A 53,212-nucleotide genomic window follows, 5' to 3' on the forward strand; every position below is an offset into this window, starting at 1 on the left:
TATTTCATAAACATATGCAAAAATATTCAATAACATCAAGAAGTCACAATTCATTTTAAATTTTAAATTAAAAAGAATTATGAAAATAATTTAAATATATATGTATGTATGTATGTATGTATGTATGTATGTATGTATGGTCATATGTATGTAAGTATGTATGTATGGTCATATGTATGTATGTATGGTCATATGTATGTATGCATGGTCATATGTATGTATGTATGCTCATATGTATGTATGCATGGTCATATGTATGTATGTATTCTCATATGTATGTATGTATGTATGTATGTATGCTCATATGTATGTATGTATGTATGTATGGTCACATGTATGTATGTATGCATGGTCATATGTATGTATGTATGTATGCATGTATGCTCATATGTATGTATGTATGTATGCATGGTCATATGTATGACCATATGTATATATGTATGTGTGTATGTATGTATGGTTATATGAATGTATGCATGGTCATATGTATGTATGGTCATATGTATGTATGTATGTATGTATGTATGGTCATAAGTATGTATATATGTATGTATGTATGTATGTATGTATGTATATATGTATGGTCATATGTATGTATGTCTGTATGCATGGTCATATGTATGTATGGTCATATGTATGTATGTATGTATGTATGGTCATATGTATGTATGTTTGTATGCATGGTCATATGTTTGGCCATATGTATGAATGTATGCTCATATGTATGTATGCTCATATGTATGTATGCTCATATGTATGTATGTATGTATGTATGTATGTATGTATGCTCATATGTATGTATGTATGTATGTATATATGTATGCTCATATGTATGTATGTATGTATGCTCATATGTATGTATGTATGTATGTATGTATGTATGTATGTATGTCTGTATGCATGCATGTATGGTCATATGTATGTATGTATGTATGCTCATATGTATGTATGTATGTATGTGTATGTGTATGTATGTATGTATGTATGTATGTATGTATGTATGGTCATATCCCTCTATGGTACACATTATGATGCCAGTGAGGGAAATGTGTTTTTATGTCTCAAAATAGACTAAATAAACATAATCTGAAGAATTTTTATTTTTATTTTTATTTTTGGAAGTTTTTGGGGTTCGTTGCCTGTAGGCAACATTGTACCATAATGGTGCATAAGTGAATAAGAACGTTCCTTTTCCAATTTGAACATTGTTTATTTCATAAACATATGCAAAAATATTCAATAACATCAAGAAGTCACAATTCATTTTAAATTTTAAATTAAAAAGAATTATGAAAAGAATTTATATATATATGTATGTATGTATGTATGTATGTATGTATGTATGTATGTATGGTCATATTTATGTATGTATGGTCATATGTATGTATGTATGCTCATATGTATGTTCGCATGGTCATATGTATGTATGTATTCTAATATGTATGTATGTATGTATGTATGTATGTATGGTCATATGTATATATGTATATATGCTCATATGTATGTAGAAATTTTATTTTTATTTTTATTTTTGGAAGTTTTTGGGGTTTGTTGCCTGTAGGCAACATTGTACCATAATGGTGCATCAGTGAAAAAGAACCTTCCTTTTCCAATTTGAACATTGTTTATTTCATAAACATATGCAAAAATATTCAATAACATCAAGAAGTCACAATTCATTTTAAATTTTAAATTAAAAAGATATATAAAAAGAATTTATATATATATGTATGTATGTATGGTCATATATATGTATGTATGTATGTATGTATGGATGTATGTATGTATGTATGGTCATATGTATGTATGTATGTATGTATGTATGGTCATATGTATGTATGTATGTATGTATGGTCATATGTATGTATGTATGGTCATATGTATGTAGGCATGGTCATATGTATGTATGTATGCTCATATGTATGTATGCATGGTCATATGTATGTATGTATTCTCATATGTATGTATGTATGTATGTATGTATGTATGTATGTATGTATGGTCATATGTATGTATGTATATATGCTCATATGTATGTATGCTCATATGTATGTATGTATGTATGTATGGTCACATGTATGTATGTATGTATGGTCATATGTATGTATGTATGTATGTATGTATGTATGCATGTATGCTTATATGTATGTATGCTTATATGTATGTATGTATGTATGTATGTATGCATGGTCATATGTATGACCATATGTATGTATGTATGTGTATATGTATGTATGGTCATATGAATGTATGCATGGTCATATGTATATATGGTCATATGTATGCATGTATGGTCATAAGTATGTATGTATGTATGTATGTATGTATGGTCATGTGTGTGTATGTATGCATGGTCATATGTATGTTTGCTCATATGTATGTATGTATGTATGTATGTATGTATGCTCATATGTATGTATGTATGTATGTATGCTCATATGTATGTATGCATGGTCACATGTATGTATGTATGTATGCATGTATGGTCATGTTTATATATGTATGTATGTATGGTCATATGTATGTATGTATGTATGTATGTATGTATGTATGTATGTATGGTCATATGTATGTATGCATGGTCATATGTATGTATGTATGTATGCTCATATGTATGTATGCATGGTCATATGTATGTATGTATTCTCATATGTATGTATGTATGTATGTATGTATGTATGCATGCTCATATGTGTGTATGTATTTATGCTCATATGTATGTATGCTCATATGTATGTATGCATGGTCATATGTATGTATGTATTCTCATATGTATGTATGTATGTATGTTTGTATGTATGTATGTATGTATGTATGGTCATATGTGTGTATGTATTCATGCTCATATGTATGTATGCTCATATGTATGTATGTATGTATGTATGGTCACATGTATGTATGTATGCATGGACATATGTATGTATGTATGTATGTATGCATGTATGTTTGCTCATATGTATGTATGTATGTATGCATGGTCATATGTATTACCATATGTATGTATGTATGTGTATATGTATGTATGGTCATATGAATGTATGCATGGTCATATGTATGTATGGTCATATGTATGCATGTATGATCATAAGTATGTATGTATGTATGTATGTATGTATGTATGTATGTATGTATGTATGTATGTATGGTCATATGTATGTATGTATGTATGCATGGTCATATGTATATATGGTCATATGTATGTATGTATGTATGAATGGTCATATGTATGTATGTTTGTATACATGGTCATATGTATGTATGTATGCTCATATGTATGTATGCATGGTCATATGTATGTATGTATTCTCATATGTATGTATGTATGTATGTATGTATGTATGTATGGTCATATGTATGTATGTATGTATGGTCATATGTATGTATGCATGGTCATATGTATGTATGTATGCTCATATGCATGTATGCATGGTCATATGTATGTATGTATTCTCATATGTATGTATGTATGTATATATGCTCATATGTATGTATGCTCATATGTATGTATGCTCATATGTATGTATGTATGGTCACATGTATGTATGTATGCATGGTCATATGTATGTATGTATGTATGCATGTATGCTCATATGTATGTATGTATGTATGTATGTATGTATGTATGTATGCATGGTCATATGTATGACCATATGTATGTATGTATGTGTATATGTATGTATGGTCATATGAATGTATGCATGGTCATATGTATATATGGTCATATGTATGCATGTATGGTCATAAGTATGTATGTATGTATGTATGTATGTATGTATGTATGTATGTATGTATGGTGATATGTGTGTATGTATGCATGGTCATATGTATGTATGCTCATATGTATGTATGTATGTATGTATGTATGTATGTATGTATGCTCATATGTATGTATGTATGTATGTATGCTCATATGTATGTATGCATGGTCACATGTATGTATGTATGTATGCATGTTTGGTCATGTTTATATATGTATGCATGTATGTATGCTCATATGTATGTATGTATATGTATGTATGTATGTATGTATGGTCATATGTATGTATGTATGGTCATATGTATGTATGCATGGTCATATGTATGTATGTATGTATGTATGCTCATATGTATGTATGCATGGTCATATGTATGTATGTATTCTCATATGTATGTATGTATGTATGTATGTATGTATGTATGTATGTATGTATGCTCATATGTGTGTATGTATTTATGCTCATATGTATGTATGCATGGTCATATGTATGTATGTATTCTCATATGTATGTATGTATGTATGTATGTATGCTCATATGTATGTATGTATGTATGTATGGTCACATGTATGTATGTATGCATGGTCATATGTATGTATGTATGTATGTATGCATGTATGCTCATATGTATGTATGTATGTATGCATGGTCATATGTATGACCATATGTATGTATGTATGTGTATATGTATGTATGGCCATATGTATGCATGTATGATCATAAGTATGTATGTATGTATGTATGTATGTATGTATGTATGTATGTATGGTCATATGTATGTATGTATGCATGGTCATATGTATATATGGTCATATGTATGTATGTATGTATGTATGTATGGTCATATGTATGTATGTTTGTATGCATGGTCATATGTTTGGCCATATGTATGAATGTATGCTCATATGTATGTATGCTCATTTCAATCAGGAGAGACTAAAAGAGAAATGGTTTATTGGCATATGCATGATATATGAAACATGAACAGTCTTTGGCGGTTAGACCCCAGTGAGGTGAAACAATATGTATATATAAATGGGGGTGATGAAGCTGTAGTGAAGAGAACCCCCCCGGGGTCTAGACACTGGTGGTGGTGGTGATGATGAGGTGCAAAGCAGAGACTGGTGAGGTGAAGTGGCTCTGGACTCCTGCTGCCTGGACCTGAAGGCTGGAGGAGAGGGCGTCAGGGAGGATCGAGGTGAACATCTTCTGCTACCTGGGTCCAGTGACTGGAGGAGAGAGGGGTGGAGGAGGGTCGCACGATTGACTGAATGACAACTGATGGAGCAAAGACAGAGGCGATTTAAAGATTTGGCAGCAGCAAATTGACTGGCTATCGCGACTGTGGCAAAATCTAAATGGATGGTAAAGACGAAGGTGAACGCCCACAAACAGCTGATTAGAGGGAATAGGAGGAGAGAGGCGGAGTAAATGAAAGTTGTGAATGAAGGCAGCGTAATAGAAGGTCTTCCTGATTGAACTTACGCTGAGCTACATATGTATGTACGTATGTATGTATGTATGCTCATATGTATGTATGCTCATATGTATGTATGTATGTATTTATGCTCATATGTATGTATGTATGTATGTATGCTCATATGTATGTATGTATGTATGTATGTATGCATGTATGGTCATATGTATGTATGTATGTATGTATGTATGTGTATGTATGTACGGTCATATGTAAGTATGTATGTATATATGTATGTATGTATGTATGGCCATATCCCTCTATGGTACACATTATGATGCCAGTGAGGGAAATGTGTTTTTATGTCTCAAAATAGACTAAATAAACATAATCTGAAGAATTTTTATTTTTATTTTTATTTTTGGAAGTTTTTGGGGTTCGTTGCCTGTAGGCAACATTGTACCATAATGGTGCATAAGTGAAAAAGAACGTTCCTTTTCCAATTTGAACATTGTTTATTTCATAAACATATGCAAAAATATTCAATAACATCAAGAAGTCACAATCCATTTTAAATTTTAAATTAAAAAGAATTATAAAAAGAATTTATATATATATGTATGTATGTATGTATGTATGTATGTATGGTCATATGTATGTATGTATGGTCATATGTATGTATGCATGGTCATATGTATGTATGTATGCTCATATGTATGTATGTATGTATGTATGTGTATGTTTGTATGTACGGTCATATGTATGTATGTATGTATGTATGTATGTATGTATGGTCATATCCCTCTATGGTACACATTATGATGCCAGTGAGGGAAATGTGTTTTTATGTCTCAAAATAGACTAAATAAACATAATCTGAAGAAATTTTATTTTTATTTTTATTTTTGGAAGTTTTTGGGGTTCGTTGCCTGTAGGCAACATTGTACCATAATGGTGCATCAGTGAAAAAGAACCTTCCTTTTCCAATTTGAACATTGTTTATTTCATAAACATATGCAAAAATATTCAATAACATCAAGAAGTCACAATTCATTTTAAATTTTAAATTAAAAAGAATTCTAAAAAGAATTTATATATATATGTATGTATGTATGTATGTATGGTCATATGTATGTATGTATGTATGTATGTATGTATGTATGGTGATATGTATGTATGTATGTATGTATGCTCATATGTATGTATGTATGCTCATATGTATGTATGCATGGTCATATGTATGTATGTATGCTCATATGTATGTATGCATGGTCATATGTATGTATGTATGTATTCTCATATGTATGTATGTATGTATGTATGTATGTATGTATGGTCATATGTATGTATGTATGTATGCTCATATGTATGTATGTATGTATGTATGTATGTATGTATGGTCACATGTATGTATGTATGCATGGTCATATGTATGTATGTATGTATGTATGTATGTATGCATGTATGCTCATATGTATGTATGTATGTATGCATGTATGTATGCATGGTCATATGTATGACCTTATGTATGTATGTATGTATGTGTGTATGTATGTATGGTCATTTGAATGTATGCATGTATGTATGTATGTATGGTCATATGTATGTATGTATGTATGCATGGTCATATGTATGCATGTATGGTCATAAGTATGTATGTATGTATGGTCATATGTATGTATGTATGCATGTATGGTCATATCCCTCTATGGTACACATTATGCCAGTGAGGGAAATGTGTTTTTATGTCTCAAAATTGACTAAATAAACATAATCTGAAGAAATTTTATTTTTATTTTTGGAAGTTTTTGGGGTTCGTTGACTGTAGGCAACATTGTACCATAATGGTGCATAAGTGAAAAAGAACCTTCCTTTTCCAATTTGAACATTGTTTATTTCATAAACATATGCAAAAATATTCAATAACATGAAGAAGTCACAATTCATTTTAAATTTTAAATTAAAAAGAATTCTAAAAAGAATTTATATATATATGTATGTATGTATGTATGTATGTATGTATGGTCATATGTATGTATGTATGTATGTATGTATGTATGGTGATATGTATGTATGTATGTATCTATGCTCATATGTATGTATGTATGCTCATATGTATGTATGCATGGTCATATGTATGTATGTATGTATTCTCATATGTATGTATGTATGTATGTATGTATGGTCATATGTATGTATGTATATATGCTCATATGTATGTATGCATGTATGTATGGTCACATGTATGTATGTATGCATGGTCATATGTATGTATGTATGTATGTATGTATGCATGTATGCTCATATGTATGTATGTATGTATGCATGTATGTATGCATGGTCATATGTATGACCTTATGTATGTATGTATGTATGGTCATATATATGTATGTATGTATGGTCATATGTATGTATGTATGTATGTATGGTCATATGTATGTATGCATGGTCATATGTATGTATGTATGCTCATATGTATGTATGCATGGTCATATGTATGTATGTATTCTCATATGTATGTATGTGTGTATGTATGTATGTATGTATGTATGGTCATATGTATGTATGTATATATGCTCATATGTATGTATGCTCATATGTATGTATGTATGTATGCTCATATGTATGTATGTATGTATGTATGGTCACATGTATGTATGTATGCATGGTCATATGTATGTATGTATGTATGCATGTATGGTCATATGTATGTACGTATGTATGTATGCATGGTCATATGTATGACCATATGTATGTATGTATGTGTGTATGTATGTATAGTCATATGAATGTATGCATGGTAATATGTATGTATGGTCATATGTATGTATGTATGTATGTATGTATGTATGTATGTATGTATGTATGTATGGTCATATGTATGCATGTATGGTCATAAGTATGTATGTATGTATGTCTGTATGTATGTATGGTCATATGTATATATGTATGTATGTTCATATGTATGTATGTATGTATGGTCATATGTATGTATGTTTGTATGCATGGTCATATGTTTGGCCATATGTATGAATGTATGCTCATATGTATGTATGCTCATATGTATGTACGTATGTATGTATGTATGTATGTATGCTCATATGTATGTATGCTCATATGTATGTATGTATGTATGTATGTATGTATGCTCATATGTATGTATGTATGTATTTATGCTCATATGCATGTATGTATGTATGCTCATATGTATGTATGTATGTATGCTCATATGTATGTATGTATGTATGTATGTGTGTATGTATGTATGTATGTATGCATGTATGGTCATATGTATATATGTATGTATGTATGTATGTATGGTCATATCCCTCTATGGTACACATTATGATGCCAGTGGGGGAAATGTGTTTTTATGTCTCAAAATAGACTAAATAAACATAATCTGAAGAAATTTTATTTTTATTTTTATTTTTGGAAGTTTTTGGGGTTCGTTGCCTGTAGGCAACATTGTACCATAATGGTGCATAAGTGAAAAAGAACCTTCCTTTTCCAATTTGAACATTGTTTATTTCATAAACATATGCAAAAATATTCAATAACATCAAGAAGTCACAATCCATTTTAAATTTTAAATTAAAAAGAATTATGAAAAGAATTTATATATATGTATGTATGTATGTATGTATGTATGTATGTATGGTCATATGTATGTATGTATGCTCATATGTATGTATGCATGGTCATATGTATGTATGTATGCTCATATGTATGTATGTATGCATGGTCATATGTATGTATGTATTCTCATATGTATGTATGTATGTATGTATGTATGTATGTATGGTCATATGTATGTATGTATATATGCTCATATGTATGTAGAAATGGGAGAGGTCATGTGACAACTTAAAGCATTGTTAATGGTTCCCTATGGTTTTACCTCTTTTTTAAAGTATCGCATCATGGAAATGTGACAGGGCAAAAATGGGTTTGTTGTCTGAGGGCAACATGGTACCATAGAGGGTTAAGACTTTTTAATGAAGTAAATGATGCTCTGCCTTCCTGGAATTTCTGAGATATTTTTTCATTAAAATTTTTTTCCTTTTTTCTTAATTTATGAGACATTTTTCATGTAAAAAATCAACAGTTATTTCTGAGATTTTTTTTCATGTTTTAAAAAAGACTTTATTTTTTCTGAAATTATGAAATGAGACTTTTCTTACTTTCTGAAAATAGTTTTTCATGTGTGAAACTGATCTCATGACTTCAGAAGAAAATATTTTCTGTTCTCAAGTGAATGCAAGAAGTTTCATAACACTTCAGCTCTTTAAGGCTTTTATTTTGTAGCTTGTTTACATGAAGTGCGAGGTGGAGCCGGACGTGACGTCAGCTCCACTGTGTCCACCAGCTGATCGGAGCACAAACAGATCGGTGGGGTCATTATTATTCCAGTGGTCCTGTGATGTAGAGAACATCTGGAGCCACAGCTGCAGTCCGCCTCACGCGCCGCTCACATACAGCGGGAATCTTGCGGCAGCGCGTGCAGCGGGGGGCTCGAGCTCTGCGCGGCCTGTTTGTTGTGGTTCGTCCATCACGACAGGCCGAGCTGTGATGCTAAGCTAATCGGCTAGCAGGATCCTGACTGTAGAGCGGTGGTCGGTGGTGGTGGTGGTTGGAGGAGGTGGAGGGCCGGGGAATGTTCCCAGCCTCACTCCGTCAGAAGATGGAGGAGTGACGGCGGACACAGAGTTCATAATCAGCTCATAGCGGCTGTGACGGGAGCTTATGTAGCCTGTGCAGTAGTGTCAGACAGACAGACGGACAGACAGGTAGCCCCTGACAGACAGATACACAGACAGACAGACAGACAGTGTGCTCTCTCCCTCTCAGCAGCGCTCCGTCGGGCTGGAAAGATGTGGCTGAAGCTCTTCTTCCTCCTCCTCTACTTCACCGTGCTCTTCATGCTGGCCCGGATCTTCGAGGCGGTGGTCTGGTACGAGACCGGCATGTTCGCCACCCAGCTGGTGGATCCGGTCACCCTCAGCTACAAGAAGCTCAAGACCATCCTGGAGTGTCGGGGGCTGGGCTACTCCGGACTGGCTGAGAAGAAGGATGTCAGCGAGCTGGTGGAGAAATCAGGTAACGCTCAGGGGCCCCTGAGACCCCTGAGGCCCTCTGGGAAATGATATTTGTATTTAGATGAAGTTCAGATTTACATAAGTTTGCACATCAGCACACAGTGATGAGTCATGGTTTAGTCTCTGAACCAGGATGTTCAATTCTACAACAATAATAATCTTATACAATACAGCAAAAATATTATTTGTCACATAAAAGAATAAACATTTAAAGACACACAACTCATCTTTCTTAGAAATTATTTATTTTCAAATTAACTGGCTTATTAATTAAATGAACAGAATCAACAGATACATCGCATGTTTTATTGCATTTAATAAGTGCCCTACAAAGGAAACCTCCCAGAGTGCAGAACTGAGAGAAATTACTTAAAAGTTTTCTTGTTGTCGAGCCAAAATAGTTGCAGGCAGATAATTGGATATGTGGCAGTTTTATTCCTTTATATCAGATTATTCTTTCTGCATATTAATCTTGACCTCTGATCTGACCTTTGACACTTAGTTGGAAGTTCCTGTATTCTGCCTTTGCAGTGTTTACCAATAATATTGGGTCATACCAAAGCAAATGACGGTAACTTCCATTTCATCTGAACACTTCCTCCTATGTTGATCCACATAAAAGACTAAATCCACAGCACCATTCTGAAAAGTTCTAACAGTTTTCTTAAACACAAGAACGGCAGTACAGAAAAAATATCAGAAGTGTCCAAAATAGATGCAGAATAACTTGAAAACACCAAACTGTTATATTCTCCCATCCATTACAAATATCACATAAAATACATGTCTGTCCATTTTAAGTGATCCAACTGTATTTTAAATGATTAACTTAAAGTAATACATTACAAATGAACTGAAAATGCCTGTATGTATGCCTTCTAATTCACTCTAAATCAGTTTACTTATATTACTGTTATTTTTTAAACTATTTTTGAATTAACTTAAATTATTTACTTAATTATTTTCTTAACTTTTTAACCAAAAATAAATGAATTGCATTTAGGCTCCTACGGTGACTCAAGAAAATTCCTAATAACATATTTTCCAGCTGCCAGCAGTCACATTCATTAAGAACAAATGTGCAAAGCCCCCACTGGGCTTGTCACAAAGATTTAGGTCTTTAATTACACTTTTCCATTTTTTTTCACCAAGCCAAATGTCCAAATGTTCTGATTCAGACGCATCGGTTGTGGACTCGGTGCAAGTTATTGCATCTCATTTCATTTGAGAGCTCGCTGAAGTTTGTCTTGTGAGATGTCACGGCAGAACGAGTGCGCTGGTTGAGACGCCGCACTGTGAGTTTATTAAGTTCATGTCTTTAGATTTATCATTGAAAAGCCTGACTCACATGTGAGGGCTGATCTGTCAAAATGTCCACAGCAGGTCTTATACAGCCCAGATACTGATGGACAGTGTGTGAGCAAAGCAACATAATCTCTCATCCTTGAATTTTATTTTTATTGCAAATTAGAAAATTGTTCTATAAAACGTAACATTGAGGGGACATAATATTTAAGATATCGTCACAAAACACAACATCTGTGTTCAACAAAATAAGCATAAAGGGAAAAGTTTTCATTTGCATGACTGGCATCCACACCATCGCTGTTTGTTTCAGCTGTGAGTCATGGAACTGATGTTGTTGTGCGATAATATGGGCGCGTCATCAGGATCAGGATACTTATCAGCAGTATACGTACCAGCATCAGTCCACTCAGTGTCTCTGAGCTGTTTCTCAACTGAACGTCCTGAACATTTTGTATATTTGATATTTCAATAGCATTGTCACAATAACTACCTTTGTTTGACAATATATTGTCACAGAAATAACTGCATAAACAATATTATGCCAGTGATATAATGATGATATAAAAGCAAAATAATAAAAGTACACTGTTTCAACAAACCTTTAATTCTTAAGAATATTCAGACATTGTAATTGAAATGTTAAGAAATATAACAATATTCTAAATAATTTAAAACATAAATAATGGCCACCACAGTCAATCACACAGGTTTTGATAGAATATCTTTTGTTTTCCAAATAAATCTGATCAATTTATTGATACATTTGCAAACAGAGGTGTGTGCTCTCAGTTTTGAACCTTTAGACCTTTCTGTGTTTTAATCAAGAAACTCAAGAAAAATAACTTCAGGAGGCTGCAGCTGTTATTTCAGTGTGTCTGATACATATTTAATCAGTATGTAGGTGAATATAAGTATGGGATCAGACTCGGATTGGGATCAAGGCAGAAAAAACTTGAAAATAAACATTCATCCAAGTGAAGTAACAAGAAGAAAAACAAATTTTTCCGCCAGAGTTTTAACTGATTCAATAAAGTCGGTTAAAACTACATTCATTCATTTTATTCTACTTAAAAACCAACCCGAGTCCTTTGTTAGCTCAGTGTTTCTGCAGCGTTACAGCCAGAGCCAGTGACAGTATGAGGAGAGAGAGAGACAGAACACACGCTGGTGAGTGAGAGACAGCTGGACAGAAGGAGAGACGTGTGAATACGAAACCCAAGTTAATCAGATACCACATAAAATTCAAGGCACCACTATCTGTCTGTCATAGCGTGACTGATGCCAGCGTCAGATGGACGGAGCACTTCATGGACGTATGTGGTTGGAGCAGCAGTGAGGACAGACAGAGGGTGGATGTCTTTGATGCGGGAGGACATACATGCATATACGTGCACTGTCATCCTTATTCACCTGTCCTTCACTGCTCACACTGGCAGCAGGTGGGGGCAGGGGGTGGATGAATGATCGGTTCTTTACAGATTTTGCATGGTGTTTAAAGGAAGAAATTTATGTGTTACATTAGTTTGGTAGGAAATGTAATATATTTCTTTAAGGGGTTGGGACTGGGGCCGGGTAGATAAGTCATAAACCCTTTTCATATGACGACACTTTTATTCCCCCACAGGAGAGCTGACCCAGGGGGAGCTGTACTCAGCCATCAAGAAAGAGAAGGAGCAGACGGAGGCTGGAGATGCCAGCACCACCACACACTTCAGTGGAGAGATGCACTTCTATGAACTGGTGGAGGACACCAAAGATGGGATCTGGCTGGTTCAGGTAAAAGCACTTAATAACAACATATTAATGTTGTCAATACTGGTGTAAATGCACGTGTAAAGACCCGTGATCAGATGTAATTATACAGATACTCTTGATATTTGCTAGAACTGTGACAGAACTGTGACACAGACAGGCAGAATTCTGTGGCAAATTAAGGATCCATACAAGAGCCAGACTCTCCATTGAACGTGCACATGAGACGTCTGTGCCTGCAGTCTGTCCCGAGGGTCACACAGGCACATAAGTGCAGGGGGTTGAGGGATCGTTTAACTGTTTGTTGCCAACACAAACTAACCAGCTGACAGACACATCCAGCAAACACAACAGCATGACGCTCTTGTTTTTTTAACCCAGATTTATCCCTCGGGCTTTTTTCAATCTTTACCTTCCCTAAGCCGACACTTTTTCAGTTTATTTAACCTCATCTGTTATTCAGTGAGCGTCAGTATGAACTGTCTTTGTTTGGGTTTTGTCGGTCTGATCAATAATCAGTAATGTTCTGATTGGTGGCTGAAAATAACTGCTTATTAAAGTGAATCATTTCAGCAGCTATGAAAGGGAAGCTGACATGATCAGATGGATCAGATTTGTTTTGTTTTTTTAAACTTTCTGTCATTTAATGACTCTCAGCACCTGACGATTAGTTTTGATCCGATTTTAGAGGTGCACAATGCAATTATAAAGTGATTATTGATTCATCAAGTTTTTGATTTCTATACATGATTTATTTTTCTCATTGTGTGACTACTTGCTACTTTTAACACAACACATTTTTAATGATCCATAATCGATTTATTAGACACAGCTTGCATACAGTGTGGCTCTTGTCCAGGTCCCTTTTCCCTTCAACTTCACAGAATCCCAAATTTTACTATACACCAACTTTGAGGACAGAAGTGCTGATTATATCCACCTACAGCTGTTTGCACTTAACCATCCTCACCAAAACTCACCCAAACATAAATATGATGTACACGTTTTCATCCGTTATGTTTCACCATCCAATTGGTTCAGCTGTAAGGTTGTCATAGTGTTGACAGTTGGGATTTAAATTTGTGCTTCTTGACTTTTCTTCATCAATTCATATTCTTTTTTTCTTTCAACAGAGAATCTTAACGTGTAAGAATATTTTTTTCCCCCACTTGTATTAAATGAGGCACATATAAAGTAGTAGGAAGAAGAGACGTCAGAAGGGGTTTCATGTCTCTGGACAGATCTGTCCTGTATTAACCTGTCTGACCCCGTCATGTCCCTGTGTGTCCCTGCAGGTCATTGCCCAGGACAGGGAAGCTCTGCTCAGTCAGGCCAACTGGGGGAAGATGGTGCAGAAAGTGTCCCAGTTTGGGATCAGAACTGGAACCTTCAATTGCTCCAATGACTACAGGTAGGAACCCGGACCAGCCTGAAACGACCTGGGACTTTCTATTAATACCATTTTATATCAGATGAGTGCATCAGGTCCATGTTTAGAACATCACTGATGTGCAGCATTTTATTTAGAAAGAGCACTGATACCAGAAATCTACCAGGGACAGAATATCATAAATGCTTTTCAGTATAATGACGTCCATAATAACCAGGGCTCAACAAGAAGGAATGTGTGCTTGCAAGTAAAATGCCATGTCAGGTTAGTAAATCTACCAACTCACTTGGTAAAAAAAAAAGAATTAAACTATTTTGACAGTTGATTGACGGTTTAAATAATTTTTCATGCAAAACTGGCAGCCAATGGTATTTTCACCCTCTTAAATGTGGAAATATCCTGTTTTTCTCAATTTATATTAATTAATTTATATTAGGCTGAATGTCTTTGAGTTTTTGACTGACAGTACAGGACATTTAAAGACATTTTTCACTATTTTCTGACATTTTATAGACATTGCAGCACTAGATTAAACATGACAATTAACTTTGGTCTTTGTTCATTTGATAACAGCTAATAAATGAAAGTTTGCACAGAGGCAAGTAAAAATGTACTGAGGGTAAGTAGACTTCTGAACCCTGATAACACCCCCAAAAACAACTACAGAGTTGAATCAACAGTTTTGTTGACAATCACAAATGGCTGTTATATTGGCTTTTACTACAATCTGACACTGTCACTCTGTATATAATCAAGTTTCATCTTAAAATGAACTTTATTTACTCTCAGGGTGGAAAAGTCCTTTGTTTTTTTTGCTACTTCCATTTGGTTTTCTTGGCTGTTTGAAAATGAAGAAACATTTGATGTGAATATATACCTGTAGAATTTAGTTTTACCTAGAAAACTCTACTTATAAAGTGTATTTATTATATTTATTAAAATGGTGTAGGTGCCACATATGAGTGTCTTGTAAACTCTGTAATACCAACATGGCGGTTGTCTGTTCTGTCCTCCAGGTCATGTATCAAACGCGGCTGGCAGCGCTCCACTCTCATCATGTCTGTTCCTCAGACTTCAGCATCAAAGGGCAAAGTCATGCTGAAGGAATACGACGGCCGTCGCATCGAAACTGAGCACATCTTCCGCTGGATGACCTCACACGTAGCTCATCGAATCAAAACCCTGCGTCGCTCTGAGCAGCTGCTGGAGGAGTGGCGCGCTGACCCGGCCCACCCGGTCAAGATGTTTCTGTTCGCCCGTCTGTCCCAGCCGCCCGCCTTCTTCTCCTCGCTGTCCATCAAGTTCACCGGCAGGATCGAGTTCATCTACGTGGACGTACGTCACTGGGACAACCACAGCAGCCTATCAGAGATCGGCGTGACACAGAGCCCCGCCTACATCCTCAAGATGCCTGAGGGAATTTATCGCTATGGCAACAGGTGATGCTTGAACACAGAAATTATAATGATACACAAATGCAATTCTTTTTTTTTAAATGTTTAATTGTTGTAATCCTGTTTATTCTTTCCTCATTTCCTCTCCCTTACTCCTACCTCCTCTCCTCTCCTCTCCTCCACTCCTGCTCGTTTCCTTCCCTCCTCTCCTCCTCCTCTCCTCTCTGCAGTACGGGGGAGTTCCTGTCCCTGGCAGCTATGGACACTTTCCTGCGTTCAGTCCAGCCGGAGGTCAATGATCTGTTTGTCCTCAGTCTGGTCCTGATCAACCTGCTGGCCTGGATGGATCTCTTCATTACACAGGTCACTGTCTGTTATTCCAGTAGACACAGTGGTGCAGTTACTCCTGTACTCAAATACAGATTTGAGATACTTTTACTTTACTTGTGTATTTTAATAATGTAAAGAATAACAGTAAAAGGTGCAATTTAATTTCACAAAATCATCAGATTAAATAGAAGTTACTGCCTTTTACTTTTGTATGACCAAATATTTCTTGGTGAGCTCTGCAAAGGCAGAATACAGGAACTTCCAAATAAGGTCAAAAGTCAAACCAGAGGTAGAAAAAATAACCTGATATGAATCTATAAAACTGCCACATATCCAATTATTAATTTACTGCCCTTTTGCTTTGCTGGACAGAGTAATGAACCCTCAAAAGAGCCATTTTGCACAATGACTGCTTTTACTTTTGATACTTCTAGTACATTTTGGTGATAATATTTTTATGGTTACTACTGGAAGTCAAATGTTGAATGAAGTACAGTTTTTTCTACACTGTGATTTTGCTATTTTTATTTCAGGAGAAGATCTGAGTCGTTCTTTCACCATTGATTAGACCCTCACAGACAGTGCTGGAGAGGGAAAATAGAGAGATACAGTGAGTTTTGTATTTATTGTTCAGTTTATTTTTAACTTGTATTCATTTTTCTGGACAGGGTGCAACAGTGAAACGATTCGTAGTTCTGATCCGAACACTTGGAACCTACAACTCCATACTGCTGGTGTCCTGGCTGCCTGTTCTGGTAGGAAATCATCTCACACTGCGCTCACTGCACTTCACCAACAGTCTCCTCAATTCTGCCTCCTGGTGGCAAATATTGGCTTTAAAAAGAGCACAGTTTAGATCTGCTCTATTTGAAAAGGCGCTATACAAATAAAGTCGAACTGAATTATATTGAAAATCAACAAACACTTTATGTATTCAACAGAGTTATTTTCCACCACTGCCTTTCTCTGTGCCGTTGTCACAGCATGGGTAAAATTATTAGTCTTTACTGAAGACTCATTCATACACAAACATTCATATTTAAAACAGTTTTCATATTAAAAATACATGCTTAGATGTGATCTTTTATGTTATTAAAGCAGTGGTTTTGCATATTGAAGCCCATTAACAACCACTGACTTACACCCTCTGTTAGAGCATCGTTTCCTAAAGAAAGTGGGTATATTTCACTTTTATAATATTTTGCTGAACTTAAAAGTTTTCAAAATAAAATATTCAGGTGGTTCACACACCTTAAAATTCAGTCCTTCACCCACATAGCTACATATCCACATTTTGATGTTATTAAATGTTTATTCAAACGTACATATATTACATTTTTGACCCGCTCTCAGAGTGTCTGTATCTGCACAGACCCTGCACCTCCTCTGCCAGACTCTTTGCTTCTTTTCACATCATTTTGTTGTTGTTCAAGATGTTTCTGCATCTCAGCCTGCTTGCAGTAGAGTGTAGTTCCTAGCCAATGGAAAGCATGCATGTTTTGTGTTTGGGACTCTATAAGAAATGTAATGAACAGCGATTATGTTGCATTCTCAGTCTCTCTCCTCTGCTCTGAGTGTGAGAGCTGCTGAAAGAGTTTTATACACCCACACACACACACAGAGCAGACTGAGGACTTTAAGCTGTGTTCACACAAAATTTAGCCTTGTACAGAGGTGTGGCCATGTTTGCCTTGTGCTTTAGCCCTCCCTCTCTTAATTCATACTCTAAGTCTCTCACCCTCTTGTTCAACGAGCCGGGGCCAACTCTGAATGTTGCGTTAACAAAAAATATGATATGATTTAGAAGTCCAGCAGCTCCAAGTAGATAGCAACGTCAGTCAATATCACTATTTTTAACTAAAACTTTTAAAGCTTTTAAAGTTTTTTGCCTTGGGACAGGCTTGTCCCAAGACACATTATGTCCTCAGATGGTGACCCATGTTGTGTTTCACTTCAGGACTCGTCACCAAGAATGCAGGTTTTTCTGAGGGAAGAGTGGATAGTGTAAGAAGGGTGTACTTAATAAAGTGGCTAATGAATATATGCAGCTATAGATTAACCGTACTGTTGTTATGTGAACTGAGGGCAGGGTTGAATTGATCTGTGATCACTAATCAGTGATTGATCCCCCCCAGGCTCTCCTGCAGCTGCCCTATCTGGACTCTCTGTACGGCTACAGTCTGAAGCTGCTGCGTTACGCTGACACCACCACGCTGGCCAGCCTGGTCCGAGCTGACTGGACCTTCTACTCCTCCCACCCTGCTCTCTTCCTGTCCACTTACCTGGCCCACGGCCTGCTGGTCGACTACTTTGAGAAGAAGCGCCGCTGTGGCGTCAGGAGCCAGGAGGACAGCACCACCAACCTGGAGTGGCTGGCCAGTCTGTGGGACTGGTACACCTCCTATCTGCTCCACCCAATCACATCGCTGCAGCAGGTCCCATCTGACCACTCAGACTGGGAGGATGATCCCAACTTCTTGTTTGAGCGTTTGGCGTTCCCTGATCTCTGGCTCCGCCCGCTAGTCAACATGGACTACATGAAAGCCCTGCCCACCTGGAGGTTCAGAGCCGTGGGTCAGCACAGGAGGGACGGCTCTGACGAAGAGACGGACAGTTCACAGTCGGACACAGAGACAGACACAGAGAGTAAGGAGCAGACGGACACCAGGCCCAAGAGATCAGCGTGCGCCCAGGACAGCAGAACACAGGACCATGCTGCTGCCGCATCGTCATTATCCTGCTGTCGCCATGGGAACGGAAGCTCACCACCAGCTGACAGGGCAGCGGAGGACGGCGGCCTCTCTAACCATCAGCACTGTGATTGGTCGGTGTGGCCGTGTGGCGTGCTGCATTGCTCAGAGTGTGTGGTGTGCTTGGAGAACTTCGTGAACGAGGAGCTGCTGATGGCTCTGCCCTGTGGCCACGCCTTCCACCAGCAGTGCATCGTGGTGTGGCTGGCAGCGGGCAGACACTGCTGCCCCGTGTGCCGCTGGCCCAGCTACAAGAAGAAACAGCAGAGAGCCGCTCAGACCAGCTCCACCGAACACACGCTGCAGGACTGATGAGCCCCTCTCACCTTCATGTCTCCTCTCACTGTTCACTCAGACCGTCTGTGATGATCACCGCAGACCGCTCGGCTGGAGTCGGCTCTGTGGAGGGATGAAGTAGAAAACACTGTCAGTCGGTTTGATCGGGACTGATGTTCATTCCTGTTGAAGGCAACGTGCAGCCATCATGGCTGACAGATAAAGCGCAGTCACCGTGGTGTCTGTACGGAGAGGACAGTGATTCACACAGTAACCACACAGTAGCTGTAGTCACAGTAACCTCCATAGTGCAATAAAAACATCTTTCTAGTTTTGCTTTTTTCCACGACTGTCAGTTCAGCCCTTGAATCTTTAGAGTAACACTTCTGTCACAGGCTGTGTGACAACAAGCTACTTACGACTACATCAAAATCAGTTCTTCGATGCATCGCATTTGTCTCTTGAAAGATTGCACAAAAGTCAGTAATCAGACATTTAAAACCTAAATTCCAACAGACCACTTGAAACATTTTTTTTAGAACGAGGCTGTAGGCCTTTTACAGCAGAACCAATTGGACGGTGCAACCTAACAGCGGGAAACCTGTCTGTTCTAAAGTTGGCTACTTCTTGAGTTTTGGTGAGGATGACTTAGCATTAGAAGCCAAAAGGGACCTTTGTATGTAAGCTGTGTCTAACTCAACTAATTAGATTAGATTATCATTACAAATATGCTGTTAAAAGTAGCAAGTAGTCATACAAAGAGAAAAATAAATCCTGTTTATCAAAAAGTTTGATGCATCGATAATCGTTTTATAATCATATCAAAAACGCCTGAATCAGAATCAAATTGAATCGTGAGGTGCCAAGAGATTCCCAACACGTTCTCTCTCTCCTCCATCCTGTATCATGAGTGCAAAAAGTGCAAAAAGCTCCATGTTTGTGTTGTAATTCAAATGTTTTCAGAGAGCTGGAGAGTCTATTGTATCTTCTGGTCAGTACAGGAAAGATGTACGATACTATTCAAATGAAATACTGAGCATTTCTGGTTCTGAAGGTATTGACGTGACCCCAGCGACTCCCGAGAATGTTCATTTTCACGCAACTTAACTATTTATTTTAATCATCCAGAGTTGTAAACCTCGTCTTTATGAGGATACAGCTTGGAAGGGATGCATCATAATGCCCACCTTTTTGTTGTTGCTGTTCGTTTTTTGTTGTTATTTATTCCGCCTTTTGTGCAAGGGAAACAAAGAAATCTTCATTATAACTTTACTGTTATAAAGTCATTCATCACACTATCTTTGAATGAACACGTCATACCAGAGTCGTGTCCTGCCTGTGGCCTCCTCTCTGAATCAGCAGCTACTGTCGAGTCCAACCTAAATAACCAACACTACATTAAATGAGGGCAACACAACAAATGAACATCAGTGGATGTCATCTCATAAGTAACTAATCACTGAGCTGTATTAGATCTCCAGCCATGTGTCTTCTGTCACTGTAGCTCCCTGTTTCAAACCAACTAGTCTGATGTTCAGTAAACCGCAGAGGATGACGGGCTTTAATCAGAAGATCTGCGCTGATGTGATTAAGATGTGCAAACAATATCTGTCACATTACAGACTGCTCTCACACTCACACACACACAGATCTGCTGCTGCTGGCGTTTTATTCATCAAAACCAACTCTGAGCTGAAGCAGAGGAGCGAGTCTAACCAGTTCAAACTGCTCACTGGCATCATTTGCCTTCATCACATTAGTTCAGTGGTTCTCAAACTGTGTGGGGTGTAGAGCAACTGCAGATGGAGCGTAAACGACCAGGAAACAAATTAATTTAAATGTATTAATTATTAGTTTTTTTATTAGTTGCTTCTCTGATCATTGTTAAATCATTGATTAAAGATGGGGTCTGAACTTTCTGCAGCTTCTGAAGTTGAGACATGCCAGAAAAAAGTTTGAGAACCACTGCATCAGTCTGTGAGCTCTAAGTTTCAGAGAGACATAGTATAATATACATGAAAGAGTCCTTAAAGGGATAGTTCACCCAAAAAGGTTGTTTTTTTCATTAAAAAAAAAAAAAAAAACACTGCTGGAGTTTCACAGGAAAACAGTGTTGCAGAATCTCCCAAACAAGAAAAGTGAAAGGTGACCAGTTTTCAAACATAAAAAACAAGAATGCATGCACATTTGCTTTGCACGTACATTTCCTCCTAATCTGGTCACATTTCACTTAAATTATTTGGGAGATTTTTCATTCACGTTTGGGTGAAATGTCCCTTTAAGACTGTGTTTGAGCCAACACAAGATAAACAACAGCTCATTCACCAGAATGCTGAACTACTTCAGCAGCTCTCAGCACACAAATGTTGTGACATGTTTTTGACACAAGTCGTGCATTTTTAAAGTTAGACTATAAAAACACGCCAAACAGATTCATGAGCTCCACCAGCAGCCTGAGGCCACACCCACAACAGTCAGTGTCACAGGGTGTATCCAGTGTCCGAAAAAAAAAAAAAACAGGTCAAGCTGCACTAAGTAATGCTCTATCTCAGGGGTCTGCAACCTGTACAATCAAAGGAGCCATTTTGGGTCAAAAAAGAGAAAAAAAAATCTGTCTGGAGCCGCAATTATTAAATTCACCGTTTTCCTTTAAGACTTTTTTTTTTATTTGGCATCCATATATTCATATGGAGACTCAAGAAGACAAAACACTGTCAAATTTAGAGGAAAAGGCACCAAGCCATAGACCCAGGCTGATTTTAGTTATTGAAATATTAAAAAAAAAAAAAAAATCTTTTTTTTTTTGATAAACTTGAATCTTTGAGTTTTAGAAACTCAAAAAAAAATCTCTTTATTTTGGTGCCCGAAAATTAAATGTTTTTAATTGAAAATATTACAGTTTTAACCACCATTCATTTTCACTTGAATGAATTTACTCTATAATTTCTACATGCAATTTTTTGGGGGTTTCTAAAAGTCAAAGATTTAAGTTTATCTAAAGAAGTAAATAAGAAGGAGATAAGAAGTAAATCATCTCATCAAAAGATTAGTAGTTGGCAAAACTTTTTCAAGACTTACGAGTTTGGGTTGGGCTCAGAACTCAATCTGTTGCAGTCTCAACTTTTTCACAGACCTACAGCAATGATAAATGAAAATTAAAATGTAAAAAAATAAAAAATAACTGTGAGCCACTGAAGAGCCAGATGTGGCTCCTGAGCTGCAGGTTGCAGACCCTCACTCTGTCTGAACAGCTGGTCAGACAGAGTGATGTCAAAGGTGACAAATCCACTGAGAATCATTATACATTATTATTATTATAACTCTGCAGTTGCTCTCAGCTCTTCTAGTTTTTCTTTTTAATGTAAACTCTGCTCTCATTGACTTCACCTCCAGCAGCTCAGTGAAACAGCTGATAAACCTGTGGACCACCTGTCCACCAGCAGACAGAACACACACTCAGAAATTTCCTCCACAATGAAAACAGAGCGACACTGAATATTGGACTTGGGGATATTTTAACATCTGGAATTTGAGGTTTTGTAGTCCATTCAAACACGCTGTTAGCCCTTCAGCAGCTGTACAGTTAGAATCTGACTGGCCGGTCCTGCTGCTGCCGCCGACGTCCTCTGGCAAAAGCTACAGAAGCATCTCCTCTGTATTATACTGCCTGAGGTTTAGGTTACAGGTGACACTCACACATGCCTTGCTAATAATCTCATTGTGTCTAAACTTCTCCCTGTGGAGCTGCCGGCAGACCGTTTCTTTACCCTGCATTGTTTTAAAAGAAAATCCAGATTTAAAATGTCCAAAACAAACTGTAACTTCTCAACTTTTACAGGTGCTTAACTGTAATCACTCAGCTCCTCCCTGTCCTCTTTCTGTGTGTGAAGGGCAAGAAGAGAAACATTCTATGTAGATCAGTAACACTTATCAAAAATAAAACAAGTGTTTCAGAGCTTTGTGTCATTTCTTTTGTCATCATTCGGGGTGATAAGAGTCTGAGAAGGTGGTCCAGACCTTTGGTGGATTTTAGAGGCAGGAAGTTCAAAAGTTTCTTCCAAAAAAAAGTAAGACATGGGAGAGATTTCGTAAGTTGATTCCAGCATTTTAAAGGTCCGCTGTGTAAGATTTAGGGCAGGGGGCTGCAACCTTTTTGGTCAGAAGAGCCATTTTTGGCCAGAAGAGAAAAAAAATCTGACTGGAGCCACAATTATTAAATTTTCTGTTTTCTGAGCCATGGACACAAGCAATGATTCATACTTTAGTTATTCAAATATTGAAAAAATAATAATTTGGTTTATAGGCTCCATATTTTTACACTGTTAAAAACAGAGACGACTCAAACTCCAAGGCAACATACTGCAGTAGATTTTTGAGTTTTGAGCCCAACTCAAACTGGAAATAAACTCAAAAAAGTTTTGCCAACCTATAATCTTTAGTTGAGATTATTTACTTTTCATTTTTTGGATAACCTTGAATTTTAAAAATTTGGTCACAGTGAGCTGTGAACCTGAGTTGTCATTATTTTGGTGCCTGAAAATGAAATGATTTTAATTGAAAATATTACAATTTTAACCGTCATTCACTTTTATTTGAATTTACTTTATAATACCTAAATGCATTTTATAGAGTTTCTTGAACTCAAAGATTTTAGTAAATCTAAAGAAGTAAATAAGAAGAAGATAAGAAGTAAATTATGTCAAAAGATTTGTAGTCAGCAAAACTTTTCAAGACTTATGAGCCTGAATCAGGCTCAAAACTCAACTTAGTGTAAAATCACCTGAATATAAGGATTGTTGTGTTTTCGTTACCTTAGAATGGGAGAGGCTCCTCCTCCATTGAGACCGCCATGTTGCACCGCCATGTTTCTACAGCAGCCCAGAGTGGACAAACCAAACTCTGGCTTTAGATACGGCCTTACGCGTTTCTCCTCCGTAGGTTCTCCTACACACTGGGAGGGAGAAGGTGAGGTGAAGGTAGATGCCAGTAAATCAAACACACTGGTCCTTAACATATGAATATTAGGCTAACAGAAATAAATAAATCAGTAGAGGCTACATCTTTAAAGCATCTCTGTGTCAAAATATAGTCTGTAACTGAGCTGACACTTTTGTTTTATTACCAAATTAGTTCATGTTTTATTATTATTATGTGTTCTATTATTGAACTAAGAAAATGCCTTGTTAAGAATTTAAATCTCTCACCTTGGCTGAGATAAGAGCAGCAGCACATGGAGGTATTTCAAACCAGACACCTCACAGAGGACAGACCAACGTCAGCCTGCAGCAGGACGCCCACTCAGACATCAAGAGTCTGACATGGACAGGTGGTAAAGGTTCACTTCTGGAACCTCGGACCCTAAAACTGAACGAGATTTTAGATTAGTGGGACAAAGGAAAATTGATTACTGAAGCACAGCAACACTGCTGAAACATGAAATAAACATTTTTGTACTGACATATCACAAGTTGACTCTTAGAAAAGTAAAGTTGAGAGATTCACTTACCATCGAGTTCTATCAAAGCCTGCTCAGAAAAAAAGAGCAGGAAACAACAGAAGGACAAATTACAGTAAAACTAAGACGCATGCAAAAGACACTAGAACATAGTACAAATAAGATAAAACAGTAAAGAGATAAGAACAGGAAAACAAAAAAGGACAAAAAGAATAAATGAGTATAGAGATAGAAGAATGCAAACATTACATGGTGTTGTCTAGTCAATACAAATAAATAAATAAATAAATAAATAAGTAAGAGGAATGAATGATTACATACAAATAAGAGAATAAGATTGAAATATATTAAAAAGAGATGATATCAGGATGTACTGTAGTACACTATAGTGGTGTGTACTAACACTAGTGTATGACGTCATCTAGTTGAGTACTGAACACAATTTGAATTAATATCCAAACCTTTCATCAGGAGCCAATCATTTGATCTGATCACAAATGGGCCAATGAAAACATTGAAACAAAACATATGGACGGAAAATAAAACAAAATGCTGCTGCAGCACACATTTGGAGTAAGGAGGTCAATGACATTAATCGATTAATTTCTGTTAAGAATTTAACCAATTAAAAATGTATTCATGGATATTTAATCAATGGCAGTAATGAACATGGCAGTAACTGCACCTGTTCGGTCTGGCAGAGCTATTTGATGAATAAGGAAAATTTAACTTAGATTAAAATGAGAAAAAAAGACAAAAAACATGGTTTGTATTTTAGAGATTGTTGATTATGGAAAATGCACAACATCTGCCACCCTAGTTTGGAGAGCTGACTGTGACGGACAAAAGTAACTAATACTCTGAGTAGTTTTTGTGATGAATACGTTGTACTTTTACTTAAGTATATTTCTAACAGCAGTACTTTAACTTTTTTCTAACTGAGTAGCTGTATTGATTGCTTGCAAATGACAGGTGTGTTATATTGATAACTGACTGCAAATAAATAATGACCACAAATATAAACGGAAACTGATCGAAGCAGCTGATTCACCCTGATAAAAACAATCCAACAGTAAAAACCCACCTGGAGTTATTTCTCGTTTTCTAATAATAATAATAATAATAATATATTGAGATTTAAGTTTGTCTTTCTCCTGCCGTCGCCATTAGCGCGTTTTGTTTGAATACTGCGCGTGTTACAGAGCGCACCTGGATGACGTATTTCCGCTTTTCCGCATCCGTCCCAGTTGAGAGCGGGTACTGTGATTGGTTTCCTTCAGTGAGGAACACACCATTACAGAAAAGAAAAAACAGCAACAGCTGACTTCACAGCTATGCTTCACCTAAAAGTAACGAGTAAGTGAGTAAGTGGAGTGAAAGTCAAAGTTTCCATAAAAATAAATACTCAAGTAAAGTACAGATACTCAAAAAAAATGTACTCAAGTAAATGTACTTCGTTACTGTCCACCACTGACACTGATTAGTTGTAAAAGTATGAAGTATGAGCGCCTCTATAATTGTATTATTAGATTATCTTAAAATGATAACAATCATTCAGACTTTGAATATTTAGATTTTTCTTTGTCCCTTTTCAAATAACATAATATTTAATTGTGCTGATTCTGATGTAAATCTGTTAATATTGGGGTTTTTTTCTGCTGGGGGGGATTTTTATGTTCTCCCTGTTTCTGCTCAGACTGAATAAATTAAATGCATTTCCGGTGTCAGCCAGTAGGTGGTGCACTTTGATGAGCTACATGATCTCATTTAAAGAGATTTTACAGATCCACTCAGGAGGATCCATAATGTTCTGTTTAGTTTTTGATCATTATTTTAAAATTCAATACATTATTCTGACAAAATTTGTCATTATAATTATTTATAGGATCTTTTTTCCCATCATACTGGCTGAAATGTGTTTCCATAGATACCAGTGTTTGGAGATTAGTGAATAACGTGGATTTATCTGTGTGTTTCTCAGTGTTAACAGACTCCAGCCTGCAGTGGAGTTCATACACTTCACTGATAAACCACAGAGTTATAGAGCAACGTGAGGCTTCGTTATCAAATACTTTTTATATCACGTCGACACGTCAGCACATATTCACACATACACACACACTCGCTCTCTGCTCTGATTACACTTTATTTTAATCAGCTGATGATGTGAATGCCGTTATCTCTCTCAGGAGTGAACATCACACACGTCACCAAAAATATGAGCATGTTCAATGAATGCTGCTCTTTTAGCATGTTGTTTATTTTAATCTAATTTAATCTTATTTTAATCTTTATTTTGACAGTTTGTTTCTTGGTCTCTTATACATATTTTAATTTATTTTATTTATTTATTTATTTTTTCAAATATTAAACAGAACTGCACATCTTCATTCAACAGAAGTTTTAGTTTTGGTGCTTTAGTGATGGTTATTCTAGTTTTCAGGATGTGATTCAGAGTAGGTATTTTGCAGCAGCTATAGTGTGCTTGATATAATTTTAGATGAACTGAAAAAAATCTGGAAATCCAATTAAAAATCTCTTTCTGGAAAAAATGTGAACGTCTGCCTTTGATGAACTCACTGTATTAAAACTTGAGAAATTAAGGTTCAACAAATATTTTATCCAAGCCCTTAGCATGGAGGCAACTTGCAGGTTCAAATTACCAAATGATGTTTGTCATAACTCTTATAGATATTAATTTTGGTCAGAAATTTGTTTTTCCTCTCCTCAAATCTGATGTCGACATGTAAGAAATCTGTACAGTTTATTTGTATGAATATGATCCATAGTGTTTGAAACATATTGAGTACATGGATGAGTAACAGCAAATGGATTTTGTTTTAGTAAGAAAAGAAGTTGCTTTCACTTGAACAGGTTTGTGCATTTTCATTGTAAATAGCAGAGGAAGATGAGGACATGATGAAACCAAACATCTTGACACAGAATCAGGAAATGCATGTGATATTTGTAAATGTACGATCTGATGTCTGCTCAGAAGATGATGATGAAGATTAAGAGGCTACTCTGTGTCATTACTCACTCTGTGGATATGGAGGATGAAACAGCATAAGAAAACCAAACCTGCACGCTGCAGATAAGTTCTGTAATAACATGAATACTGAAGAGTTCATATTGGTTACTATTGTTAAGAAATGTTTTCCAAAAGCACTTCTACACTATAATCCATCTCATGACCCGTGTGAAGGTCGAAGTCATGTATGTGTGAAACTTCTTTTCACCAGGGGGGGCTGTCTGCACGTGTGTTACAGTTCACTTTCATATTGCACATGAACAACTGATGGCAGTGACACACCTTCTACAGTTAAAAATTAAATACGCGTGGAAATAATACGACAGCAGGATAGGATCCATCTGATAGAGGATGTTTAAACTTAATGCTGCTGACTCATCAAAACTGTCAAAGTGAAAAGAAAAAAAAATCTGACAATCATGGCCAATCACATCACTGCTTTCAGAGCCGTCCCCTTCATCCCACACTGACAGATTGGGAGTTTTCCTGCAGCTCAATTATACCATGTTCTCTGCAATCATTAGTCGTCACAGTAATCATCACAAAATGAAATTATTTCTTAAGTTTAATTCAGTTAGATTTAACTTGATTGGATTAGATTGTACTTTCAGAAAAAGTCGCTCAAACTCTGAGAATGACACAAAATTGGCTCTTTAATCTGATAATCATCCACAAATAAAGTGTAATTTTAAAAATAACATTTAAAATTACTGGGAAACACTGCTGTAAATTGTAACCCAAACAGTCTCAATCACATCTCAGCCACATACCCACCTGTATTATAGTCCAGACCAGACACTACTACACAAAAACACTATGAGGCGTGCGGACGTTCCTCCAGTTACCTTTCTAACAAGTGATTAAACACTGTGAAGTAGTCACTGTTTGGTTAGCTCACATGACGCACCTAAGTAAGTAACATGAAAAAAGTCATGTGAAGCACATAACGTTCCGTGCCTTACGATGCTTAATAATGTTCTGGTTTCACATGGAACTCAAATCCCAGTCTCCTGAGTGAAAGTCCTTTGTTTGAGCCCTCCATCCAACCCACCTCCTACACGTGTGGACGTTATCCTTTATGGTACCCTTTCAGCTGCAAAAGGGTACTGTCTGTGTCTGTATGAGTCGCCGAGGGGCACTGAGGGGCAACGGTCTGGTGTTGGTTCTGGGGGTCTGGGGTGGTGGTTGATATCTTCTTTAGATTTAAAGATACTGACCCAGCACTACATTCGTATCAGTAACAAGCAGTTGCTAAAAAAGTGTGATGCAAACTTGCAACTAAGTGTAGGAACCAGACAGAGGGAGCGTGTGGACAGAGGTGTCGACGTGCTGTAAAAACCTTTTCAAAAACTGGCTCAATAAAAAAATATAAAGAAGAAAATTGGCCGAGCCATAGAATAGTGTCTGAGTCTGTATGAGTCGCTGACAGGTGGTGACAAATCTTTGGTAGAATATTGAATCAAACAATAAAAAGTTTGATGTGAACACAAGCACAAGGGTTTCTGTGGTTATTCTGGGGTCTGGTGTTGGTTTGGGGCACTTTTGGGGGTCTGGGGGTGCGAAGGGGAGGGGCTTGTTGATATCTTATTTAAAGCACCTCCACTACATACATGGGAAGTATCAGTGACAATCAGTTGCTCAACAAGTGTGATTCAAACTTGCAGCAGAGAAAAAGAGCTGAAGTGGAGGAACCAGACAGAGAGAGCGTGTGAATATGGACAGAAGAATTGACGTGATATAAAAACTTTTTTTGATAATGAAGCTATGCATACATTCATATAAATATATACAGTATGTGTGTGTGTATATATATATAAGACTATTTAAAATGGTCCCAATAAAAACATGAAAAGAAGGAATCTGAGAACTTTTCACTGACTCTCTGGCAGAGTGTCAAGGTATGAAACTGTTTTTTTAAACCAAAAACGAACATCAATAAAACTTTCCTGAGTAACCAGAAGGAAAGGTTCCCTTCATGCAACGTTTGCTCTCTCTCTCTCTCTCTCTCTCTCTCTCTCTCTCTCTCTCTCTCTGTCTCTCTCTCTGTGTATGTGTGTGTGTGTGTGTGTGTGTGTGTGTGTGAGGCTCCAGCCAGACAGACGCCAGCAGAGTCAGAGGAGCGCGAGCCCATTCAGCTCTCTGTGCTGAAAGCTGCACGCGCTGCTGGGTTACAGACAGACAGAGACGCAGAGGAGAGGAGGACAGGACATGATCCACCAGTGGACAAAATGACTGTTATTAATGTGTGGACAACAGTGAGTGGGTGAGTGAGTGAGGAGACAGCTGGACGTGTTGATACCGGAGCTTCTTCATGACCGGAGCTGAGCTTCACTGAGGATGAGTCGGTACCGGGACAGCATGTAGGGACATGATCGAGTTGGACCAGGTCTACTTTTATTTGTTAAAAACTGTCTGTCTGCTGCCGGGACACTTTTTTTTTTCACTTGAACTCTGTGGGGACATGAAGTTTGTCAGGAATGTGTTGACACTCAGGACTGTCCCCCGTGTCCAGACATTTTCTGTTTCATCCTGTGAATAATCCAGTCAGACTCTGTCCCCTCTGGTTGTCTCGTACGTGTTGTGCAGGACATGTCGGTGTGAGTGCATTTGGCTCCTGAAGAGTTGCCATCCTGTTCATGTGCTGTTCCCTTTATTCTGTCCAGCAGCTGCAGCCACAGCCTGTGCAGCAGCCTGTGTGTGCTCAGTGTGTGTATCAGTGTGGGTTATTCTCAGTGCTGCTATGCAGACTGAGTGGAGCCACGCTCAGACAGCTCCACTGTAACCCTGACTCTGAGGCTCAAGGCCTGGACCGCTCACACAGAGAGAAACCTTCAGAGCTGAGGCGAAGCTCTGCGAGGCTCCATCCAGAGGGACGAGCCCTGCTCAACAGCAGATGTTACACAGCTTTGTGTTCTAATGTGGATTATTCAGGATGCTGCTATGCAGACAGAGTGGAGCCACAGAAAACCTGCTGCTGAACTTAAAGTAACACACACACTCACACACACACACAGAGGAGTGTGCAGCTTCTGTCAGTGCGGCTGAACAGCTTGTGTTACACACTGTTGGCAGCTGAAGGTTTGTCAGGAAGGCAGGCTTTTCTGAAGGCTTTAGATTCTGTATTATTGAAGAAAACTTTATAAAGTTTCACACAGACTGGGACCAAAAGTTGTGTCAAAGTCCTTGTGACCGTTTCACAGTCATGAAGCAGATGCTTCCAGCAGGTGAACGTTTGGAAAGATGACAGTAACAAACTTTGTGGAACTTTTCATTGCACAGTTTTGAAGGCTCTGCAGTCGATTCACTTTTGCGTTGTCGAACTTAGATTTGTCGTTCAAATTTATTTCACTTGTTAGTTACACTAATTGTTGGGAAATGAAGAACCCTCATCCACTGAGTAACACCTGGAGTAGATCCATGAACAAAGAGCCGGTGCTGATCTCTGTGCCAGGCTCTAATAAGAAGTTCAAGAGGAAGTCCCGGGAGCCTAAAAGGCTTTTCAGCGACCCTGAGCCTGACAGGATGAAAAGCTACACAGCGGACATGTCTGATGTGGAGTCGGTGGATGACAGCAGGTTGGCTCCACTGCAGAGACAGCTGATGATGTCACAGGACGCGATGGCCAGCACTACAGGGATTCTGTCAGGACTACCCGAAGGCAACGTGGCTCCAGCTCAGAGTGGAGCCATAGACATGAGAATTGGCATCAACGTGCCCGCCATCACGTCCAAACTGTCCCAGTTACCTGCCTCTCCGTTCTCCAGCCCGGAGATCTCCCACTGGTCACCGGCCATCTCCCAGCCTCTGTCCAACAGGCTCAAACTGGGCCTGTGCTCCACCTTCCCTCTGTCAACATCCAGCAGCGGCAGCCACAGCCGCTCCCCCGGCCAGCAGGCCTTCACCCTGGAGCCCCCTCTGTCAGGACAGACTGCAGCTCTGCCGGGCCCCAGAGCATCCCATTCCTCCCAGTGCCACGAACACGCTGAGCCCCAGGTCCAGTCGCCCAAGGTGAATGTAACCTGAAGCTGAAGTTGCTGAAGTTGATCAGTTAGTCAGCTGACACAAAAACAATCAGCAATTTCAATAATCCACAATTTTAAATTTAATTTATTAAATCCCAAATATTAACTTGTTCCAGTGAGGATTTGATGCTTTATTTAGTTGTAAATGGAAAATCTTAGTTCACCCAAAAATAAAAAATCAGTCATTATCTATGCACGCTCATGCTGATTAAAGGTCGGGTTTAGATTTTTTAGTCCACAAAACACTGCTGGACTTTCACAGGAAAACAGGGTTGCAGAATCTCTCAAACAATGGAAGTGAATGGTGACCAGTTTTCAAATGTGAAAAAACAACAGAGTAAAAGCATGAAATGCCTCCGTACTGCTCAGCTGGTGAAAGATTTCATTTACACCATGTTTTTAGTCTGAATCTTCACTGTAGATCCTTAGCTTGGATCCATGTTTACATGCGCATGAACACAATCTGAACTGGGTTTGTGTGGTGTGACTGTGTGCATGCACAAGTGAACAGCATGTTGGAACTTTAGGAAACTTGAATTACACCAGATGAGCAATATGGTGACATTTTATGTTGTTTTGTTTTGTTTGGTTTTTCTGTTTGAAAACTGGTCACCATTCACTTAACCTGACCTTCAATCAGCGTTGGGTTGAGTAGATAAGGACTGAATTTGTATTTTTGGGTGAAGTATCCCTTTAAGGCTGGACCTGTGCATGTACATGAACACAAAGTAGTTCCAAAAAAATCTGAGTTTCAGAGACTGTTTCAAGCATTCTAGTGACTTTTAAAGACTGGAAATAGTAAAATAATAAGTACACTGGCATGGCATTTTTATGTTGAATATTTTTAATTTTACTTTTAGTTCTCAGGAAAGGACATGCGCCGCCTCTGATGGTGACATTTACATCACGCAGATGCAAACAGACCATAGCGCTTGCAGACGTGGATCATATCGGCTTTAAACTGCACATGAGAACGCTGGAGATCAGTACAGGCTCCGGCATAAATGGGCTTTCACATGCCGATTGTCTCATTCTGGTGATTTAATATTTAAAATACATTTATTAATTAAACATCTAGCAGCCAATCTGATTGAAAAGCAGTAGACGTGTGCAGCCGTATTGACTGGAGCATCTGTATTCATGTCTAGAATCCTGCCTCCTTGTTTCCTGGTTTCCATTATGAACGGCCCACAAAAAAAAAAAAAAAAAAAAATCTGGCTTAACCAGTTATTTCCTCTTCTACTGAGTCCAAAAATCTAAACGTAGAAAAATATGCTAACCCAGTGAAGGAGCATGTTTTTAACAAAATGACAAAACCAAACAAAAGGAAGAGCAGTAGGAGAAGTGTGCAGTTTCAAGACAAAAGGTCTTAATAGGTGTAAAAAAACATCTGCATAGAACTTCTGTGAGACTTAAAGGGATAGTTCACCAACATTTACCTAAACATATGCTATTTATCCATCTTGATGCTCAAAAAAACATTTGGAAAAGTCAACAACAATGTATCTTTTCAGAAATCATGACCTGGTTACTCAAGATAGTCCACACACCTTGTTGTGAGCAGTTTCATGAAGGGACTATATCTCACTGAACCACTCTGGCTATATAGGGCTGTGTATTAGCAAAAATCTGACAACACAATGCGTAATGATACAGGGGTTATGATTCAATATATTGCAATACTGTGAGCAAAGTGATATTTTGCTATATTGCTATTTTTTAATCTAACTTTAAGAAAACTGTGCTGTCTTATGCTGTCAGACCAGTGACGATAGGTAACAGTGTGGCTGTGGGGTTTAACCACAACACAAAATGACCCACTGCCGCAAATCTTTGAATGTATATACAGTGGTTCTGAGAATTTACACAGTTAAGGTTAAGTGATGTCTAACAAATTAGCATATGACAATGTCCACAGTGAAACATCGCAATGGATGATGTTCTAAAAGGATCTTTGTCTTGGCACCACATGTCCATAACTTAGTTTTGTTTAAAAAATGAATAAATACACACAACATGGAGACATGCAGTGATCAGCAGCAGTAGCTTATTTTTTTTTATCTTTTTGCCAGCATGTTGAGTTTTTCAGATGTATTTTTTGGTGCTTTGAGTGCCATTTATTTCCATTATATAGGAGAGAAGGCAGACATCTCTATGTCCAATATCGCCAAAACTCTGCAACTCCAAACACCAAAACTATCAAGATGTATAAATAGCACTACAGGTAGGAGGAAAACTGTTGTTTTTGTGGTGAACTGTCCCTTTAGTTACTATTTTAGGCGTGCTTGCATTCCCTTGAATATATTTATATATTTATATATTTAATATAAAGTAAACAGTAGTTGGGTAGGTAGTTTTGCAGTGGAAGAATCCAGTTTTTCATGGCATGACTTGGCTCAACCCCCAACAATGAAAAGACCTTTGTCCATCTGGAGGACAAAGTTGATGATAGTGTGCTTTTGTTTAGTTAAACAGAAAAACAACTTACTTTTGATTAGCTGAATAACGTGAACGTCTCTTGTCTTCCGCTCTCAGGAGTCTCCCAGGAAGCGGGTTGGGGTGAGTGATGATGGACCAGGGCGTCTTCCAGAGGTCAAAGCCATCCAGCAGACCAGGCGGCTGCTCGCCAACGCCAGAGAGAGGACCAGAGTCCACACCATCAGTGCTGCGTTCGAGGCCCTGAGGAAGCAGGTCAGACTCACTGTTCACACTGAAAAAAAACCCCTTAACAACCATGTACATACGAGTTCAAGCACATACATACTGTACACATAAACACTGCACAGAATCCCATACAACGTGATTTTGGAACGATGAATGTTTTGATATTGGCCTCACTATGCAGACGCTGACTCTCCAGCGCAAAATAGAGATTCTGATAAAATCAGATTGATAATTTAAGCCATTGTGTTGTCGGCTGATCGCACCAGATTACTGCTGTGAAACAAGAGGACACTGAATTAGAGAAGCTGTTGAACCAGGCTAGATAGGATCTGATTCATAGAGTGAGAAATATACCATCTAGAGACAATCAGGGTTTGGATAAGGCAGGACGTTGTGTTCTGCTTTATTATCAGTTAGCAGTCTTGCTTAAGAGAGCAGAAAGCCTCATAAATCCAAAACTGGCAGAAACATGAAGAGCCATGCTGTTACATTTGGCGACGTGTGCTGCTTCTCTGTGATGAAAACAGCAGAGAGAGTTTACTCCTTTCAGCTTCTCAAACTGGCTCGGGAAGTAACAGATTACATTATTAGGATACAAAAAAAGGGAACTGTATTCCATTACAGTTACAAGATAAAAACACATAATCAGATTACAGTTACACTTTGTAAAAATGATGTTAGCTACACAGAAATCCAGCTAACCTGTCAGTATTACTGCTATTGAAAAATATTTTGGGACTGTAGGTGGTGATGCTGGGGACCAGGGTGGTTTGTGGGTAAAAACACAAGCGCCAGAATAAGTTTCTGGCAGTTTACTTGAAGGTTTCTAAGGGTCTTCCATCTTCTTCCTTGTTCCCGTTGCAGCAAACTGTCAGTATGCCAATCAAACACGTTAAAAACATCCTCTGCCCGTCTTGCTCTTCTTTCTCCAGGTGCCATGTTACTCCTATGGGCAGAAGCTTTCCAAGCTGGCGATACTGCGTATAGCCTGCAACTACATCCTGTCTCTGGCCCAGCTGGCCGAGCTGGACTACAGTTCGGACCACAGCAGTCTGAGCTTCTCTCAGTGTGTGGAGCAGTGTACCAGGACCCTGCAGGCCGAGGGCAGGAGCAAGAAGAGGAAGGTGAGGCTGCACTCATTCTTTATATAACATACTGTCTCAGATAGAGGCTGGGGCCAGAGCTGCAGAGAGGAACGTATGAATGAGGCCTCGTTGACTAATACAAATGCTTTGTAGTCGTGATTTGGGTCATGTCGCAAAGAGAAGGGCTACATCTCCATGTACGGGAAACTGTGTGTTAATGTGTGGAAAAACAAATATTTTAGGGTTTATTTGATAGGACAGCTGAAGATATGGCAGGAGAGGGGAAAACAGAGTAGGGAGATGACATGCAGCAGAGGGCTGCAGGCTGGAATCGAACCCACAGCCGTTGCAGTGGACTCAGCATCAGTGAATGGGACACACGCTCTACAAGTGGAGCTACTGCAGCGCCCCCATTGGTGGGGTTTCAAACATTCAGAATTAATATGCAGCAAATATACACGTTGATACACTTAACACCAACCACAGTTAATTTGCATTTTGTTTGTCTGCTACAACGTACAGATCTGCTGATCCACCACCAAGTTTTCCATCAATTTGCAGACCGTTGTGTCTTCTATGTAGATGGAGACAAACAACTAGTCAAAACTTTTTTAAATTACAATATGGTCTATTGCAATTTTTTAAATCACAGCATGCACAGTGTTTGGTAAAGGTGAAATAAGTGTCAAAATATTGTGGTGCTGCAGAGATGTCCTGGCCAACACATTATTCTCTAGACTGCAGAAAACATCTTTGTCATGAAATGAAAATGAGAATAATGATGTTCCTCTAATATCACAAATCATATCGCGGTTACAATATCAGCCAAAATAACTGCAATTAGATATTTCTTCAAAATTGTTCAGCCCTTATGGAGACTTTTTATCATGCAGAAATAACTAAAACAGAGATGCATAAACAATAAAAAGTCCACAGCAGCTGCAGCCTCAAACACACATATTAAAGCAAAAGGACAGATGCACAGTTTTTCAACAACGTGTAGTGCACACACACAAAGCTATGTTGCCAGGCAACACTTTGTTCTTGATGTTCTTCTCTGTACAGTTAACATAGTACTCACCTGTCAGAACGTCATTCTGTGAGTCATATGCCTCACAAAGTCCTCTACAATCTGCTCCAGGAAGTTACCTGACAAAAGAAGTTTGGTGTTTTTATTGCAGCTGGTGATTTTAATCTGACAGACCTCCGAACAGTCTTACCTAAATTCCACCAGCATGCCCCCCCCCCCAACAAGGGAAACAATGCCCATGTTTACACAACATTCCTGGCAGCCACAGAACCCTCGCCCAACCACCACGTTGGTCAATCAAACCACATTTCCCTACTTTTCCTGCCAATGCACTCCCAGCTGATTAAAACGGTGAAACTGTCAGAAGAAAACAGTTGAGAATGTGGACAGATGAAGCTGCAGCGGCTCTACAGCGCCGTGTAGAGAGCAAAGAATCACATCATCAGGGACATAATACGTTAGGAAATGTGTTGATGATGTGGTGATTAGAAAGACAAAAGACTAAATCATTTCCCAGCCAGAAAGCCTGGATGAATGGAGAGGTGAGGGCCCTATCCAGAGCAAAAACAGCTGACTTCCTGTCATGTGACAAGGAAGCGTACAGGTCTGCCTGACCAAGACTGAGAGCAACAAATAAACGTGGCAAGCGATCCAGAACATCACAGGCTACAGAAGTAGGAGTGTCCCCGTCCTGTGTAAGGCCACATTACCAGATGAGCTAAACATGTTTTGTGCTTGCTTTGACCTCCTCAACAAAGTCTTCTCTGCCTCCCGAGGACCTGCCTCTGTCAGTATCCACAGAGGATGTGAGAAAAATCCTGTTTGGAGTGAATATGAGTAAAGCTGCTGGGACTGATAACATCCTTGGCCATGTACTAAAAACATGTGCCAAACAGCTAGTTGATGATTTTACTGATGTTTAAAATATCATTGTTACAGGAGAGTCGGGAAACAGTCTACAGTGTCTAATCTGAAGTCCCTTTTTCATACACGTCTGCTCGCCTGGTCTGATTCGATGCAGCAGCCAGTTACAGCAGGGATTTGCATCTCCATTACAAGAGGGCTCGCCGCTTCAGGATGTGTCTTTTAATTGATTTGTCTTGAATCAAGTGGCTCTAAAGATGTTTACTTTCCTGCAAAATATTCACAGTAAATGTCCTTGGTTGTTTTGTTATTTAAAAACTTTTATTATGAAGCATCAAAATCAGGAAATATTGAGTTTTCATCAGCATGAATTCAACACGTTTCCTAACTGGCTGAAAACGAACATGAAACAGTGAAATAAAGCAGACGCCTGAAAGCAGAAACAACGACACAGGAGAGAAACTTCAAACCACAGAGATTCAGTCAGAAATGACAAAACTGACCCAGACAGTTTGAATTGGTGGTCTCACTTCCTCCACTCTAGCGCTCAACACCATCAGTACACTTAAGGCTGCAAACATGGAGAGAACTTATTGAGAATTTTTCTGATGACACCACCATCATCGACCGGATTTCAGACAACTATCAGACTTCATAATGCAAGGAAATTAACCATCTTGCAGAGTTGCGCACAGAAAACAACCTAGGAGATGATTGTTGATTTTAGGAGAAAACAGAGACAGCTGCACACCCCTGTCTACATCGGTGGAGCTGAGGTAGAGCTGGTGAACACTTTTAGATTCCTGGGAATCAACATCAGAGACATCACACACCTCCACCCCGGTAAAGAAGGCTCAGAAATAGCTGTGTTTGTTAAGGAAACTTTAAAAGGCAAAATTCCTGTGCCAAGCTCTTTTTAACTAAAAGACAAAAGATACTTAAAGACGATACCCACTAAAGCCACAGCTGGTTAACTCTGCTGTCACGTAACACTGTACCCCTGAGACTCCCCAAGTCCACCTCATCTTCATTCTCCACCATAAAGAATGACATCAAACCTTCTATTGAGTTCATTTTGCAGTGCTCTTGTTCCCTCTATAATAAAGTCTTTCCATTGGTAAAATAATTTAAAACACTCTGATATTACACATAAATATGTAACTGCATTCCTTGTTAAAATAATTTAGTTTTACTTTTAATTTGTTCCTTTATTGGTGCAACATTTGTATAGTTTGTTGTATGTCATTGCCTAGTTTATTGTTTATATTTTCTTAGAATTTAAAAATCTGATTTTACATTTTATGCACATGTAGTAATCTAATTCTTCTCTGCGGCTGATTTGACCTCTTCTGCTTATTTCTCACATGGTTTATGAATATTCATGTGACTTTTGTTTATACTCTCTTACAGATGCAACTTCAAAATAGTACAAGTACACAAAAACATCTCGTTAAAGTGGTGTAAAGGTAGTTTGTTACTTCCACCCCTGGTCCTTACTCCTCAGTTCCACCATCAAGACACTGTCTGTCCGTGACATGTAGCCTGCAGCGCAAGTATGTTGACTTTGACTCGGTTCCCTGCTGTGTGACACCGGCACTCTTGTTCCCCACAGAGTAACACCTACTATCTGGCAGTCTGCCACTCAATCAAACACAGGCAGGGACACACCCGACAAAAAGGAGCGTTCCTTTTCCTTCCTTTTTATGAAAAAAAAAAAACTATTATTAATAATTTTAAAAAACATGTTATTATTATTATTACGACGTTGTTTTTGTTTACAAAAATGGATGATTTCAGTTGGACATGAATATTTTTAACAAGACCAAACCGGAGCATGAACCAAAGTGAACACATTAAACACCCGTGTGGTTAAAATAAATATGTTTCAAAATGAGCTGAAAAGGTTTTCATGTCTGAGACACAGTCACTGTGTACAACTTCACACTAATGCACTCATGTTGCTGGATGTAAACTAGCTGAGGGCTTTTTCCCTGTTTGCTTGCAGTTTTTCTCTGTGTGCATGCCGGCCTGTGTGTGTGTGTGTGTGTGTGTGTGTGTGTGTGTGTGTGTGTGTGTGTGTGTGTGTGTGTGCGCTCTCAAAGTCCCAGACACCAGATGTTTAGAGTGGAGGGGAAGTGGAGCTGGCGCCATGAAGGGCAGAGGGCAGAGAGAAGGCACGCGAACTGAAACCACACACACACACACACACATACGCGCACACACACACACTTGGCACATTCCCCAGCAGCCTCTCCAACACATTCCCCCACTCTGCCTCTCCAGGCCATCTGCTCCAACATACTTTGAAACAAGGAAGGGAAAAAACACAGTCATCATCAGCCTGTCAGACAGCAGCAGCTGGTGGAAGGAGAGAGACAGAGAAGGGGGATGTAGGGGAGGGTGGAGCGTGTGTGTGTGTGTGTGTGTGTGTGTTGGAGTGGGGGGGCGTGAAGAATGAAATGTTTTTTTTATTTTCTCAGAGCCACTGAGTCTGTGTGTGCACACTTAGCAGGAAAAAAAGACAGTTTTTGCTTCATTGTGATTGTGCAGCACTGCAGGCCGAGGTCACACAAATATCACAACTGAACCTGAAGGGAGAGAAATATTGTCAATACTCAGAATAATAATCTGCAATTACCACTACTAACACTGTAGTTATAGTAGCAGTGGTAGAATAAGTGTCTGCACACATAATCTCATAGATTATTGTTGGCACATGATGTTTTTTCACACACCAGTCGTGAAAAAAGTTCTGAAAATCTGTACTCAACTACAAGTACTGATAAATTAATAACTGATATAAACAGCAGACAGTCATGTGCAGACGCTCAGGATCAGAAAAGGGTTTACTACATTTTGCATAAAAGAAAATTGTCTTGGTGTTGTGGTCACAACATGTTCATGTTTATGTTGATTTAAAGGGATAGTTCCTCCAAAAATTAAAATTCAGGCATTATCTCCCCACCTTCATGTCGATTTAGGGTTGGGTTTATTTAAAACACTGCTGGAGCTTCACAGGAAAACAGTATTGCAGAATCCCCCAAAGAATGTAAGGGAATGGTGACAAGTTTTCACAAATAAAAAACAACTGGGAAAAAAGAAAGTGTCTCCATACTGCTCATCTGGTACAGTCCAAGTCTCCTAAAGTCCTGACATGCTGTTTGCACACCGTCACACCACACACACACACACACAGTTCAGACAGTGTGCACGTAAATGTGGCTCCAAGCTAAGGATTTACAGTGAAGATTCAGGCTAAAAACATGATGTAAAAATAACACTTTTTAGTCAACTTGGCATGTTGGTGCTTTATGAGACAGTATGGAGGCATTTTAAGTTTTTATTCTGTTGTTGTTGTTTTTTTACGTTTGAAAACTGGTCACCATTCACTTCCATTGTTTGGGAGATTCTGCAACACTGTTTTCCTGTGAAACTGCAGCAGAGTTTTGTGGACTAAAAAAACTAAACCTGGCCTTCACTCAGCATGAGGGTGAGTAGATAAAGACTGAATTTTTATTTAATGATCCCCATGGATGCACCTCTAGTCTATGCAGCATAGACATACAAAATAAAGTAAAAGCAAAGTACAATCAAAAAACTGTTAAAATATAAAAGTAGCAGATATACAAATGAATGAAGTTATGACAAATACCAGTACGACTGAACATTAATGAATACTCAACAGGTAAAAAGTAATACTGCAGTAAACTGACCAAACAAATGCAAAAATCTTAGAATATTAACACAACCTGACAATCAGATATACATATATGTGTGTGTGTGTGTGGTTATCTTAATATTTGATAAGATATTTCTTTGTATGCTTTCTAAAAACTGCAACAATAGATATGATATCTTTGAGCAAAGAGCTCCAGAGTGCTATTGACATACATACATAAGAATATAGTAAGTTGTTTTGGGCGCTGAGAGTATAATCTACAAACAGTTAGAGAGCCGCTGACCAGCTGGAGAGACAGACATCACTGTCAGGAGAAGGTGAAGACAACACTGGACAAACAGAAAAGTGATTATTGGACTCCATATATTAAAAGTCAAAGCACTAATATTCAGATTGGCTGCTTACAAAGAAGGATACCAGATAGATTTTTTTTACAACCTGGCAACCCAGAAATATTAATGTGTTATTTTGTCTGCCAGGCGTTACTGAGATTGACGTATCCTGTTTTAATGGACTCATTCCTCTGTGTGTTTCAGGAGTGAAGCTGACAGCAGTGGACAGGTCCAACACACAGACCTGGGACAGATCTGTGAGGGTGCAGGAACGCTGGGAGGACAAAGGACGGGACGAAGATCAGAGACAAGCAGAGGAAATGGATAAAAGCGGACAGAAGAGGGGACTGGATGAAGACTTCTCTGAGATGGAACTGTGAGAGTTCAGTGTGTCGTCGATCGTGACGACAAGCGACTAAAAGACAGACGCGGACTGATGGAGGGACCGAAAAATCCAGGGCAGTGTCCCACAACAATGATCTCTACTCAACTATGCACACAGCTTCACATGTGACGTTACTGCACTCCAGTTCTGTATCGTCGACGCTCACTTTGAGCTGCCAGTCGTGATGATGAAGGTGTGTGAAAAGCTCCAGTTTAATGAGGATCAAACATTTGATATCAGACATTCAGTCACAGCAGCAATTCTAATATTAGACATCTGTTTTATAGTTCACAGTGTATGCCTGTTCATATTTCAACATATGCCAATTATGTTTATTCAATACCAATAAAAGTATTTTAAAAGGATTTCTCCCACTGATTTTTCTTAAACATCACACTCATACAGTAGACCTACTAATATACTGTATTTCTCTCCGTGCACATTAACATTAATGCCACTACGAACAAGGAATAGAAATATTAAAGGGGCCCTACAGTGACGTTAGGACATCACTGTGACACCATCAGAGTTATTTTCACAGGAGATATTCTGTATAAACTGATCTTTATGAGTAAAATTGGTGTAGCAGCCCTTTAATATTAACATTTTTGGATGTGGTCATGCTGGAGCATCATGTGGATGTGTGGTAACACTGGTTTTGATATGAAAGACAAACAGATATGACCTCATCCTGGTTTTTCTAGTGATGTCACAGACATGTGACACATCTGTCCTTTCAAAATGGCAGCAAAGATGTTTCTTGACAGTGAGAGAGTTAAGTGATCAAATTTATAAACATATTGTTCTTGTCTTCATCAGGATGGTGTTTTTTATTCATGAGTTGTACCTATATTTTATTAAGATTTTAAGCCTTTCAAAATAAACATTTAACCCATGTAGTTTTTCTGAATAGTGAAAATAATAGTTGCACAAATTACTTGAAAAATGGTTCCAAACATTGTCAACTGACACGATCATGACAGTATTAATTAACTGATTAATCTAAACTAAAATAATTGTTAGTGAGGTGTGTGACGTGTAAAGTGCAGCTTGACCTGCCTGCTGATGTGTTTTGAATGATTTCTACAGTCAGGATTTACCCACTAAGCAGTTTTGAATGAAATAACGTTTTATTTTATTGTTAAAAAAATGTTTGTTAAAATGCACAATTATACAATTTGTTTTATAGATAGTTCCAGTGTCTGTTTGGTGCAAACCAACAGTCCAAAAAAATATTTAAAAAAATACTTCTGTGTCTGAGGAAAAACTGTTTGTGCTACTGCTGCATCTGCAGGAAAACAGAGCCCTTGGTGTTTTCCAATCCATGATGTAGCACGTTTAGCTCTTTTTAAATGCTAAACAGGACACTCACACACAAGCATGTATGACAAGTTACGGATATAGTTTAGTAAAGAAAAGAAGCAACAGATGAAACAGCTCTACACTGCTGCTGCTCCTCCTGTTATATGCTGCAGGTTTGATGGAAGGACAACTCACGCACAAGATTGTTACCCAGCATATTTTTAGTTTTAATCATCGACTTTGCTTATGGTTTACTAAAAGGCAATGATTGGAAATTACAACCCTTTTAGAAAATCAGATACTCAGCTGTTTGTTGGCAACTTTAAAAACTGACATCCCATCACCCACTTTTAGTTTTTTGTACTTTTTGTTACATCCATACCAAAGTACAAAGTTTCATACTTAAATGCAAATTTTCATACATTTCAAAGTCTTGAAACTTCCACGCATTTCCACACTGAATGGACACCTGCTCGTTAATACAAACATCTAATTAGCCAATCACGTGGCAGCAAATCAATGCATTAAAGGGATAGTTTGGATTCTTTGAGGTGTGGTTGTATGAGGTACTACATTGTCTACAGGAGATGGTGGTCGACACTCAGTACAATAAATGCTGTAAATCCACCGTCAGCTTTCCCATCATCCACCCTGGTGTCACACGTTCAACGCAGCAGGAGTCGGAGGAGACGGATTTCTCCTGGTGGTGCCGCCGTTTGTCCACGGTGATCATGCTGATGTCTCGACACTCATGTGGGGAGGATTTATTGACGTGAAAATGCTCCACAGCATCTTCAGCCCTTGTGGAGGAAGACGAGTTCACTGCTTAGAGGCAAAGTAACAAATGTCACATGGAGCAGGAAGAGGACAGAGAACAAAACGGAGGACGCGATATCATAATGCAAAAAGTCTCGTATTAATAGATAAGCTTACTTTATCTGCTCTGTTTTCATTAAAATTAGTTTTTAAGGAACTCCCAGACATTCAGTCTTGTGTAGTTTGAGATAAGAAGCCAGAACAAACATCAGTTTCATCTGTATGAATCCTGTACAGAGACACTGTAAGCCTGGGTTGTGTTTGCATAGCTTAGCACAGATGCTGAAGGCAGGAGGAAATAATAATCAGGTTACTTTTACGTTTGTAAGCAGCAGAACAGTCTCCCCCAATGGTCAACTAAGCTGTTAGTCATTGTAGTCGTCAGGTTTTTATTTATCCATTAGTTGCAGAAAAAAAACCTCAAACTTGTTAGCTCAGTCAGTGCTTCTTTCAGACCGCGACAGCGCTGACGAAGACGTGACAGGACTCGGACTACAGGGACGATGAAGACACGGTGGGTTCAGGCGGGGACGGGAGAGGAGTGAGTGAGTTTGTAATGTAAGCGAGTTAATTGTTGTTTTTGCGAAGCTGGAAGTTATTTATTCACGAGTTTTGGACAACAAGACTTGTGTGTGTTGTTCCAACACATTTGGAATTCATTACTGCTTTTACTGTGAGCTTTTCACAGGCGGTCAACGAGGAAAACCTTTAGTCGGGGGCCTTCAGAAGCAGGAATAAGTGACGTTGTCTCTTTGAAGCTTTCTACAGTGGACGTACGGTGATGCAGGTCCCGCTCACAGCATCGCTGGAAGGCATATTTTAATCCAATTTGATTTTCTGGCAAATCTCCCAAAATGTAATACTGATCATACCCACTTAACACTATGTCTGAAGTTCAAACAAAATGTTTATCCGTGTTAAAATCAAGATTCTATATAATCTCTCCTTACTGACAGCACAGAATAGGCAGGTACCGTTCAGTCCAGTGTCCTGTCCATGTCCACGAATGTTTAGAACACACACACGTTATCTCCAGAGGAAAGGCTGTTTGGGTGTGTACGCAGCTCTTGTCAGCGGACCACGCAGACGTCCAGTATGCAGAATTTGGCTCTACAGGTGGGGCAGGGGACTCTGCTGGACAACCAGGTTTCGGGTCGTTGCTGGTCTTGGCGGCTGGCGAACCATCGACCCAGACAGGACAGACACCACATGGGTCTGCAGAAACACTGCTGACACTCGGACTCGTGATCAGCTCCTGTAACACACACACACCGGTCACATTGATGAACTCACACTCATGTCTTGATTTTGTGCTGGAAATCAATCTCGGCGCGCCATATTGAAGGATGATTCAGTTCCTTAAATGCATGAGGAGGACTGAGGATCTGAGGTGAGGCTGGGCAGAGGAGCAGAGGTGTGACACAGCTGGAATACACAAACCGTGGAAGGAGCAGACTTTCATATTCATGGGCAGAAAAGCAGAAGTGTTTCAGGTCATTTAACCACTGCTCCTACAGTTTTAAAGGGATAGTTCACCCAAAAGTGAAAATTCAGTCATTATCTTCTCACCCTCAGGTCAGTTTTTTAGTCAACAAAACACTGCTGGAGTTTCAGAGGAAAACAGTGTTTACACACATTACTCTACCATGACTCAGCATACGATCAAATATTAGACTAACTTCATAAATAGTCTCATTATGTTGAGAACATTACGCAGCAGTCGGTCCACATGAGAACGATACGTCCCTGTTCGTCACTGTTTGTGTAGCATCTTATAAAGAGCTCCAACCATGTTCCTTCATGACATTTATTATTTATGTTTTTATTGATTAATGTAATCCTCACTCAATTCAACTGTTATAAGTGTGTCTGTGAGAGGGAGAAACACACACTGCCTGCCCAAAGAAAAGTCACACACTCTAATATTTCATTGGACCACCTTCAGCTTTGATTATGGCACGCATTCATCATGGCATCATTTCAATAAGCTTATGTAATGTCACAACATATATTTCAGTCCAGAGTTGCATTAAATTTTCACCAAGATCTTGTATTGATGATGGGAGAGTCGGACCGCTGCGTTAAGTCTTCTCCCAAAGATTGTCAGTGGGGTTAAGGTCTGTGAAAATGATGTCTCATGCTCCCTGAACCACACTTTCATAATTTGAGCCTGATGAAGACACTGTAATCTTGGAATACGCCCGTGCCATCAGGGAAGAAAAAATCCATTAATATAAAAAACATTAAGGGGCACATAATGCTGTTGAACCTCGACCTGAGCAACTGAAGCAACCCCAGATCCTAACAGTGCCCCCCACAGGTTTGTATGGTAGGCCATTTCTCCAGAGTCCATCTTTATGCTCTCTAGAAAACTGACTTTTTTCTGATTAGCTTCACTGATAAGTGGTTTTCTTAAAACTACACAGCTGTTTAGGCCCAATCCCTTGATTTTTCTTCACATTGTGTGTGTGTGTGGAAATGCTCTTACTTTCACTATTAAATATAGCCGTGAGTTCTACTGTTGATTTTTTTATGATTTGATTTCACCAAACGTTTAAGTGATCTCTGATCACAATCATTCAAGATTTTTTTCCGACCACATTTCTTCCTTGAAGATGATGGTTCACCTCTGTCCCTCCAGGTTTTAATTATGTGTTGGACAGTTCTTAACACAGTTTTAGTAGTTTCATCAATCTCCTTAGTTGTTTTCTTTGCTTGATGCAGGTCAATAATTTGAGCCTTCTAAAACAGAGTCACATCTTTTCCTCGACCACAGGATATGTTTTCTGACACGTTTGGTAAAGAAATGAGAAGCTGCTCACTGCATCAGTTAGACTTTTTCTTTGGACAGGCAGTGGATGTTTTGTACAGACAGAAAGATCAACATGAGTGTGTTTGTGTGTGCAAATCACTCACACGTCTCTCTTCGTTTGCATAGTAGCTTACTTTTCATACAAACATTCATTCTCACATTACGGCACTTTGTGGATTGAATCCAAAATCTATAAAGTTTATCAGTTGTCATGAAAATTGTTCTGACAGAGATCATATGATACAGAGGTTGATAGAACAGTGGACAGATGATGCTGCAGCTGTGACTTGCATCATATTTAAACTGATGCTGCTTATAATCATGGCTCAGAAGAAAAGATGTCTCATGTCTCTCGAGGAGAGGAGGCGAGGAGAGGAATCGAGGATGTATAAACTGAGAAATGAGAAGAGCTAACAGTCTTACCTTCTGCGTGACAGAGTCTGAGCAGCTTGGTGTTTGCTGGAACCTGCATGCAGCCGATACAGGGCTCCAGCTCCTGTGTGTGGAGAGAAAACATTCTGCTGATTCACTGCTGCCATCAAACAGACTTTTTCAGTTTTCAGCTTAGTTTGAGCTTATTTTTTTATTTTATTCTATAAAATAACTGCTGCATATGTTTTTGTTGTGCAGCTGCACATACAGTTTCACATGCATAAATTCAAAAGACATTTCATTTTTGCTCATGCTTCAACCACAGCTGGCTACTATTATTTTATTTCATTAAAGAAAGACAGCTGTTTAAAGGACTGTTTCAAATCACCTTTATTCATTTTTTAATATCATGATAAATATCCTATTGTGGACATTTTTAGTGTGGTGTTTTCTGACATTTAGCTTTTCATATTGTCACATTGCTAGCAGCTGCACAAACACACACACAGTGGTGTACCTGTTCACTGGGGGGTCTGTACGGAGGATTGAGGTCCACCTGAGCTTTGAATGTCTCCAGGAAGAGTTCACTGATGGTTTGGAGGATCACTACGTTGGCAGAGTTTCTGATGGGAGCGTGGAGCTTCTCTCTGAGCTCTGCATACTCTGTGGAGTTCAGCCTGCAGACAGTGGACGGGTGACATAGCTTGTTTTTGGACATTTGCACCCCATTTACACCTGTTATTAAAATGTGATCTGTATCCAGATAAATTATCCAGATTGATGGAAGAATAGCATTCACACTTACTCATTCTGATCACATAGTGTTTACACCTTGCAGTTACATGTGTTTTTCCTTATCTGGATGACTTATTTGGACACAGATTGCATTTTAATACCACACATACATACACATACACACACAGGTACCTGATATCAAAGGGCTTGACAGCAGGGTTGATGCTGTTCACTCTCAGGGTCAGGATCTGTGTGGGGGAGGCCATGTCCGGACTCAGCTGGTGCTGTCTGGACGCTGTCACTGTCACATGACATTCACTCTGTGAGGCCATGTAGATGTGATAGGTGGTCACCTGCAGAGACGCAGAGCGTCAGACATGCGGGTTTAGAAAACCTTCTAAACTGTAACTGTGACTGTAACCTTCATACACACAACACTTCTAACAAGATCAGTCAGCAGTGTGTGAATACAGGCTGCACTTCAAGATCTGAGCTCCCAAACTCTAAACCTCAGTGCTTTCAAAACATGACACGTCCAAACTTTTGCACACAGAATGAATCAGGAGTCTCTGATCAGAGTCATAAATATTCACAGTGGGAATTTCTGGCAGGCTGATACATTTTAATAAAATCAGCCTCCCTCACTGCAGTCACGCAGTCTGTTATCATCCACTCCAAAAGTGGCCGTCAGCGAATCAAGACATACAGTATATGTCCAAAATAAACATGTTCACATGAATGAGAGAGAAGTAAAGCTAAAGATTTTGGAATGACAAGATTTCCTGATTTATTTTGTTCTCTAATGCTGCACATTCATATATCAGAGTCTTTGCAGACAGATGTATGTCTCAGACTCATGACTTCAGTGACCTCAGAGAGAGAGAGTCCAGCAAGACGCTGCAGATTCAGATGATGGACTATCACTAATAATGATGCATACAAAAATCAGTGCAAGGGATGACATTATAACTAGAGCCTGGAGTGAACAAAAAAAAAAAAAAAATGTTTCTGCTTCTTTTGAGCAGGATGGAGTAAAGTTTGTTATAGTATTGAAGATAATTGCATCTAGCAACACAAAAGGACTTTAAAATTACTAAATTTACTTTCAGTGAATTAATTAAATGTCATGTTGGTTTTGTTATAAAAGTAAAAATGTCTTCTGTGTTTTATTTAATGATCAAAAAAACATGATAACATGGCTTTTGAATTTCAGAACGAATGACATCTAAACATGTGGTGATAAGGACACCTAGTGTTCATTATATGAACTGCATTTTAATATAACAAGCTGGCCAAATGTAGATTTATTTAAATATAAATAAAGGTGCTGGGCAGCACATGGGCCACGTGCCATAGTTTGGACATCCTTAATTTCACCAAAACACTGATATTCATCTGTGTGTTGTTTTTTATTTACCTTTAACACCCAGCTGTCAGTGACGATGACTCTGGCTCCAGGCGCTCCTGTAGCAAATTTATCGATGCGTCTGAACTCGGTGTTGACGCTGGCGGCCACAGAGCCCCAGCCGGAGTGAGGAGGCCGCACATGAGCCTGCAGGACCCGGCTGATTGGATGGTTGTGCCAGTGACGGCGGGACCAGTAGATGACGAGAGTCCAGCTGGCCAACTGGAGGCCGACAGACAGGAGGAGAAACGCCCTCCAGCTGTCACTCACCTGGTCAAACAGCAGGACAACACAGCTGAGACACTGGACGACTGTCAGTGAGACAATGTGGACAACATCTGACAGGCTGCAAACATCATCAGGAGGAGGAAATATCATCATTTTCTCCAGTTATCAAGTAGTTTTTTTAATCTATAAAATGTCAGAAAATGGTGAAAAATGTTGATCAAAGTCCATGATGATGTCCTCAGGTGTCCCTTTTTTTATCCAAGACCCAAAGACATACAGTTCACTGTCAGACAGGAGTGAAGAAACCAGAAAATATTCACATTTAAAAAGCTGAAATCACAGAATCTAAATGCTTCAATTTCCAGGTTACATAATTTCATGTTAATAGGTGGAAATTAACAAGTAATATATTTGAATTTTCTTATAAAATATCCACAAATTACCCCCAAATTTCATGGTAAATATGTGATATTTAGCAAGTGCTACTACTACTTGCATGAAAACAACACTTGCAAATTATCACGTACTAACATGAAATCTGGAGGTAATTTGTGGGTCAATTCTATGAACTTTCATGTATATTACTTGGATTTCTGACTTTTTTTTATTATTAAAAAGCTAAAATCGTTGCTGATTAATTTACTAATCAATTCATAATCAGCAATACTGTTTCTGCAAAAAAGTCCAGAGAGGAACACTGGCAGAAAAATTGTGTAAATTTTACAAGACATTTATTTTACCATTTAGTGTTCTCTCTACATCTGATGTTTATTTCTAACTGACAGCTGCAAGTTAGAGATCTGAAACTTTAAACTGAATATTTAAACATTACATTCAACAAGTGACTTTAGCTCTGAAACCATCCCACAATGAAGGAGACGTAGAAATCACTTAAGTTTTTGGACAATTTAAAGTGAAATTAATAATTAATTTAATATTCTTTGTGACACAAGAGGACTAATCTCAAAAAAGGTTAAGTACATTTTCAGAATTACTGCACTTCTTCGCAGCACTTGAATGTATCTCACTTTGTGGTGTGTTTATAACTGTGCAGATGGACAGACAGACAGACAGACAGACAGACAGACTGACCTGGTGGACGTATCCCAGGTTCTTTTCTGGAGCAGCAACACACATCCCCATGTAGTAACCTGGAGACATGAACAACAACACGGACCTGAGCAAACACACAGGAAGTCAACTATACACTGAGTGAGTCATCATAAACACACTGGAGCCACCACAGCACCCTGACACACACACCACCCTGACACACACACCACCCTGACACACACACCACCCTGCCCCATATACACTCTGCCCACACCACCCTGACACACAAACACAAACATGGAACCAAACACGTCCAATATGACCTGCTGTTGTTGTGTTGTGTTGTGTTGTGTTGTCTGTACTTCAGCACATTAGATTAGAAATGTAACAGTGATAATGTCCCGGTTCTTCTGACCCTGATTTCAAAAAGTTGTCACACTATGTAAAACATTAGTAAACAGGATGTGATCATTTGCTCATCCTTTTAGACATACACTCAATTAAAAAAAAAAAAAAAAAGACAATATGGTTAATGTTTGGCCTCATCAACTTCATTGATTTTTGTAAATTTATTCTGAATTTGATGACAGTAACACGTTTCAATCGAGTTGGGACGGGAGCAACAAAAGACTGGGAAAGTTGAGTAATGCCTAAAAACACCAGTTTGAAATATTAAACAAGTTAACAGGTTCGATCGGCATGAGGGTGAGTAGATAATGACTGAATTTTCATTTTTGGGTGAACTATTACTTTAAGAATGAAATGTATTTTTAAATTTCCATGGCATGCCACAAATTTCAGTCATAAAACTGTTAAACTGAATTTGTTGTTGTTGATAAATTTACATGCTTTTTAGAAGTTGACATAAATGTAACTGATCATCTTAAGTCATACCTGGGCAAAATGTGGCTCAGGGGCCGGATGTGACCCACTGAAAGTTTTCACGTGGCCACCAAGGCCGTCATGGAAATTCCAAAGAATGAAAGTCTAGCAAAGACAGTCGATAGTATTTTACTTACCATAAAACCAGTACCAGACCTTTATTTTGAAAAGGGTCAGTGCTGTGTTCATTGGTAATGATTTTGAACTGTGTCTTTTATATTAAACTGTTGGTCACCCTGTACGCAGCCTGCATGTAAAACTGTAAAACACCAAAGTTTGGACATTGCCAGCAGGGTGACCAACAGTAGAAGTGCCCCACACAGAAAACTTCTGATCACTCTATTATTAGAGATTTGGTCATTATTAGGACCTTATATCATTTGTGTTTGGCCCACGGCAGCCTAAATGGACATATGATACCGTCTGACATCGATCGCAGGCCCCTAAATCAAATCGACTGAAATCGTGGCAGACTTTGAGATATCAGCAGATATCATAAGATTGTCCAGAGAATCGAGATAATATCGTATCGTGATGAAACTTGTTATTTACAGTTCTACTCTAGAATATCATTTTGCTGGGTGAGGAGGGTGAAGAGTGTTTGAAGTGTGTCCCTATAAATGTCCTGTGAGGTCAACAGTGCCCCCCCCCGCCCCCCCAACATAACTCCAGCTGTGTCAGGTGTCACCGTATGAAGCTGAACTCATGTAGTTTTCTGTTCTCCTCCTGTCTGACCTTGTGTGTGTGTGTGTGTGTGTGTGTGTGTGTGTGTGCGTGTGTGTGTGTGTGTGTGTGTGTGTGTCGGAGTTTTACCCAGAGGCAGGGCGGAGTGGACCAGGACAGTGACGCTGGTCCTCCTGACATGGTACTGGATGAAGCCCAGGTCCTCGCTGCCCAGCCAGGACGAGAACAGGTTCTGGACGGTCAGTCCGGCGGAACGGAACTCGTCGGGAGTGAAGACGAAGCACACGGAGAACACAATGTAGGCCAGAGTGAACGTTAACTCTGGACTCTCCATACTGATCTACGGTCACTACCTACTGCTAATGTTTATTTCTCTACTTCCTCATACGTTTCACACTTCTTCTTCTCTTGTTTAATGGCGGCTGACGAACTGCTTCTGGGTAAATTACCGCCACCTTCTGGATCAGAGCGGTTACTGCATTATTTAATTCTCTCCACAGGTCCGGCGATTTCTTTTTTTATTTACTTATCGACATATTTTATCAACAACAGCAGCAACAACAGTACACTATATAAACCCTCACATGTATGATTGAATAAATTAAATTAAATATTCTGGGGCAATCATTGGCAGAGGAACCGCCAGTACTAAGATGAAAGAAATCAGAGAAGAGAATTAAAATTATATCTCAGTGGAATATTATTAGAAAGTCCTAAATTCAGAAAAATAAAATAATAATAATAATAATCTGTATTAATAACAAACTTAAAGAGATATATCTTAAAAAATCTGCATAGAATATGTCCCCACAATAAACACAGATAGATTTCAAATGTACTTTTTGAAATAATGACACTGAAACATTGGTTTATTTATTTTATGTATGTTATTATTCCATGAAGCT

The 53,212-nt window shown here is 38.6% G+C and overlaps 3 protein-coding genes across 3 annotated transcripts; 2 read left to right on the plus strand and 1 right to left on the minus strand.

Moving 5' to 3' along the window:
* The first annotated feature begins 9,476 nt into the window (after positions 1-9,476).
* On the plus strand, positions 9,477-19,801 carry rnf103 (ring finger protein 103). The gene is made up of 7 exons (XM_084718567.1): positions 9,477-10,272; positions 13,204-13,355; positions 14,627-14,742; positions 15,738-16,160; positions 16,346-16,478; positions 17,114-17,200; positions 18,581-19,801. The coding sequence occupies exons 1-7, from the start codon at positions 10,047-10,049 to the stop codon at positions 19,505-19,507; spliced, it is 2,064 nt and encodes a 687-aa protein (XP_084574693.1). The 5' UTR covers positions 9,477-10,046; the 3' UTR covers positions 19,508-19,801.
* An 11,277-nt stretch (positions 19,802-31,078) lies between these two features.
* atoh8 (atonal bHLH transcription factor 8) lies at positions 31,079-42,383 on the plus strand. The gene is made up of 4 exons (XM_084718569.1): positions 31,079-31,965; positions 34,515-34,670; positions 35,576-35,767; positions 41,838-42,383. The coding sequence occupies exons 1-4, from the start codon at positions 31,333-31,335 to the stop codon at positions 41,841-41,843; spliced, it is 987 nt and encodes a 328-aa protein (XP_084574695.1). The 5' UTR covers positions 31,079-31,332; the 3' UTR covers positions 41,844-42,383.
* A 2,219-nt stretch (positions 42,384-44,602) lies between these two features.
* tmem129 (transmembrane protein 129, E3 ubiquitin protein ligase) lies at positions 44,603-52,711 on the minus strand. Its single transcript, XM_084718570.1, has 7 exons — positions 52,437-52,711; positions 50,781-50,839; positions 49,473-49,730; positions 48,248-48,408; positions 47,838-47,997; positions 47,372-47,444; positions 44,603-45,391 (listed from the first exon to the last, which is right to left on the minus strand). Exons 1-7 carry the CDS (start codon positions 52,639-52,641, stop codon positions 45,207-45,209), a joined length of 1,101 nt encoding a protein of 366 aa, XP_084574696.1. The 5' UTR covers positions 52,642-52,711; the 3' UTR covers positions 44,603-45,206.
* Positions 52,712-53,212: the final 501 nt, after the last annotated feature.

Source organism: Lutjanus erythropterus, chromosome 5 (assembly GCF_056507025.1).
Source record: "Lutjanus erythropterus isolate fLutEry1 chromosome 5, fLutEry1.hap2, whole genome shotgun sequence".
In the NCBI taxonomy this organism is placed as follows: domain Eukaryota; kingdom Metazoa; phylum Chordata; class Actinopteri; order Lutjaniformes; family Lutjanidae; genus Lutjanus; species Lutjanus erythropterus.

What these genes read in the sequence shown, in the direction of transcription:
- rnf103 (XM_084718567.1), top strand. Translation starts at nt 10,047, where the DNA reads ATGTGGCTGAAGCTCTTCTTCCTCCTCCTCTACTTCACCGTGCTCTTC. An exon ending in AATTGCTCCAATGACTACAG is followed by an intron (nt 14,743 to 15,737) that starts GTAGGAACCCGG and finishes TCTGTCCTCCAG; the next exon opens with GTCATGTATCAAACGCGGCT. An exon ending in TGTCCTGGCTGCCTGTTCTG is followed by an intron (nt 17,201 to 18,580) that starts GTAGGAAATCAT and finishes GATCCCCCCCAG; the next exon opens with GCTCTCCTGCAGCTGCCCTA.
- atoh8 (XM_084718569.1), top strand. Translation starts at nt 31,333, where the DNA reads ATGAAGAACCCTCATCCACTGAGTAACACCTGGAGTAGATCCATGAAC. An exon ending in CCCAGGTCCAGTCGCCCAAG is followed by an intron (nt 31,966 to 34,514) that starts GTGAATGTAACC and finishes TTCCGCTCTCAG; the next exon opens with GAGTCTCCCAGGAAGCGGGT. An exon ending in TCGAGGCCCTGAGGAAGCAG is followed by an intron (nt 34,671 to 35,575) that starts GTCAGACTCACT and finishes TTCTTTCTCCAG; the next exon opens with GTGCCATGTTACTCCTATGG.
- tmem129 (XM_084718570.1), bottom strand. Translation starts at nt 52,641, where the DNA reads ATGGAGAGTCCAGAGTTAACGTTCACTCTGGCCTACATTGTGTTCTCC. An exon ending in CCACTCCGCCCTGCCTCTGG is followed by an intron (nt 50,840 to 52,436) that starts GTAAAACTCCGA and finishes TCATGTCTCCAG; the next exon opens with GTTACTACATGGGGATGTGT. An exon ending in ACCTGGGATACGTCCACCAG is followed by an intron (nt 49,731 to 50,780) that starts GTCAGTCTGTCT and finishes CTGTTTGACCAG; the next exon opens with GTGAGTGACAGCTGGAGGGC.